The sequence below is a fragment of the Pistacia vera genome, unplaced genomic scaffold, assembly GCF_008641045.1.
Source record: "Pistacia vera cultivar Batoury unplaced genomic scaffold, PisVer_v2 Contig230, whole genome shotgun sequence".
Lineage (NCBI taxonomy): Eukaryota > Viridiplantae > Streptophyta > Magnoliopsida > Sapindales > Anacardiaceae > Pistacia > Pistacia vera.
This window is the reverse complement of record NW_022196036.1, coordinates 378,953-439,900: the sequence shown is the minus strand read 5'-3', so window position 1 is coordinate 439,900 and position 60,948 is coordinate 378,953. Positions and strand designations below refer to the sequence as shown.

At 34.6% G+C, this 60,948-nt stretch overlaps 3 protein-coding genes and 3 pseudogenes across 3 annotated transcripts; 2 read left to right on the top strand and 4 right to left on the bottom strand.

Moving 5' to 3' along the window:
- Positions 1–1,565: 1,565 nt before the first annotated feature.
- On the top strand, positions 1,566–3,596 carry LOC116131201 (zinc finger BED domain-containing protein RICESLEEPER 2-like). Its single transcript, XM_031416846.1, has 3 exons — positions 1,566–2,435; positions 2,553–3,428; positions 3,522–3,596. The coding sequence occupies exons 1-3, from the start codon at positions 1,566–1,568 to the stop codon at positions 3,594–3,596; spliced, it is 1,821 nt and encodes a 606-aa protein (XP_031272706.1).
- A 2,924-nt stretch (positions 3,597–6,520) lies between these two features.
- On the bottom strand, positions 6,521–10,904 carry LOC116131305 (phospholipase A1-IIbeta-like). Its single transcript, XM_031416971.1, has 5 exons — positions 10,542–10,904; positions 8,253–8,446; positions 8,037–8,070; positions 7,273–7,895; positions 6,521–7,063 (listed from the first exon to the last, which is right to left on the bottom strand). Exons 1-5 carry the CDS (start codon positions 10,843–10,845, stop codon positions 6,803–6,805), a joined length of 1,416 nt encoding a protein of 471 aa, XP_031272831.1. The 5' UTR covers positions 10,846–10,904; the 3' UTR covers positions 6,521–6,802.
- A 9,004-nt stretch (positions 10,905–19,908) lies between these two features.
- Positions 19,909–27,336, bottom strand: LOC116131200 (annotated as a pseudogene).
- Positions 27,337–33,876: 6,540 nt separating this feature from the next.
- Positions 33,877–35,121, bottom strand: LOC116131199 (annotated as a pseudogene).
- A 4,023-nt stretch (positions 35,122–39,144) lies between these two features.
- Positions 39,145–40,393, bottom strand: LOC116131198 (annotated as a pseudogene).
- Positions 40,394–55,330: 14,937 nt separating this feature from the next.
- Positions 55,331–60,281, top strand: LOC116131273 (DEAD-box ATP-dependent RNA helicase 38). The gene is made up of 8 exons (XM_031416934.1): positions 55,331–55,642; positions 56,179–56,472; positions 56,597–56,824; positions 57,905–57,970; positions 58,416–58,817; positions 58,893–59,001; positions 59,464–59,549; positions 59,850–60,281. Exons 1-8 carry the CDS (start codon positions 55,439–55,441, stop codon positions 59,910–59,912), a joined length of 1,452 nt encoding a protein of 483 aa, XP_031272794.1. The 5' UTR covers positions 55,331–55,438; the 3' UTR covers positions 59,913–60,281.
- Positions 60,282–60,948: the final 667 nt, after the last annotated feature.

The following is a 60,948-nucleotide window of genomic DNA, read 5'->3' as shown; positions in this document are numbered from 1 at the left end:
GGGCCTCCGTGGCTCCGCCATTGTTTGTCAAACAACTAGTGAAATTTTTTAAAAAATCAACAAACCTTAAGCAAAAGAAATAATATAATGTCAATAATCTGAAAGAAAATAATACAACAATACAATACTTTATTACTTGAATAAATTTATGAGAAGCAAAACCTTGAGTAAATTATGTTGAAAATAACATTCAATTAACGAGGAAACACAAGAAAATTTGTACGTAAAAAAACCTCTTCAATTAAAGAGAGCAAAAGACCACGAGAATCTAACGATCCACTTAAATCCAATATAATTAAAAGAGTTTACAACAATCACAATCCACAAAAAATGTTCTACACAAATTTCTTATTTCTCCTTTTTTTTTTCTTTTTTTTTTTAATTTTTAATTTTAATTTTTTTTTTTGCTTTCAAAGATTATAATATAAATTTTCATGATTTTGATCAGGCCTAGCCTAAGCTAAAGTCAACCAAAACTTAAATTAAGTCAACGTTGTCTTGACTTTTAATATGAATTAATAAAAAAATGGAAAAATATTCTTAGTATAAACATAGATAATAACTCAAACTTCTTTAATAATTTTGAGCAGCTAAACGGTGACGTTTGAAATATAGGAAAGTGGTGGGTGAAGAGCGAAGAATAACGTTTAGTGAAATATAGTTAAGGTTTAATTTGAGAAAGCAAGAACATTCTTAAACACAAAACACAAAACAAACTCACAAGATTCATGCCTTTTCCTATCAAATTAGAATAAAAAACCTCCAAAAAATAAGCATGATTCAACCCTAAAACAAACTAAAATGAAATGAGTAATACACATACGTAAAATTGAGAAAACGGAAAACGAAGTTAATTGTGACACCTTAATGAGTGAAAGTTTCAACAATTTCAATCTTCAAAAGTTTTAAGAACGAATAACATAAAGAAAGTGAAAGAGAGAATGAGAGAATGAAAGAATAAAGAATTTTAGATATAAAATCATAAAAAATAAATGAACGTAGAAAAGAGTGAAGAGAGTTTTAAAACTTTTAATATGATGTAGGTGTGAAATATATATATTAATAGCAAGTTTTTTATGAGTTTGGATATATGTAAAATATTTCTCTTTTTTTTTTTTTTTAATTTAAAGATAAGTTTAGACATATATTTATTAATATAATTTTTTTTATGAGACTATATAAATAATTTTTTTTTTTAAAATGCCAGGCCTACCCTCCAAGGGGCTGGGTCCACCCCTGGATGTATTGGTGACAATTAATAGTGGTGTGAAATGTATAATGTATTGGTTTGATGTGTGTGCAATGTAATAGTTTGACATTATTTCATATTGGTTTTGCATTAAATTGTTGATATATTTTTTTTTTCCATTTATAGGTTTGTAAATGGAGGGTAATTCCTCAAGCACCCCTGCAATACAAGATACAATTACCGATACACCTGGCTGTAACCTTAACTTGAATGCAACCACAATAAATACAGAGCAAAGTATTAGTACCCCGGATAAGGTGATGAAAATCAAAATCTGATTTAGAAGCAAAAAAGAGCAAAGACTTCAGTGGTATGGATGGAGTTCAAGGAGGTGGTACTCCCTAATGGCACCAAAAAGGTTGAGTGTATCCATTGCAAAGTCAAGTTGTGTATTAATGCCACCGAAAGCACCACCCAGTTCAATAGACATTTAAACTGGTGTTTCAGGAGAAAAGCTTCCATGAGGCAACAACATATTAGTTTTCCGAGTATTGGTAATGATGTTCCAACTACTATTTTGCCAACTTTAAGTGGGAAGTTTGACATGTTGAAAATGAGGGAATTGATCGCCCATTGGGTGCTTATGCATGAGCGTCCATTTACAGTTGTGGAGGAAGAGGGCTTGAACAATATGATGAAGTATGGGATTCCTGGATGGACTCCGGTTTCCCGCCATACTTGTAAAAAAGATTATATCAATGTATATGAAAGTGAGAATGCCAAATTGAAGACTTTGTTGAAGACTATGACAAAAATCAGTTTGACTACAGACTTATGGAATTCAGGGAATCAAAAGATGGAGTATATGGTGTTGACTAGGCATTGGATAGATAGTACTTGGAGGCTGAATAGACGTATCCTCAACTTTGTTCGTCTACCTCCACCCCGGACTGGTATTGCGATTGCGGATGGCATTTTCAAGTTCCTAATGGGATGGGGAATTGAAAATAAGGTATATACTATTTCTGTAGATAATGCTTTAAGTAATGATGTTGCGATTAAGGTTTTGAAGGAAAATTTTGAAGTTTCGGGAAAACTCCTTTGTGGAGGTAAACTGTTTCATGTGAGATGTTGCGCACACATCTTGAACCTGATTGTTCAAGATGGACTTCATCAAATTAGGCACATTATTAACGACATCTATGAGTGTGTGTCATATATCAACAATTTAGAAAACAGGCTCAAGGTATTTTCTGAGATTGTTCAACAACTTAAATTGTTGTATCGGAAACTTATTCTTCATTGTAAAACAAGGTGGAATTCTACCTATGAAATGTTGGCAACGACAATTAAGTTCAAAAAGGTTTTTCCAAGAGTGAAAGAGAGAGATATCAATTACCATAATAATCCGAGTGACGAGGATTGGGAGAAAGTGGAGAAAGTTTGTGAAGTTTTGAAAGTATTCAGTGGTTCAACCAAACTCATTTCAAGAAGTGATTATCCGATGTCTAATTTATTCTTGAAGGAGGTGTGTGCAGTGAAATGTATATTGGATAGTAAAAGTGAATCTAAAGATGATTTTATTAGAGTAATGGTTAGGAAAATAAAACAGAAGTTTGATAAATATTGGGGGGAATGCAATGTGTTGATGTTTGTGGCTGCTGTATTGGATCCTCGGTTGAAAATGAGGGTTATTCAGTGGGCATTCCCTAAGATGTATTATGAGGCAGAAGGACGAGCAAATATGGTGACGGTCTGGGATGCATTGTATGAGTTATATGGGGAGTATGTTCAAGGTAACCAAGGTTTGACTATCGCCTGTGCTTCTACATCACAAGGGGATGGACATGGAGCCATTGGTGAGGTGGCTGCGGTTGAGGGAGCCGAGGCCTGGGATGATTTTAGCACTTTTCTAGACTTGGTTGAAACTGCTGAGCCTAGTCAGTCTAAGTTAGACTGTTATTTGGGAGAGGGATGCCATAAGTGTGTGGGGGATCATGACTCATTCGATGCCTTACAGTGGTGGAAGGCAAATTCAACCAAGTTTCCTATATTGTCTACGATGGCTCGAGAGATACTAGCCATCCCGATCACTACGGTTGCTTTAGAGTCTGCATTCAGTGCTGGGAGTAGGGTTATTGATAGTTACCGAGCCTCTTTTTCACCAGCTACGGTGGAGATGTGGTTATGTGGATGTGACTGGTGTCGCACTTTGAATGGAGTGAAGAAATGGTGCAAAGTAAGTTCCATTGCTTACATGTTTTGTTTAATTATATATTTAAAATAACTTTATTCTCACTTATAGATTATTTTTATCTCTTTTTCATCTTAGAAAGAGGAGGATGAGGATCACTTAGAGATTCAGCTTCTTGTTGTGTCAAGTTATGGGAGTCAGCAGATTGGTTGATTCACTCGTGAGTTATTGACTGTGGCAGTAGGATTCTGCAGGTCTATATTTATTACTTTTGTGTTCAGGTTTACATTTTCATCTTTACGGTTTATATAAAATGACAATTGTACTTAATGTGTTTCACATTAATTTGTTTGTAGGAGGAGTAGGGCTACAATGGACATACAGCCAATTATCTTTTGCTATTATATATATTTTTTTATGGATGGTGATGTCACTTGATGTATAGTTATGATAATCCCCCATTTTGTTTTTGTGAAAACTTTGTTAAGTCAAGTGAACTAAACAAAAAATATTTAGTTCACTTAACTTAATTTGTGATACATATAGTATGTTAAATGATAAATTGTTAATAGCAATAGCATTTCATTTAATGTTGATTTTAAGTAGGTTTAATTGTTGGGTGATGTATGAGGACATGAGAAGACATTCAGACAATCAGATTCAGACTTGCGTGCTCAGCAAATTAAAAAACAATAAATGAAAAGTGAAAATTTAGCATTTAGAATTTAGTTTGACTGTTTGAGGATGGCGAAAAATAAATAAATCAGTTTGACAAAATAAATTAAAAGTGAAAAATTTAACAAAATGCATCAGACATTATGATTTTTCTTCCTCTGCCCAGCAAATTAATGAAAAGTTAAATAATGATTTTTCAATTTTAAGCCCTTTGAATTCGCCTGCCATATTTTAAACTAGATTTTCTCATTTCTCAATATTGAACATTGATTCAGCTTCAAAGTGAAATTATGATTTGCATTTATTTGAATTTCAGACAATCAGACGCCCACTTGCTGCCCAGCGAATTTTAAGAAAAAAAATTGAATAAAAAAAAAAAAACACAATTATTTGGAGATGGCTTGCGAGTCGGCTTGAAATATGCCAAACCCATCACCGAGCCGAGCCAAGCCACATAATTTATGGCTCGGCTCAGCTCATTTAGTCTTCCTCTCTCACGAGCCGAGCTCGTTAAGCCGAAAACTCGGCTCAGCTCGGCTCGATAACACCCCTATGTGGGATGATATTAAATATATTTACGGGGCGTTATGGATCATATAATTTTTTTTATCTTAGTAATAAGATTACCAGAAATATAGATTATTTTGTAGATTAGTGAGTTTAAATTATTACAATTCTTGGTCAAATTGAGAAATATTAATAATTAATGTGTTTGGTTAACAATAATAACAGATGTCCTGAAATGACCTTTTATTAGAATGCCCTTTGGAAGATTATTTGTATTACTAATTAATCTGTTCGGTTAGCTATAAGAGCAAATATATTGATTACATTTTACTAAAATGCCCTTTAGATGATTGTCGGGTTTAAATAATTAATGTGTTTAGTTAATAAAACAAATAATCAATTAACAAAATTATTTTTCTTATATTTTAGCCAAGTATTTTATTGACAAATTTACATAGACTATTGAAACTTCGAAACAAAGCTATTGTATTTTCTATTGGGTATACACTCAACATCTCAACCTGTTATTGTAACTATTTAGTTCCCATCTCCCAATTTAAAACTTTGATTTATGTACTGCCCAAATTATAGCTCCTACATGTTGATTTCTACTTTAGTCCAATTGAAGCCTTTTTTTTTTTTTTTTTTTAAAGGCAAAAGAAAAATTGTATTTTTTTTATTTACACCATGGTTGGAATTTAGATGCAAGTTTCCAAATTTGAGAAATTTTGTTAACTTTTTCAATGTATCCTAGACCGAAATTATATGTGAAAAGTGTGAGAATTATTGGTACATTTGTAGTACTGTTCAGAAATGGCAATTAGAGTGCTATTCGGATCAAACAGGTGGAGACGAAGAACCGAGGTGCTGCGGCGAAGATGGTCGACCAATGGTAGAGGTAAGAGCGAGATCTTAGACTAACGAACGCAAAACAAACCTAAAATGAAAAATACAATGGAAAGAGGGTATTTGACTTACTAGAAAATGGCGATCGGAGCGATGAGTCGTGAATGAGATCAAGAAGAAGAAGACCAGCGGCAGCGATGGAGGTTGAGGGCAGAGTCTCGATCAAAATGTATATTAGGGCCAAGAATTTTTTTTCTTTTTATATTGTAGTTTTAGTGAAATAAAAGGGCATATTGGTCATAATATGCAAATATGTGAGGATAATATGGGCACACCAATATTTCATGGCATTTTTGAAAATATTGATAATAAGCAAGGCAATTTTGTCTGAAAAATTAAGAAACTGAGGACAAATCCGTCTTCTTGTGCAAATTGGGTGTTTTGTAATTATTAACAAAGCCAAGGATATTTACATCTACATTGTCCATTGGGGCAAAATTGGATTACAGAAGTAATATTTTAATAATACTCTCTCCTAGGTAATATTATTCCTGGCGATTTACCCCCAATTTGGTACTTTTTGACATTTTTTTTTTCCAGGAATAGTTTTTTACAAAACAACCAAACATAGTTATCTACCCAATTTAAAATATATTATTTCCATTATATAATATTAACCCGATCCAAACTGGCCTTACATGTTAAATGTATATATTTTCCACTATTTTTCTATGAAATGTATAGTTTTTATTTCATAATACAGTATACAGAGTATGTATATTTGTCAACGGCGGTAAATATTTACATGGGCTGATAGGCAAATATGTTTAACAAAGACTAGCTATGGTATTAGTAGCTGAGTAGTTGCGGTAACTGGTACCCGGTAAAGGCAGTAGCTAGGAAATTGGATTAGAACGTGACAAACTAGATAAACAAAGTCATCAAATTTTATTTTTTTCATCTCACCACCCAAGGCAACAGTTTTTGAAGATAATAACCAATTAATGAAAGAAAGGAAACTAGATTTAATATTATTATGACTAATGTAATTTTTGTTTTTGAAAGGTAAATTTCATAGAAGAAAATAAATTATATAAAAACTAAGAGCATACCCCTAAAAGAGGTTTAAAAAAGACTAGAACAAATATATCTATCTTTTTAAACATAAGGATAGAAACAAACGCTTAAAAGAGAGCATTCAAGCTCCAAACAAAATAAATAGATAGGCATAAACGCCCTAACAGAGCTCGGAGGCTCAAACCAAATAAAGAAGAGAAAACTAGCAATTGTGCTCAAGAAGAGTGCACAAACTCAGAACAAACAAAACCAATTAATCATTAATAATTTGCATTTTGTGGCATGAAAGTTTATTGAAACCATTAATTATTGGATTACAGTCTCTTGGGGTGGAACAAATTATCCGTGGATCCCAAGCGAGTGGCGTTGACATAATCTTGGGTAGAATGAGCTGATATACCGGGGGCTATAAGTCCGATTACTCTAAACACTCTGAGTAACCCTCCTTCTTTATAGTCCGGGCCCTTTGTGCGCCATAAAGTAAAGCTTCTTATCAGCTCCCAAGCTGCATTCATCATCATGATTATTGTCTCCAATGGTGAGAAGTAGTTCTTATTTGGCGCTTCTGCAACTACCTGCATGCGTTCGTTAAAAGCACCTTTCAATGTTTGAGTCTCGCATTGATGAGTTAATCTAAGATAATTTGACACATGTTTAGATATTTTAAGATTAGAAAAAAACCTAATTTAAACTTACTTACACTCATTAATTATTGAATAATTTTAAAGGTTGGTGCAGTTAATAATAATCATTTTAACGTGATGGTGATATTGAAAATACACACCTTTCCCTGATAGAAGCTGTTGTAGTAGATGCACTGCCCAAAGTGTTTGAACATGAGCTCAGAGTTATCAAAAGGCAGCCTAGGCACAATATCATAACTGTAAACAAACCTAAAGTAATTAACGGCGTTCTCTTTTAACTTCTTTTTCATGAACTCAACAAACTTTTCATCTCCTACCCTGGGTTGCCCAAATGTGTAAACACCCTCTAATCTCTCCAATAACTCTGTCTCCTCATGCAAAGCCAAAATCGCTGCAAAGAGAATAGCCAACGCACCGCCTAAACTGTGGCCTGTCACTATGTATTTTGCTCTGTCGTTTTTGCTTAAAAGTTCTTTTAACATATCCCTGATCGCATAGTATGCTAAAGGCGCAGGGCGGTTATCCTTTTCCTTCTCGATATCTTTGGGCCAACCTTTGACCTTTAGTAAACCTAGAGCCTTCATGAAACCACCATGAATCTTGCCTATGCCATCGATCTCATACCAAGAGAGATCAAAGTCAGAACTCCATGCGTCTGCATCAAAAGTTTCAGTACCTCTAAAGGACACAACAATAGTGTCCTGGCCAGACTCATTTTTATCAGAAAGCATAAAGGCTTGTGTCGTGGCTTTTTCTTGAAAATCTGCCATATTAAATTGAATGAGGAATAAGTGATATTAGTTAGCAACTCAGTCTACCATATAATTCCAAGAACAAGAAGCACTACGATAATTTTAGAATAGAAATTATAATCAATTTTTATTTTTTTATGACGTGTTCTCACCATTCCAGTAGTCATAAGATCCCAAAAATTCCATCTGCACAAAGACAAATTATATATAAGTACAATCGATTTATAATTTTACAAAGAAAAAATAAATAAATTAAAAAAGTTTAATCTCTGCTAGTGCTATATAAAATAATAAGCAACACATTAATTACTTAATTTGCACACAGAGAAAGATTTGTAGGTGATTATATTCGTATTAAGTTAATATACCTTCCAGTTTTGGGTGACGATAGTTTCGATGTAGGCTTTGTTCTCATATGATGCTTTGGATGCCATCATGGACAGTGCCGCAGAGTATCTTTCATCTCCATATTTGATACTAGGCTCCAACTCCACTCGCTTGTCCACATTTCCAGTAAACGATAAGAATGAAGCTGAATTTTTATCTGGCACAACCACCCTCCCTGCACCACACACATTGATTAATCAACAACGAATTAAAATCAGATTCTCATTATAATTAGACCAACAAATTGATCAATTGTTAATTATGCCCCAATGGAAATGAGAGTTGACTATGCAGACAGTACACGTATTTGGACAATCGTTTGTAAAAACACAACTACTTCTCGATAGTTGAGTGATTCGATAGGAACTCTTAAGTGTATTACTCAAAAGGTCTTGAGTTTTAATCTCTCATCGGTTGCTAATAGTATGTGTGTTCAAAACCGGTTAACCGGTCTGGTTATCCACTTTTTTTAACTGAACCGATTATGGGGAAAATTGGGTTTGAACCGATTTTCAATAACTTTGCAATGCATTTTTTTAAACGTGTTTTAGATAAAATTTTATTTATGAATTTCGTGTTAAATTCATATCTACAATACTGAATATTTTATGTTTAACAAATATTTATGAATTTCATGATCCACATTACATGAAAAGAAAATTAATCAATCTAGTGTGAAGAATTTATTTTGTTTTGATTGAATATTCTAACAATATTAATTATATATTAGTAGTTTTTCTTTTACTAATTAACTTTGTATTTATAAATTTAGTTAGAATCCTAGACAAATAATGGGAGAGCTGATTTAATCAACCATCTCATTCTCACCTAGTACCGGTTCTTAGAATTGTTTGAACCAGAAATTGAACTAGAAAACTGGTTCAAAAAATCTATAAACTGAAACAGAATCGGTTTTACTAAAACCTGATTTTTCGGTTTGATTTGGTTTATCAATTTTTTTTTAACACCGCTAATTAATAAAGATAATAACTAGGGTAATTACATATAACCGTTAGTTCAGAGTCGTAGGATAGACACCAAGACATCTACAGACCACCTCACGCGCTAAAAGAATACAGGAGAGCCTCAAGTCTTATCCACTTGGAATATTTAATTTTCTTTTCAATATTATAGTTGGTAATAGGGAAAGGGTATTGCCATTTAAGTGGATGGGACCCATTAGAAAATATTAAAATAAGAATAAGATGCTTTCAATATTCTTATTTCAATCTTTCCTGGAAGGCTTCCACAATGTCGGAACTTACTGTATTTGTATATAATATTATAAAGCCTTTGATGTAGTTGTTTGATGATATTATAATAGTATTAAGACAGAAAGCCAGCTAAAAATAAAAATAAATAAATTAGGCTTCCACAATGTCGGAACTTACTGTATTTGTATATAATATTATATATATATATATATAGTATTAAGACAGAAAGGCAGAAAAAAAGTTTTTAGGCTTTCAGTCAAAATAATGTGCGTACAATTTCGTATAAATTAATTATTTGTAGCATAACCTAAGTACCTAACCTTACCTAAACATTTTATGTTATTTTATTTTGCCCCCTCTATGGGATTGCCCGATGGTGGAAATCTCCACAATGTTGGAACTACTCTGAACTAACCGTTGCTGGATTAATTAGTTGGATCCAAAACTTAGATAATTTAATTGGGTATAATTCAAAAAGATTAAGAATTACATATAATTTATTGTTACATACAAAAATTAGAGTAATACTACACTTACAAAAAAAAATTTACAAAGATTTCATACAAACTGATGTGACAAAAAATGAATAGAATAATAAATTACTCTACTTTTTTTATTATTACATAAAAAATTAGAAAAACTCACTTTTCCATTAACTTGTTGTCACTTCACTTTGTATGAAAATCTTTGTAAGATTTTTTTTTGTAAGTATAGTATCATTGAAAAAATTAATCTAAGTTTGAATTATGGAATTTAGGGAAGTTGCTATCAGTTTATACATAACTTTTCTCATCTATATTTTTCTTCTAACTACAGTTTTATTCTAGCCACCGCTAAATCCAGATTAATCTTGAAAAATACCCGCTAATCGTTTAATGTCTCCCTCTCTTACACACTAACAGAAGGTACAGATTAAGTGATTAAGCTATTAAGCTTCTGCATGCAGGTCATGAATCAGAGGTTGACGTATATATAAACCTTGCACATATATATATGACAACGTCAAAGCCTCAAAAAATCACAGATAAATAATTAAATAAAAGAGAACAAACTAACCTCGCAAGAAATTAAGCAGGAGCACACCGAGGTTTTGGTTACTTGATAAAAGGTTTAGGAATAACTCAATCGTTGAACCAATAATTGACATTGGCTTTGCCACAGATCGCAGAAACTTCAGTACAACGATTGAGACAAATATGATCCACCTCCGACCAAAATCTTCCTCTTCTCTATAAGAGCTTTCCACAAATTTCCTCTTCTCTAGGTCACTGGAAAATAAGATGCGAAGGAGATCAAAGAAGCCCAACTCTTCAGGCTTCAGCACCATGTAACTGCCGGAGAAATTCAAGTCACCAGCCATAACGAAAGGATTTTAAGGAAATAAACTGGTAAAGACTTTGTTTTTGTTGTGACTCAACCCTAAAGCAATATATATATATAGTCATCTAATCATACATTTAGATCCATAAGGGAAATTGCCAGGAAATGGCAGCCATTCAGTTCTGGTGGGCCTGGTGGCTTGTTTAATTTAACACGAGGGATTTTATATTCTAAGTTGTATACTAATTTTTTTTATTCAAGTAATTTGTCTTTGTTTGTGTTATAATAATGCTATTTCCTTTAGAAAATGATATAAATTGTGAAAAGATATGTCACTTTAAAACATGTATAATATCATTATTGATTTTTTTATGTAAAGAAAAGCTTAAATCATCATGTTTAAAGCTTTTTTAATATGAGGAATACTAGCCTTACAAAGATACATACAAAGACAAATCATACCTTTAATCTTCATGATTGTCTTTTTCTTTCCCTCTCTCTTTCTCCTTTTTCAAAGATAGGATTTATCTTTGTACACCCTTCTTTGTATGCATCTATATAAGGCTAGCATTACTCTTTCAATATTAAAAAAGCAAGTTTCGTCAAATGCTTAATTATTTCGACATACCAATTAGCAATGTCCCTATTTAACAGTAGTGGGTTACGTATTCCTCCACCTTTGGTCAAAATGAGCATCCACTCACCTAACAAGGAAGCTGAATTATTTTGATTTTCGATGAAACTTTACACTGAAATCACACATGCCAGCTAACCAAAGAGTTACCTTTTTGAAATTTCAGTACTGAGCGTTTCTATGGTCCTAATTAATCACTGTTCTAAATGCTGAATGTCTACGCAGTTTGATTCATAATTCGGGAATACTTATTTATGAATCAGTGATAGATATATTATTGAAATGAATAATGTTACTCATATAAACTAGGGTGGTCTAATGGTTCGATATAAACTTTTAGGTGTATTATTTAAGAGGTCCTGAGTTCGAATCTCTCTTCGATTGTTAATAGGGGTAACCACTGAAACTCTTACTCGGCCAATAATTCTAGAGTCTCAGCGGATTAGTTAAGGTTTATGTAAGCTGGCTCGGACACTTCGATCATTAAAAAAAAATTTAAAAAAAAAAATAAACCTCATATAAAAGAGAGATCCCAAGTTTGTATTTCAACCATTTCCACATCTCAAATTACATTTTCTTTGAGTTCCATATTGCTATGAAAATCCACAATCAATTCTCACCTAATCACATGCACAAATAACACAGATAACGCACACACTACAAAATCAACAATCAACCAACTCAAGAACACCTAATATACCGTGGTTCACCTTTCCACAAAAGGAAAGATTACATCCACATTGAGCTCCAAGAATTTTTGGGCTCACTGCACTAAGAATAATCGTTATTACAAATTACAGGAAAAACTCTCACTGATTTACCCAAAGATCAATCAAGAACTCACTCACACAAACCTGACAAAAAATCTCTAGAGATGACCTGACCCAGTCTCTCTAAACCTGAAGGAACAATTACACAGATTTGCAACTCAAAACAAGATTGAAACAAACTCTCAAAACAGGGGCAAAAAACCAGATCTGTCGCACAAGAGGAGCAGCAGAAAAAAAATTCAGTTATGTGTAAAAAACTCTCTTTTATAGTTTGACCTTGCGTGCTAATTCTGGCCCTTGGATCTGATTGATTTCAGCTGTTGAGATCTGCTCTTAATCTTAAGTGAAATTGCAGCATTTTGCTTAATAAAATTCTGCAGAACTTTGCGTTTTTAGCTTCAGATATTAACAATTCTCCACCTTGAAGCTTAAAACTTCTACAATCCAAATTTCCTAAGTGCAGCTCACCATCATAAACTCCCTTCATAGCTCAGTTGATGCCTGTTACTTGACAAACAGTAGGTTCAAGCAATGCTTGAACTTGGCAGCAGTGACAATCTTGGTACCCATATCAGCAGGATTGTCTTCTATTGGGACTTTCTTCAAGATAATCAATCCTTGGGCAACTAGATCTCTGACGAAATGAAATCTGACATCCACATGTTTGGTCCTGTCATGATAGACAGGATTCTTGCTCAAGTGAATGGAGCTTTGGCTGTCTGAATAAATTGTGGCTACTCCATCAATCAAATTCACTTCAGTTAGTATTCCTTGGAGCCACAGTGCTTCCTTGAATACATCAGCAACAGCCACATACTCTGCCTCAGTTGACGAGAGTGCCACAATAGGCCGGAGCTGGGATTTCCATCTCACACAGTTTCCTCCTAATGTGAAGACATAAGCAGTAGTTGATTCTTGTGTCTTTATCCCCTGCAAAATCAGAATCTACAAAACCCACAAGATCAAGTGAATTATATCTTTTACAATATTCCAAACCAATATGTGAAGTGCCATTAATATACCTCAGAACCCATTTAAGGGTTGACCAGTGTTCTGACCCAGGATTTGACATAAAACGACTCAGCAGTGACATAGAAAAGGAAAGGTCAGGTCTGGTGCTAATCATGACATACATAATTTACCCTATTACATTTGCATAAGGGACTTGTTCTATCTTTATTAACTCAGAATCTGTTTTGGGACATTGGTGTTTACTAAGTGTGAAATGACTTGCTAAAGGCATAGATACAACCTTTGATTCAACCATATTAAACTTAGAAACTAATTTTTTCAAGTAAGAGCTTTGAGTTAATCTTAATTCATGACAGTTTCTATTCCTATGTATTACTATTCCTAATATCCTTTTAGCACATCCTAAGTCTTTCATGCCAAACTCAGCCTTAAGTTTACTCTTTAGCCCATCTATCCTAGATTTAGATTTGCTCATCAAGAGCATGTCATCCACATATAAGAGTAAATACAAAGGCATATCATTATCCAAAGCAAAATAAAAGAAACTATCATATTTGATCCTATTAAACCCAAAGCTTAAAATAAATGCATCAAACCTCTTGTACCACTGCCTAGGAGACTATTTCAGTCCATACAATGACTTATGAAGCAAACACACATAATTTAGAAGTCTTTTATCAACAAATCCAGCAGGTTGTCTCATATATATTTTCTCTTCTAGGTTTCCATGTAGAAAAGCAGTCTTAACATCTAGTTGCTCTAGTTCTAGGTCATAATGTGCAACTACAGGCAACATAATCCTAATTGTTTTATACTTAACTACTGGTGAGAAAATTGTATTAAAATCAATGCCTTCCCTTTGCGTGTAACCTTTAGCTATAAGTCTAGCCTTATACCTAGGAGGGTCAGAAGAGTTTATACCTTCTTTTACCTTGAACAAACATCGACATTCAACTGGTTTCTGATCCTTTGGAGTTAGGACTAAGGACCAGGTTCTGTTGACCTTCAGAGACTGCATTTCTTCCTCCATTGCAACCTGTCATTTGTCATTGTCCTTTGATCTGATTGCTTCCTCATAGCTATCAGGTTCTGATCTTAGTACTTTAGCTCCAGCCACCAGTGCAGTGAAGATCAAATCAGCATAGGAGTATCTTGCTGGAGGTCTGATCTCTCTACGGGTCCTGTCTCTGGTTAGCTGATACTGTGCCAGGGACTTTTCTTAGGTTGGTTCTAAGATCTCAGCTGGTTCACCCTCTTGGTCATGATCCAAGAGTGCCATTTCAGTTTCTTCATCTGATTTTTCTTCATCAGGTTGAATACTTGAGGGCTCCACCTCAATTTGTGTCCCTGCATTTGGTTCTTGACTCATAAGATCAATGCTAGAGGTACTTGCATCATGGTTAGTAGTTTTGCTAGGAAAAATATCTTTATTAAAAATAACATCCCTACTGATTATTACTTTAACCCTTGGTGATGTTCTTTCCCATAATCTGAACCCCTTAGTGCCTTCTTGATAACCGAGGAAAACACACTTTAGTGACCTAGGTTCAAGCTTCCCTTCATTTGTGTGTGCATAGGCTGCACACGCAAAGACCCTAAGGTGGTTTAGGTTTGGCTTTCTTTTGGACCATCTCTTCTCTGAACAGGTGAAATCTATTGCACTAGAAGGGCTTCTGTTGACTAAATATGCTGCAATGTTGAGGGCTTCTCCCCAAAAGGTCTTGGGTAATTCTGATGTGAACAGTAAGCATCTCACCTTTTCTAACAACGTCCTATTCATTCTATCAGCTACTCCATTTTGCTGAGGAGTTCCCCTGACTGTTCTGTGTCTCAAAATACCCTGATCACTACAGTATTTATCAAACTCTGAATTGCAAAACTCTAACCCATTATCTGTCCTAAGGGCTTTAACCTTTCTGTCCACCTGATTTTCTACAAGTGTTTGCCAATTCTTGAACCTATCTAAAGCCTCATTTTTAGATCTAAGCAGAAAAACCTACGCTTTCCAACTGTAGTCATCCACTATCGACAGGAAATAAGTGCTGCCCCCATGAGATTTTATCTTTTCTGGCCCCCAAAGATCAGTATGTAAGTATTCTAAACAGTTAGTGGCCTAGTGTGTCCCCTTATGAAAACTTAGCCTATGTTGCTTCCCCATTATACATGTTTCACAAAACTTCAGATCACTAATGACATCCCTACCAAACAACCCCTGTTTACTTAGAGTATCTAGGCCTTGTTGGCTCATATGCCCTAACCTTAAATGCCATTTTTCAGTGTCTGTCAGATTTGTAGTAAGCAAACAATTAGAATAGTAACCCCCACTCAAGATGTACAGCCCATTTTTCTTTACCCCACTAAGTACTATGTTGTTACCCTTATAGACATTTAAGCAACCGTTTTCTGCCTTATAACAACTCCTAGATTCATCCAAGGTTCATAAAGAAATCAAGTTTCTCTTAAGATCTGGAATGTATCTAACCTTAGTAAGTTTGACTAATTTTCCATTATTCATCCTCAAAGATATGCTACCAACTCCCTGAACCTTACAAGCATTGTTGTTTCCCATAAACATAGTCTCACAGTCATTTGGTTCAAAATCTTGGAACCAATTTTTGTTTGGGCTTATGTGGAAAGAACAACCAGAATCTAACATCCATTCCCCTATGGTATCAACCTTAGACACTGTTACGACCTCTGATTCTTCAATGCTATGTTTGGTGGTGGCTAAATTGCTCTCAGTGTTGGACTGTTTCTGTTTCCTAATCCACTCAAAACAATTTTTCTTTAGATGACCAGTTTTATTGCAATAGAAACATTTACGGGTTTCCCCTTTGGATTTATTAGTGTTTTTACCCTTCTTTTTGTTCCTACAGCCACTGTCGTGATGAGGATTACTACCCACCTGACTAATTTCGCCCTTACCCTTAACAAATAGGCTATTACCACTCCTTTTCTGAACCCTAAGTTCTAACTCCCTAGCTTTTAACCCAGCAATAATTAAATCTACACTAGGTACAATGACAATGTACTGCAAAGCATTCTTTACTACCTGATATTCATCATTCAAAGAATTTAAAAGAATCATGGCAAGGCTGGAATCACTGAGTTCTTGATCAGTATCCTTAAGAACCAGGGTCATTTTCAAGAACTCATCCAAGTTCTCCTCAATAGTCCTATTACTATCCATTTTATACGAAAATATGGCACCTTTTAAGTATGCTAGATTAGGAGTTGATTGTAAAGCATAAAGAGTTTCAGGCTTACCCTAGAGGTCGATTGGGGTTTCAAACCCATCGACCTTACGCAGCACACTGTCGACAAGGTTCATGATGATTAAATTGTAGGCCTCTTCATCCACTTCGGCCTTCTTCTTTAGCTTCTCCTCCGGTCACTTTGTGGAATCCTTCTCCAACGCGATTGACACTTTGTTGTGGGACAACAAAGCTTTCATCTTCTTCTTCCAACTGCCAAAATTGATTCTTCAATCATACTAGGTGATCTCCACCCTAGTTGTACTCATGACTGAATGTGTTTGTTTTTGTGTTTGGTGATTACTAAACAGAACCCAAGAAAGAAACCAAGATTGGCCTCTCCTTTTCAAATTGATATCCTGAATTTACAGAATTTCTAATCCTAGACTCTCCCAAGCCTTTAATCAAGAAATCCCCAATTTATGACCAAACCCTAGATTTCGAAAAAAAAATCAAGAAACCCTAGGATTGACAACACTAACCTCGCTCTGATACCACTGTTTTGAAAATCCAGAATCGATTCTCACCTAATCACATGCACAAATAACACAGATAACACACACACTACAAAATCAACAATCAACCAACTCAAGAACACCAAATATACCGTGGTTCACCTTTCCACAAAAGGAAAGATTACATCCACGTTGAGCTCCAGGAATTTTTGGGCTCACTGCAATAGGAATAATCGTTATTACAAATTACAGGAAAAACTCTCACTGATTTACCCAAAGATCAATCAAGAACTCACTCACACAAACCTGACAAAAAATCCCTAGAGATGACCTGTCCCAGTCTCTCTAAACTTTTGCAACTCAAAACAAGATTGAAACAAACTCTCAAAACAAGGGCAAAAAACCAGATCTGTCGCGCAAGAGGAGCAGCAGAAAAAAAATTCAGTTATGTGTCAAAAACTCTCTTTTATAGTTTGACCTTGTGTGCTAATTCTGGCCCTTGGATCTGACCGATTTCAGCGGCTGAGATCTGCTCTTAATCTTAAGTGAAACTGCAGCGTTTTGCTTAATAAAATTCTGCAGAACTTTGCGTTTTTAGCTTTAGATATTAACACATATCTTCTTGGAAATGGATATATCATTACTTTTTAGCAGAGACCTCACTTATTCTGTTATTGATTCTATTTTTAGTAACCATTATCGGAATTACATGACCATTTAACGTTAACAAACAACAAAAATTTACGAAGACCATCAAGGAATTTCACCTAATTGAGTTGGTAGAAATCCGTCGGAGGATCCCAAACGGGTAGCATTTACATAATCTTGGGTAGAATGCGCTGATACGCCTGGCATAACCAAACCGATTACTCTAAACACCTTGAGGAAACACCCTTCTTTATAGTCTGGTCCCATTTTGTAAACTATGGTGAAACTTCTTATCAGCTCCAAAAATGCATTTATCATCATTGGAATTGCATTCAGTGGTGAGAAGTAGTTCTTATTTGGTTGCTCCTGAACAACCTGCATTTCAATTAATCAAAATGAATTTGCATAATCAGTTGTAAGCTGCATCTTCTCAATCACCAAGTCATACGAATTATAAACCATGCGAAATGTAACTAAAACGTTGGTTCATTAGTAGGAAAGTGATGCTCACCTTGGCTTCATAGTGGAGATTATGGTAAATGCAGCTCCCGAAGTGCTTGAACATAAGATCTGAGTCATCGTAAGGTAACCTTGGCACCATGTCATTACTGTAAACAAGTCTAAAATATCGAACATTATGCTCTTTCAACTTCAATGCAGGTCCCGAAGTGCTTGAACATAAGATCTGAGTCATCATAAGGTAACCTTGGCACCATGTCATTACTGTAAACAAGTCTAAAATATCGAACATTATGCTCTTTCAACTTCATTTCCATGAACTTACCAAACTGTTCATCTCCTACCCTTGGTTGCCCATATGTATAAATCCCTTCCAATCTCTCCAACAACAGATTCTCCTCATGCAGTATTAAAATTGTGGGAAAGAGAATAGCCAGTGCCCCACCTAAACTGTGACCTGTCAATATATATTTTGCTCAATCATTTTTGCTCAGTTGGTCTTTTAATATAAATATAGGTCAAATATATATGTTTATCTAATTTAAAGACAAAAGTGGCTCCTAAAACTTCTTCTCATTTTTATATATTAAATAGATTATAATTATTATAAATAAAAATAGCTTATTATTATACAATACAATCGTATAATTAATGAATTTCGTGTAATAAGTCATGTGCCTTGAAAAAAAGCTTGGCAGATGTACCGTGGCCGTTGCTTGGGAGCTTAGCATTCTAGATTCCAATGAACCCTTTTTGGGTCAACACTCAGAATAGATCCTTAGAGTCTGCTAAGGGAAAAGAGTTGTTCTTTACGCGAGTAACTCTTTCCTTGGAGCAGTTGAAAGACAAAAAACGTTTTATGCTTTTGAAACACGTTTTCTTGATTGCCTACGACCCGTGCCACGCGCAATTGTTCCAATCGGATCGTTGTTACTAAATTATGTGTGGTATTAGTTGAGGTTATAATTTTATCTTCAAACTAGGAATTAGACATTATATGATATTCATAATCATGACTTTTAGTAATAATTTATTCAAAACTTATAACATGAATCACGAATCTGATAATATGTGAACACCAAAAATGTAAAATATCTATAGATATAATATATGAGATCGATGTCTATTAACAAGACTTTACTTGTGATCATTGATGAGATTTTTCCATAGTTTGAGATCGAGCCTCTGACCTAGCCTCCAAGTCCGTCATCCATCCTCAGGTTAGAGTCATCTAGAGCCTGCATGACTAATTGGTCTTGTTTGTTCTAAGCTTGTGTGCCCTGGTCGGGCACTTGTATCCGTTTCTCTTTTTTGTTTGGTTTGAACCTAAGAGTTCCATTAGGGCGCGAGAGCCCATCTCTCTCCTTTGTTTGGAGCATGTGTGCTCCCTTTTAGGAGACTATTCCTATCCTTTTGTTAAAAAAGATGAACACATCTGTTCTGGTCTTTTTTATACTTCTTCTGTAGTTTTCTATATAATTTCTCTTCTTTTATTAAATTTATCCTTTCTAAGAAAAAAATGTCCATCAACAATTTAAAATAGCCTATATCAGTATTTGAATATTAAACATATTAATTTTTCCATCACATCTACTTGAGATCCTGGCTCCCTTGTATAAATCGATAGCTGGGTTTGGATAAAAATCCATAGCTGGGTTTGGATAAGAGAATGCCTGAATAAATAAATTTATATTTATTCCTCTCACTCACCGATACCCCATGTCACCAGAGAAAAATAAAAGCTTTCAAGGTAGACTTAAGAAAAAAACGCAATTAATAGGAGACAGCAAGACAGGAGAGAAATGAGTTGAATATTATAATTTTGAGTTTGGTAAGCGCAATTATATGCACCAAGGCAAGCGCATTGCATGGATGTTTATACTTTATTGACTCCATTAATTAGTAGGTTGATTACAATCTGTTGGGGTGGAACAAAACATCCGTGGATCCGAGGCAAGTAGCGTTGATATAATCTTGGGGGGACAATGAGCTGACAAACCAGGGATTATCAATCCAATAACCCTCACCACTCTCATCACTCCCCCTTCCCTATAGTCCGCCCCCTTTATGCGCCATAAAGCAAAGCTTCTTATCAGTTCCCAAACTACATTCATCATCATGGGTATTGCCTCCAATGGTGAGATCGAAGTAGTTTTTGTTTGGTGCTTCTACAACCACCTGCATTAGTTAAAACCACCATTAATGCATGTTTGAGTCTCGCATTGATTACTTAATCTAAGATTAATTCCTTATCAATCAGCTAAAACCTTAATTTTAGATTAATATGTTGGTGATGTTGAAGAATATATATAAAGATACTCACTTTTCCTTTATAGAGGCTGTTGTAGTAGAAGCACTGCCCAAAGTGCTTGAACATAAGCTCAGAGTCATCGAAAGGCAATCTAGGCACAATATCATTACTGTAAACAAACCTAACGTAGTTAATACATTCTCTTTTATCTTCTTTTTCATGAACTCCACAAACTTTTCATCTCCTACCCTGGGTTGCCCAAATGTGTACACACCCTCAAATCTCTCCAATAACTCTGTCTCCTCATGAAGTGCCAAAATCGCTGCAAAGAGAATAGCCAATGCACCACCTAAACTGTGGCCTGTCACTATGAATTTTTCTCTAACGTTTTTGCTTAAATGTTCTCTTAATTTTTCCCTGATTACGTAGTATGCTAAGGGCGCCGGGCGGTTATTGCTTTGCTTATCGATATGTTTGGGCCAACCTTTGACCTTTAGTAAACCTAGAACCTTCATGAAACCACCATGAATCTTTCCCATGCCATCGATCTCACACCAAGAGAGATCAAAGTCAGAACTCCATGCGTCTGCATCAAAAGCTACAGTACCACTAAAGGACACAACAATAGTATCACTTTTATCATAAAGCATAAAGGCATGCGTTGTGGCTTTTCCTTGAAAATCTGCCCAATTAAATTGATAGAAGGATACGGATATTAGTTAGTAATTGAACAAGAAGCATGAAGATAGGGTTCTTAATTTTAGAATAGAATTAATAAGATTATACAGATTGCTATATTCAACTTTTTATTTAGGTACGTAGCTTCTTACTGTTCCAGTAGTCATCGGATCCCAAAAATTCCATCTGCAAAAAGAAAAACTATAAGTACAATTCATCGATAATTTTACTCATAAAAATTGAAAATGGAAACATGGGAATTTTATATTTATATACCTTCCAGTGTTGGGTAACAATTGTTTGAATGTAGGGTTTGTTCTCCACATTAATGTATTAAAAAATTAGCTTCTCATTATATATAATAAACCAGCTGTATTTCTTTTCCTAACAAAATGATGTTAGAACCAGTTATTAATTATGCCCTGATGTCAGTTGACTATGTAGAAACACATATATTTGAACATGTCTGCAAAGACACCGAAACATGTACAGAGCCACATCATGATCACGTTCTGGGAAAATATCAAAATACAGGAGACCCGATCGAGACGACGAGACCCTATCTTTAGTCTCAATTAAGTCTTATCCATCTGCATTAAGTTAATTTTGAGACAGAAGGATTATCTTCATATATTTATGTGATATTTGTTAAATATGAATAAGCGTCGAATTTTATTAGAAATCAACAAAATTCTTTTATAATTGATTAAAAATGATTTTTTCTCAAGATTTTGTAACAATTATGTAGGGGTTTTGGATGGTTTTTAAAAAGTTTAGATGCACTTTAAATTAATCTATTTTACAAGAGATATATATATGAAATTAACCATAGAGATAACCAATGCTTTAAATACAATGAGGTCATATCGAGTGCATTTTAATGATAAAATGAAATGCAATAGGAGATTAGCTTATAAACTCTAACTCTACAAATGGTTGGTATGAAATGACTTGAGTTGGCTCCCACACAGGAAGCATCCAAAATCCAATCTAGAAATGGATTAGGAAATTATATACGTTCTTCTAGTTGGCGTTCAAGATTTTATTTGTTTTTGTTGTTTACTTTATTATTATTGTTATTATTTTATGACCCAGGATGTCTGGGCCAATTTAAGTACATCTCAATTAATCATTTGAGACCTTGAAACTACCAGTTGGATAAGAACTCTAGTGGTTACCCTTATTAATAAACGAAAAGAGACTTGAACTTAAGACATTTTGAGTAATACACCCAAAAATTCTTATCGAACCACTCAAGCACCCAAAGGTAGTTTTCAGTATGTTTTTAGCTACTTTTGACCCTTTTTTTTTTTTTTTTTGTTTAATTATTTAGGGGATGTTTGTCTGAGCTTATGAAAATTAGCTTATAAGCAACAATTGCTTATAAGCTAAAATTAGCTTATAAGCAATTGTTGGCTTATAAGAATTTGAAATTTTAAGCAATTACGTGTTTGGTTAAAGTACTTATAAGTGACTGATAAGTAGTTGACGTGTTTGGTAAAATATGGCTTATAAGTACATTTTATTATAAAATGACTAAAAAGTGTACTACATTAAACAAGGGTATACTATGAAATTTTAAAATTAAACAAGGATAATGTGGTAGTATATTTGGTCAAACTAGCTTATAAGTAGAGTGCTTTTAAGCAAAAAAAAAAGTACCTCTCCCCCAACTTTTTTTTTTTTTTTGGCTTATAAGCTTAACTTATAAGCTCAAAAAAATTATAAACAAACAATCAACTTAATTTTAGAGATTATACGCTAGTTTAACCAACTTATAAGCTTAGACAAACACCCCCTTAATGTTGTTTTATTTTGTGTTTTAGTTGCATGTACATGTCTATTTATTTTTGTCATTTGCTTTATTTTGTAATAATTTTTTCCGATCCGTTTCTTTTACTTGCTTTATATTTCCTCCCTTTAAAAGGAAAGAAATAGTTTTTTGAAAGTTCTTTTTTTATTCCAACATAAACTACAATAATACTTTCACCTTTATTTTGATCTACTAAAATTTTAATAAGTTTTCTCACTTTGACCTCACCAACACCAATGATTTAGTAAGTGATAATAAAATTGTATTATTTTATTTCATAATTATATCTTCTTTTTTTTTTTTTTTTCCTTCTATTTAGATTGGCTAATATTTTTGTAATTAATTAATATGTGTCAAGCTATTGTAACAATTTAAGCCAATGTTTTAAAAGATGGTGACTTATAACAACCTCTAACTTCTCCATTTCAACCACAGATCTCTTGACTAATAGATAAAAATTTGTTGACAAATTATTGTTAAAATAACCTAACCTTAAATATAATACATCTAATTTTATTAGATTCATGTAGGTTTCATAATATAAAAAAAAATAAAATCTCTCTCTCTCTCTCTCTCTCTCTCTTCCTCTTCTCTCCTCACACACACACACACACCCACACACACACACACAACACACACACACACCACACACACAACACAAACCTTAAGCTATATTAACACATCCATAACATGTATAAATATTATTATTATCTTCTTCATATGCAAAATATAATAAAATTGACTTAATATGGTCTCATTCATATATAGATCCTAGTAAAATATATAATTGTAGATCCAGCACAACTGGATTTGATTGAGAATAATAGCATTACAGCATCGATATAAATGGAAATATAATAATAATAATGATCTTCTGAAAGATGATATATTTCACCATTAACTAAGAATATCAATAAACTATATAAATAAATATAAAATAACACAAGGCCCTTTTTTCTTGGAACCTCTTTCCGATTAGAAAAGAAAAAATGATTTGAGGTAAAGAAAGAGGGAAAAAAAAAAAAAAAATTATTAATGTAGCATTTAAGAGTTGGGTTATTTGTTCTATGTTAATGATCATCGAAAAATGGACTTGTATTTCTTCTAATTAACCAGGGTAAATCCAGATTTAATGAGTCCCTCTTCTACACCACTCGCAAAGTTTATAGATCAAGTGACAGATAGATGCTATAAGCTTCTGCTTATATATATATACATGATGACAATGTTCAACCATTAAAAGAGAACTAATGGATAATAATAATAATATATGACTAGAACACCAAACTAACCTCGTAAAAAAATTAGCAAGAGCACTGAGAGATTTCGGTTACTTGATAAAAGGTTGAGAAAGAACTCGATTGCTGATCCAATACGTGACATTGGCTTTGCCACAGATTGCAGAAACTTCAGTACAAGGATTGAAGACAATATGATCACCCTCCGACCAAAACCTTCCTCTACTTTTTCAGAGCATTCCACAAACTTCCTCTTCTCTAGGTCACCGAAAATAAGATATGAAGAGATCAAAGAAGTCCAGTTCTTCAGGTTTCGACACCATGTAATTGGCGCAGAAACTCGAATCACTAGCCATAACGAAGAACTAAGGAATAAACTGGGAAAGACTTTGTTTTTGTTGCGACTGAACCCAAAAGCTACCTACCTTTATATATCGCCCCAGTGGCTTGATTAATTTTTAACTTGTTTACACATTTAAATTTATGTTGAATATTTTTATTGAAGTCATGCATCAATGTTTGCGCTGTATTATAAATTCTTTAAATTTTTTAGTCACGAGATAAAATTTGAAATTAAAACAAAAATTAAGATACATCATAACATTATTAATTTATTGTGTAAAATTAAGTTTACGCATGTGCCTAGATGACAAACACATGACAGCCACCAATTGGAACTTAAGTTTTTGACTTTTGTTCAGGTATATTAGCGGATTTGATTATATGTAAGGGTTGGACAAAACCAATTAATATAGAGAAAAAGTTTTAGGAGATGGTGTTGGGTACGGTTAAAAGATAACTTAATTTTGAGTGGCACTGATATATTATATGTTTTACAAGTTTTTCATTAAAAAATAGAACACCTCTCTCTCTCTCTCTCTCTCTCTCTCTCTCTCTCTTCACAATAAGAAATGTTATCTGAATTTAAATATTAATTTTAAGTGAAATAGTCTATATTATTATTTCTGAAATAGTATACTATATACTGTTAAATAGGAATGTTGATCTAAAAAAGCCCTAAATTATATAGTAGATTTAAGCCTAAATATAATGATACAATTGAAATGAAAAAAAGGTCATTAAATTTTGTTTAATTTGATACTACTGTTTTCACGTGAGTATTTTCACACCCCTCGAGGTTGGGTAAGGCAGAAGCTCATCCGGAAAAACAAAATCCATTGGAATATCATAAAGCTACCCGTATATATAGTTGTGTACTATAAACTCCATTTATTTTGTGGGATTAGGCTGCTTAACAACCGAGCCGTTCATCCATTGGGAATATCATAAAGCTACACCATATATATAGGTTGTACTATAAACTCCATTTTTTTGATGTGGGATTAGGGCTGCTTACGAACCAAGCCGCTCACGACCGGCTCGGCTCGACTCGGCTCGAGTCCACTCGTTAACGGCTTGGTTTGTCTGATAACGACCCGCTCGACTCGCTCTGAGACAAAACGAGCCGAGTTCGAGCCATACACGGCTCGCCTCATTAGGCTCGCGAGTCAGCCTGGCTTGAAATAGCGGGGTTTTTTTGAGAATTTTTGAACTATTGGGATTTAATTGAAAATAATGCAATACAAGTTTTAAAAAATAACAAATCGTCCCCGTTATTAAAATCCCAAATCGTGAAAATCCGTCAACAGTAGAACCCTTGCCGTAAAATTTGAATCAAACTCCTCCCGAAGTAACGATTTTCGGCCAGATCTTGTTCATCTTCGTCAGCTTCGCAGGATCTTCGTGGGATATTGTTCATCTTCGTCGGACCTTCAACAACCGTTGGATCTTCGTCATCGTCGTATGAGCTTCTTCAGATCTGATCGTCATTGGATCTTCGTCAGAACTTCGTCTTCTTCGTACAAGCTTCGTCAGATCTGAATCTTCTTCGTCGGATCTGAATCTTCTTCATTAGATCTGAATTTCTTCTCGGTTCGTCATCACCTTCATGGGATTTTTTTGGACTTTAATCGTGGATAGGGGGTTTCTTCGTTGGATCTTCATCATCTGCTATGGTCGTTTGTTTGGGTTGTTTTGTTTGGGGTTTGGGGTTTCTTCAAACAGTATGATTTTCGTCAAATTTTAACTTGTTTTTTTGTGAATTGTTGTCTGTAACAGGGGGTTTTTCCGGTGGAAAATTTAGGAAGAGCAGACTGAAATTGCTTTACTGGGTTGACCGTGGTGGTGTTGCTGTAACCCCATACAGGTTATATGTTTGTGTACTATCTGTGAAGAGTGTGCCGTGTATTTAAATTGCTTTACTGAAATTGAAATTGTTTGTGAATTGTGATTGTGGTTGTGGTTGTGGTTATGTTGGGACAAAATTTCAATTGCAAAGGAGTTTGTTAATGGTTGTTATTTATAAATTTGTTTGTCGGAATGTGGTTATGGCGTTTTGCATTTTAGTGAGGACTGGCCGACTGATAGTTTATAAATATGTTTATGGCTTTGTGGGTCCTGCATCTGGTGGTGGGGACTGGGCAATTTAAAAATTTGTTTTGTGGCTTGGGGAATGTGGTCCTGCATTTGGTGGTGGGGACTGGTCGACTGGGCACTTTATAAATGTTTGTGGGAATGTGTTTCACTGGTTCTGCATCTGGTGGGTGACTGGGCAATTTAAAATATGTCAGCTCATTTTGGACCATTTTGTACCTATTGACACCATGGATAGAGTGAAATGCCCAAAATCAAACCTCAATTTAGTATTGTTTTCTATCTGAATAGTTCCAAACTCTTTCCAGTCATAAATCAACATTGTCAAGTTGAATCATGGGTACATTTCATATTCTCATTGTTTTGATTTCTAACTTTCAAGCGTTGGACACACAGTTTTATTTTTATTTTTTTTATTTTTTATCTTTTGGGTTGCTGAAGTTTATAGACTAAAGAGGGGCAAATAAATTTCATTAAAAAATTCCATTTATAAAGAATATGATGGCTGATACTTCAGAGTGCTAAGTTATACATTCTACTTTATGTTTAACATTAACATCCCTTTTCTAAATCCAAGCATTATCACCACTTTTTTTTTTTTTGGTCAAAAATGTCTAATATTTTCTTTTGTTATCTAGGAACACATGAAATAATTATAAAATTATTTTGCATACAAAATTATTAAGGAAATTTAATGAATTCAAAATAGACACATGTTAAATATAATATTATCAATCATAAGTTTTTTTATTATTATTTATAAGTTTCATGTGAGTTGCAAATGAAAGTGAGATAAATTTCAAATATAACATGTGAAACTTAATCAAACATGATACAAAACCAGTATCTTTTTAAAGAATAAATGAATGTTGGGTTATTCAGTGACGGACCCATATTTTTGCCAAGAGCCTCCGTGGCTCCGCCATTGTTTGTCAAACAACTAGTGAAATTTTTTAAAAAATCAACAAACCTTAAGCAAAAGAAATATATATATGTCAATAATCTGAAAGAAAATAATACAACAATACAATACTTTTTACTTGAATAAATTTGAGAAGCAAAACCTTGAGTAAATTATGTTGAAAATACATTCAATTAACGAGGAAACACAGAAAATTTGTACGTAAAAAAACCTCTTCAATTAAAGAGAGCAAAGACCCGAGAATCTAACGATCCACTTAAATCCAATTAATTAAAAGATTTACAACATCACAATCCACAAAAATGTTCTACACAAATTTCTTATTTCTCCTTTTTTTTTTTCTTTTTTTTTTATTTTAATTTTAATTTTTTTTTTTTGTCTTCAAAGTTATAATATAAATTTTCATGATTTTGATCAGGCCTAGCCTAAGCTAAAGTCAACCAAAACTTAAATTAAGTCAACGTTGTCTTGACTTTTAATATGAATTAATAAAAAATGGAAAAATATTCTTAGTATAAACAGTATAAAACTCAAACTTCTTTATAATTTTGAGCAGCTAAACGGTCGTTGAAATATAGGAAGTGGTGGGTGAAGAGCGAAGAATAACGTTTAGTGAAATATAGTGTTTTAATTTGAGAAGCAAGACATTCTTAAACACAAAACACAAAACAAACTCACAAGTTCATGCCTTTTCCTATCAAATTAGAATAAAAACCTCCAAAAAATAAGCATGATTCAACCCTAAAACAAACTAAAATGAAATGAGTAATACACATACGTAAAATTGAGAAAACGGAAAACGAAGTTAATTGTGACACCTTAATGAGTGAAATTTTCAACAATTTCAATCTTCAAAAGTTTTAAGACGAATAACATAAGAAAGTGAAAGAGAGAATGAGAGAGAAAGAAAAGAATTTTAGATAATAATCATAAAAAATAAATGAACGTAGAAAGATGAAGAGAGTTTTAAAACTTTTAATATGATGTAGGTGTGAAATATATATATTTAGCAGTTTTTATGAGTTTGTATGTAAAATATTTCTTTTTTTTTTTTTTTAATTTAAAGATAAGTTTAGACATATATTTATTAATATAATTTTTTTTATGAGACTATATAAATAATTTTTTTTTTTAAAAATGCCAGGCCTACCCTCCAAGGGGCTGGGTCCACCCCTGGATGTATTGGTGACATTAATATGGTGTGAAATGTATAATGTATTGGTTTGATGTGTGTGCAATGTAATAGTTTGCCATTATTTCATATTGGTTTTTGCATTAATTGTTGATATTTTTTTTTTTTCCATTTATAGGTTTGTAAATGGAGGGTAATTCCTCAAGCACCCCTGCAATACAAGATACAATTACCGACACCCTGGCTGTAACCTTAACTTGAATGCAACCACAATAATACAGAGCAAAGTATTAGTACCCCGGATAAGGTGATGAAATAAAATCTGATTTAGAAGCAAAAAGGACAAAGACTTCAGTGTGATGATGGAGTTCAAGGAGGTGTACTCCCTAATGGCACCAAAAAGGTTGAGTGTATCCATTGCAAAGTCATTGTGTATTAATGCCACCGAAAGCACCACCCAGTTCAATAGACATTTAAACTGGTGTTTCAGGAGAAAAGCTTCCATGAGGCAACAACATATTAGTTTTCCGAGTATTGGTAATGATGTTCCAACTACTATTTTGCCAACTTTAAGTGGGAAGTTTGACATGTTGAAAATGAGGAATTGATCGCCCATTGGGTGCTATGCATGAGCGCCATACAGTTGTAGGAGAGGGCTTGAACATATGATGAAGTATGGGATTCCTGGATGGACTCCGTTTCCCGCCATACTTGTAAAAAAGATTATATCAATGTATATGAAAGTGAGAATGCCAAATTGAAGACTTTGTTGAAGACTATGACAAAAATCGTTTGACTACAGACTTATGGAATTCAGGGAATCAAAAGATGGAGTATATGGTGTTGACATGGCATTGGATAGATAGTACTTGGAGGCTGAATAGACGTATCCTCAACTTTGTTCGTCTACCTCCACCCCGGACTGGTATTGCGATTGCGGATGGCATTTTCAAGTTCCTAATGGGGGGATGAAAATAAGGTATATACTATTTCTGTAGATAATGCTTTAAGTAATGATGTTGCGATTAGGTTTTGAAGAAAATTTTGAAGTTTCGGGAAAACTCCTTTGTGGAGTAAACTGTTTCATGTGAGATGTTGCGCACCATCTTGAACCTGATTGTTCAAGATGGACTTCATCAAATTAGGCACATTATTAACGACATCTATGAGTGTGTGTCATATATCAACAATTTAGAAAACGGCTCAAGGTATTTTCTGAGATTGTTCAACAACTTAAATTGTTGTATCGGAAACTTTCTTCATTGTAAACAAGGTGAATTCTACCTATGAAATGTTGGCAACGACAATTAAGTTCAAAAGGTTTTTCCAAGAGTGAAAGAGAGAGATATCAATTACCATAATAATCCGAGTGACGAGGATTGGGAGAAAGTGGAGAAAGTTTGTGAAGTTTTGAAAGTATTCATTGTTCAACACAACTCATTTCAAGAAGTGATTATCCGTTGTCTAATTTATTCTTGAAGGAGTGTGTGCAGTGAAATGTATATTGGATAGTAAAAGTGAATCTAAAGATATTTTATTAGAGTATGGTATAAAAAACAGAAGTTTGATAAATATTGGGGGGAATGCAATGTGTTGATGTTTTGGCTGCTGTATTGGATCCTCGTTGAAATGAGGGTTATTCAGTGGGCATCCCCTAAGATTTATTATGAGGCAGAGACGAGCAAATATGGTGACGGTCTGGGATGCATTGTATGAGTTATAGGGGAGTATGTTCAAGGTACCAAGGTTTGACTATCGCCTGTGCTTCTACATCACAAGGGATGGACATGGAGCCATTGGTGAGGTGGCTGCGGTTGAGGGAGCCGAGGCCTGGGATATTTTAGCACTTTTCTAGACTTGGTTGAAACTGCTAGGCCTGTCAGTCTAAGTTAGACTGTTATTTGGAGAGGATCCATAAGTGGTGGGGGATCATGACTCATTCGATGCCTTACAGTGGTGGAAGGCAAATTCAACCAAGTTTCCTATATTGTCTACGATGGCTCGGAGAGATACTAGCCATCCCATCACTAGGTTGCTTTAGAGTCTGCATTCAGTGCTGGGAGTAGGGTTATTGATAGTACCGAGCCTCTTTTTCACCAGCTACGGTGGAGATGTGGTTATGTGGATGTGACTGGTGTCCACTTTGAATGGAGTAAGAAATGGTGCAAAGTAAGTTCCATTCTTACATGTTTTTTTAATTATATATTTAAATAACTTTATTCTCACTTAGATTATTTTTATCTCTTTTTCATCTTAGAAAGAGGAGGATGAGGATCACTTAGAGATTCAGCTTCTGTTTGTCAAGTTATGGGAGTCAGCAGATTGTTTGATTCACTCGTGAGTTATTGACTGTGGCAGTAGGATTCTGCAGGTCTATATTTATTACTTTTGTGTTCAGGTTTACATTTCATCTTTAGTTTATATAAAATGACAATTGTACTTAATGTGTTTCACATTAATTTGTTTGTAGGAGGAGTAGCTACAATGGACATACAGCCATATCTTTTGCTATTATATATATTTTTTTATGGATGGTGATGTCACTTGATGTATAGTTATGATAATCCCCCATTTTGTTTTTGTGAAAACTTTGTTAAGTCAAGTGAACTAAACAAATATTAGTTCACTTAACTTAATTTGTGATACAATAGTATGTTAATGATAAATTGTTAATAGCAATAGCATTTCATTTAATGTTGATTTAAGTAGGTTTAATTGTTGGGTGATGTATGAGGACTGAGAGACATTCGACATCAGATTCAGACTTGCGTGCTCCAAATAAAAAAAACAATAAATGAAAGTGAAAATTTAGCATTTAGAATTTAGTTTGACTGTTTGAGGATGGCGAAAAATAATAAATCGTTTGACAAATAAATTAAAAGTGAAAAATTTACAAAATGCATCAGACATTATATTTTTCTTCCTCTGCCCAGCAATTAATGAAAATTAAATAATGATTTTTCAATTTTAAGCCCTTTGAATTCGCCTGCCATATTTTAAACTAATTTCTCATTTCTCAATATTGAACATTGATTCAGCTTCAAAGTGAAATTATGATTTGCATTTATTTGAATTTCAACAATCAGACGCCCACTTGCTGCCCAGCGAATTTTAAGAAAAAAAATTGAATAAAAAAAAAAAAACACAATTATTTGGAGATGGCTTGCGGTCGGCTTGAAATATGCCAAACCCCACCGAGCCGAGCCAAGCCACATATTTTATGGCTCGGCTCAGCTCATTTAGTCTTCCTCTCTCACGAGCCGAGCTCGTTAAGCCGAAAACTCGCGTCAGCTCGGCTCGATAACACCCCTATGGGATGAATTAAATATATTTCGGGCGTTATGGATCATATATTTTTTTTATCTTAGTATAAGATTACCGAAATATAGTATTGTAATTAGTGAGTTTAAATTATTACAATTCTTGGTCAAATTGAGAATATTAATAATTATGGGTTTGGTTAACAATATAACAGATGTCCTGAAATGACCTTTTATTAGATGCCCTTTGGAAGATTATTTGTATTACTAATTAATCTGTTCGGTTAGCTATAAGAGCAAATATATTGATTACATTTTACTAAAATGCCCTTTAGATGATTGTCGGGTTTAAATAATTAATGTTTTAGTTATAAAACAATAATCAATTAACAAAATATTTTTCTTATATTTTAGCCAAGTATTTTATTGACAAATTTACATAGACTATTGAACTTCGAAACAAAGCTATTGTATTTTCTATTGGTATACACTCAACATCTCAACCTGTTATTGTAACTATTTGTTCCCATCTCCCAATTTAAAACTTTGATTTATGTACTGCCCAAATTATAGCTCCTACATGTTGATTTCTACTTTGCCAATTGAAGCCTTTTTTTTTTTTTTTTTTTTAAAGGCAAAGAAAAATTGTATTTTTTTATTTACACCATGGTTGGAATTTAGATGCAAGTTTCCAAATTGAGAAATTTTGTTAACTTTTTCAATGTATCCTAGACCGAATATATGTGAAAATGTGTGAGAATTATTGGTACATTTGTAGTACTGTTCAAAATGGCAATTAGAGTGCTATTCGGATCAAACGGTGGAGACGAAGAACCGAGGTCCTGCGGCGAAGATGGTCGACCAGTGAGGTAAGAGCGAGATCTTAGCTAACGAACGCAAAACACACCTAAAATGAAAAATACAATGGAAAAGGGTATTTGACTTACTAGAAAATGGCGATCGGAGCGTGAGTCGTGAATGAGACAAAAGAAGAAGACCACGCAGCGATGGAGGTTGAGGGCAGAGTCTCGATCAAAATGTATATTAGGGCCAAGAATTTTTTTTTCTTTTTATATGTATTGTTTAGTGAAATAAAAGGGCATATTGGTCATAATATGCAAATATGTGAGATAATAGGGGCACACCAAATTTCATGGCATTTTTGAAATATTGATAATAAGCAAGGCAATTTTGTCTAAAAATTAAGAAACTGAGGACAAATCCGTCTTCTTGTGCAAATTGGGTGTTTTGTAATTATTAACAAAGCCAAGGATATTACATCTACATTGTCCATTGGGGCAAATTGGATTACAGAAGTAATTTTTAATAATACTCTCTCCTGGTAATATTATTCCTGGCGATTTACCCCCAATTTGGTACTTTTTGACATTTTTTTTTTCCAGGAATAGTTTTTTACAAAACAACCAACATAGTTATCTACCCAATTTAAAATATATTTTTCCATTTTAATATTAACCCGATCCAAACTGGCCTTACATGTTAAATGTATATATTTTCCACTATTCTATGAATGTATAGTTTTTATTTCATAATACAGTATACAGATTATGTATATTTGTCAACGGCGGTAAATATTTACATGGGCTGATAGGCAAATATGTTTAACAAAGACTAGCTATGGTATTATAGCTGATAGTTGCGGTAACTGGTACCCGGTAAAGGCAGTAGCTAGGAAATTGGATTAGAACGTGAAACTAGATAAACAAAGTCATCAAATTTTATTTTTTTCATCTCACACCACCCAGGAGCAACAGTTTTGAGAGTAATACCAATTAATGAAAGAAAGGAAACTAGATTTATTTATTATGACTAATGTAATTTTTGTTTTTGAAAGGTAAATTTCATAGAAGAAATAAATTATATAAAAACTAAGAGCATACCCCGAAAGAGGTTTAAAAAAGACTAGAACAAATTATCTATCTTTTTAAACATAAGGATAGAAACAAACGCTTAAAAGAGCATACAACTCCAAACAAAGAAAGATAGGCATAAACGCCCTAACAGACGCGGAGGCTCAAACCAAACAAAGAAGAGAAAACAAGCAAGGGTGCTCAAGAAGAGTGCACAAACTCAGAACAAACACCATTAATCTTAAAATTTGCATTTTGTGCATGAAAGTTTATTGAAACCATTAATTATTGATTACAGTCTCTTGGGGTGAACAATTATCCGTGGATCCCAAGCGAGTGGCGTTGACATAATCTTGGGTAGAATGAGCTGTATACCGGGGGCTATAAGTCCGATTACCTAAACCTCTGAGTACCCCTCCTTCTTTATAGTCCGGGCCCTTTGTGCGCCATAAGTAAAGCTTCTTATCAGCTCCCAAGCTGCATTCATCATCATGATTTTGTCTCCAATGGTGAGAAGTAGTTCTTATTTGGCGCTTCTGCAACTACCTGCATGCGTTCGTTAAAGCACCTTTCAATGTTTGAGTCTCGCATTGATGAGTTAATCTAAGATAATTTGACACATGTTTGATATTTTAAGATTAGAAAAAAACCTAATTTAAACTTACTTACACTCATTATTATTGAATAATTTTAAAGGTTGTGCAGTTATAATAATCATTTTAACGTGATGGTATATATGAAATACACACCTTTCCCTGATAAGAAGCTGTTGTAGTAGATGCACTGCCCAAAGTGTTTGAACATAGACTCAGATTATCAAAAGCAGCCTAGGCACAATATCATAACTGTAAACAAACAAAAAGTAATTAACGGCGTTCTCTTTTAACTTCTTTTCATGAACTCACAAACTTTTCATCTCCTACCCTGGGTTGCCACAATGTGTAAACACCCTCTAATCCTCCCATAACTCTGTCTCCTCATGCAAAGCCAAAATCGCTGCAAGAGAATAGCCAACGCACCGCCTAAACTGTGGCCTGTCACTATGTATTTTGCTCTGTCGTTTTTGCTAAAAGTTCTTTTAACATATCCCTGATCGCATAGTATGCTAAGGGCCAGGGCGGTTATCCTTTTCCTTATCGATCATCTTGGGCCAACCTTTGACCTTTGGTAAACCTAGAGCCTTCATAGAACCACCATGATCTTGCCTATGCCATCGATCTCATACCAAGAGAGATACAAGTCAGAACTCCATGCGTCTGCACAACAAAGTTTCAGTACCTCTAAAGACACAACATAGTATCCGGCCAGATACTCATTTTATCAGAAACATAACTGCTTGGTCGTGGCTTTTTCTTGAAATCTGCCATATAAATTAACGAGGATATATTATTAGTTAGCACTCAGTCTACCATATAATTCCAAGACAAGAAGCACTACGATAATTTAGAATAGAAATTATAATCAATTTTTATTTTTTATGACGTGTTCTCACCATTCCAGTAGTCATAAGATCCCAAAAATTCCATCTGCACAAAGACAAATTATAATAAATACAATGGATTTATAATTTTACAAAGAAAAATAAATAAATTAAAAATTTTATCTCTGCTAGTGCTATTAAAATAAAGCAACAGTTAATTACTTAATTTGCACAGAGGAAGATTTGTAGTGTGTTATATCGTATTAAGTTAATATACCTTCCAGTTTTGGGTGACGATAGTTTCGATGTAGGCTTGTTCTCATATGATGCTTTGGATGCCATCATGGACAGTGCCGCATAGTATCTTTCATCTCCATATTTGATACAGGCTCCAACTCCCTCGCTGTCCACATTTCCAGTAAACGATAAGAATGAAGCTGAATTTTTATCTGGCACAACCACCCTCCCTGCACCACACACATTGTTAATCAACAACGAATTAAATCAGTTCTCATTATATTAGACCAACAAATTGATCAATTGTAATTAGCCCATGGCATGATAGATTTGACTATGCAAACTGCGTAGATACACATATTTGGACAAACGTTTGCACAGACCACATTCTTTTAGAGTGATCGAGTGATTTGATAGGAATTTTTAGGTTTTATTACTCAAGAGGTATGAGTTCAAATCTTCCTCGATTGTTAATAATATGTGGTGTTCAAAATCGGTAACTGGTTCGGTTACCCATTTTTTAACGAACTGTTATGGGGAAAACTAGTTTTCCATACTTTGCAGTGCATTTTTTTAAACTTGTTTTAGATATAATTTTATTTATGAATTTCATGTTAAATCATATCTACAATACTAAATATTTTATGTTACAAAATTTATAATTTCATGAATTCAATATCCATACTGAATATTTTAGTTATCAATATTATGATTCATGTATCCACATAACATGAAAAGATTAATCAATACAATCGAGAAGATTTGTTTTGTGTTGATCGAACATTTAACAGTATTAATTATATATTAGTATTTCTCTTTTACTATTAACTTTGATTTTAAATTTAGATAGAATCCTAGACAAATCGGGGGAGGTGATTTAATCAACCTCTCATTCTCACCTAGTACTGGTTCTCGTAATCCTTAACTGGAAACTGACAAGAAACTGATTCAAAAAATCATCTTAAACTGAAACCGAACAAGTTTCACCAAATCCCCATTTTTTGGTTCAGTTTATGGATTTTTTTTTAACACTTCTAGCTAATAAAAGTAGTCATAGAGCTTTTCCTTATTAGTAGTTTCAGAATCTTGAGTAATTAATTGAATTATGCATAAACTAACTCACTCTCCATCATTTAAATAAACAAAATGAAAAATAAAAACGTTTGCAGAGACACAGACATCTACAGACTACAGAGTAGACCACATCACGTGCTAAAAACCAAAAAAGTTCTTATCCGCTTGGAATATTTCTAATTTTCTTTTATATATATAATTGGTAATAGAGAAAGGGAATGGCCATTTAAGTGGATGGGACCCATTAGAAATATTAAATAAGAATATGATGCTTTCATATTCTATTTCAATCTTTCCTGGAAGCTTCTACAATGTCGGAACTTACTGTATTTGTATTAATATCATAAAGCCTTTGATGTAGTTGTTGATGATATTATAATAGTATTAAGACAGAAAGCCAGCTAAAAATAAAATAAATAAATTAGGCTTTCAGTCAATATACATGCGTAGAATTTCGTATAAATTAATTTTGTAGCATAAACCTAACCTTACCCAAAATTTTATTTTATTTATTTTGCCCTCTCTATGGGATTGCCTGAGGGTGAAATCTCACAATGTTGGAACTACTCTGAACTAACCGTTGCTGGATTAATTAGTTGGATCCAAAACTAGATAATTTAAAGAGGGTTTGCCTGAGCTTATAAATTAACTTATAAGTTTAATTTTTAAATAATTACGTGTTTGGTTAAAGTACTTGTAAGTGACTGATAAGTAGTTGACGTGTTTGGTAAAATGTGGCTTATAAGTACATTTTATTATAAAATGACTAAAGGGATATTCATTAAATAAGAGTATATTATGAAATTTTAAAATTAAATAAAGATATGTGGTAATATACTTAGTCAAACTAGTTATAGCAGAGTGTTTATAAGCACAAAAAAAAAAAAAAAAAAAGGTATCTCCCCCCAAACTTATCTTTTTTTTTTTTTTTAAATTACTTATAAGCTCAAAAAATTATAACAACGGGTCAGCTTAATTTTAGAGTTTATAAACTAGTTTAACCAGTTTATAGTTTAGACAAACACTCTCTTAATTGGTTATAATACGAAGATAGAAAAATCCACATATATTATTGTTACATTAAAAATTAACCAAGTTTGAATTATAGAATTTAGGGAAGTGGGTATCAGTTTGTGCCTACCTTTTCTCGTCATGTTGTTCTTCTAACAACAGTTTATTCTAACCACCGTAAGTCCAGATTGACCTTGAAAATACGCGCTAATCGTTTAATGACTCCCTCTCTTACACACTAACAGAAGTAATATTAAGTGATTAAGCTATTAAGCTTCTGCATGCAGGTCTGAGTCAGAGGTTGACGTTTATATAGCCTTGCACTATATATATGACAACGTCAAGACTCAAAAAATCACAGATAAATAATTAAATAAAAGAGAACAAACTAACCTCGCAAGAAATTAAGCAGGAGCACACCGAGGTTTTGGTTACTTGATAAAAGGTTTAGGAATAACTCAATCGTTGAACCAATAATTGACATTGGCTTTGCCACAGATCGCAAAACTTCAGTACAACGATTGAGACAAATATGATCCACCTCCGACCAAACTTCCTCTTCTCTATAAGGCTTTCCACAAATTCCTCTTCTCTAGGTCACTGGAAAATAAGATGCGAAGGGATCAAAGCCCAACTCTTCAGGCTTCAGCACCATGTAACTGCCGGAGAATTCAAGTACCAGCCATAACGAAAGTTTAAGGAAATAAACTGGTAAGACTTTGTTTTTGTTGTGACTCAACCCTAAAGCAATATATATATATATCATCTAATCATACATTTGATCCATAAGGGAAATTGCCAAGAAATGGCAGGCATCAGTTCTGGTGGCTTTAATTTAATACACGAGGGATTTTATATTCTAAGTTGTATACTAATTTTTTTTATTCAAGTAATTTGTCTTTGTTTGTGTTATAATTTATATAATGCTATTTCTTAGAAAAGGATATAAATGTGAAAAGATATATCACTTTAAAACATGTATAATAATATTATTGATTTTTTATGTAAAAAAAACTTAAGTCATCATGTTGAGGCCTTTTGAATATTGAAAACGCAAATTTCGTCAAATGTTTAGCGATCGACTTTGTTAATTATTTCGACATACCAATTATCAATGTCCCTATTTACAGTAGTGGGTTAGTTTCCTCCACTTGACTTTGGTCAAAATGAGCATCCTCTCACCTAAAAAGGAAGCTGAATTATTTTGATTTTCGATGAAACTTTACACTGAATATCTTCCACTAACCAAAGAATTACCTTTTTGAAATTCCAGCACTGAGCGTTTCTATGGTCCTAATTAATCACCGTTCTAAATGCTGAATGTCTATGCAGTTGATTCTAATTCGGGAATACTTATTTTGAATCAGTGATAGAAAATTCATTATATTATTGAAATGAATAATATACCTCATAAAACTAGTGTGGCCTATGGTTCGATGAGGACTCTTGAGTGTATTATTTAAGAGGTTTTAAGTTCAAATATCTCTTCGGTTGTTAATAGGGTAGTCCTAGAACTCTTACTTGGCTGGTAATTCTAGGTCCCATAGGATTAATTGAGATGTGTGTAAACTAGCTCGGACATTGCGATCATAAAATAAAAAACTCATATAAATAGAGATCCCAAATTTGTGTTTCAACCATTTCCACATCTCAAATTACATTTTCTCTAAGTTACATATCTTCTTGGAAATGGATATATCAACTTTTTAGCAGAGACCTCACTTATTCTGTTATTCATTCTATTTTTAGTAACCATTCGAATTACATGACCATTTAACGTTAACAACAGCACAATTTACGAAGACCATCAAGGAATTTCACCTATGAGATGGTAGAAATCCGTCGGAGATCCCAAACGAGTAGCATTTACATAATCTTGGGTAGAATGCGCTGTATAGCCTGGCATAACCAACCGATTACTCTAAACACCTTGAGAACCACCCTTCTTTATAGTCTGGTCCCATTTTGTAACTATGGTGAAACTTCTTATCAGCTCCAAAATGCATTTATCATCATTGGAATTGCATTCAGCGGTGAGAGTAATTCTTTTGGTTGCTCCGGAACAACCTGCTCAATAATCAAAATAATTTGCATAATCAGTTGTAAGCTGCATCTTCTCAATCACCAAGTCATACGAATTATAACCATGCAAAATGCAACTAAAACATTGTTCTTAGTAGAAGGAGAGTGATGCTCACCTTGGCTTCATAGTGGCGATTATAGTAAATGCAGGTCCCAAGTGCTTAACATAAGATCTGAGTCATCGTAAGGTAACCTTGGCACCATGTCATTCTGTAAACAAGTCTAAATATCAACACTATGCTCTTTCAACTTCATTCCATGAACTTACCAAACGTTCATCTCCTACCCTTGGTTGCCCATATGTATAGATCCCTTCCAATCTCTCCAACAACAGTTTCTCCTCATGCATTATCAAAATTGTGGGAAAGAGAATAGCCAGTGCCCCACCAACTGTGACCTGTCAATAATATTTTGCTCGATCATTTTGCTCAATTGGTCTTTTAACATCTCCCTGATTGCATAGTAAGCTAGGGGCTCTGGGCGCTTATCTTCTAGCTTATTCATTTCTTTAGCCAACCTCTTGTTTTTGCAAACCTAGGCCTTCATAAACCACCATGAATATTTCCCACACCATTGATCTCATACCAAGAGAGATCAAGTCTGAGCACCCATCTGCATCGAAGGGCTCTGTTCCCCTAAAAGACACAATTACGTGTCATGGTCAATACCTTTATCATGGAGCATGAAGGCTGGTGTTGTGCCTTATCTTGATAATCTGCCATATAGCATTGACTTAATTATGATACTTATCTAATAACAAGCAGTTTGAATTTAGAAAAAGAAGATCATAGTTTCTTACCATTCCAGTAGTCATAAATCCCAAGTAATCCATCTGCAGAACGAAATAATTAAGCGGATATATATATGTATAATAAATATTTTGGAAGAATTATAACAATATTGTTATACCTTCCAGTGATCTTTAACTGTAGTTTCAATGTAAGCTCTGTTCCATATGCTGCTTTAGATGCCATCATGCATAAGTGGCAAAATATCTGGCATCTCCATGTTTGATGCTACTGTCCAGCTTCACTCGCTTATCTAATTTCCAATAAACAAATGAAAGTTGCTGATTGTCTGTCGGTTTTACCAACTTCCCTGAAATGCATTGACCCTCTCTTTTAATTTTGTTATTAAGCAGGAAAACCATTAAAATTCGTGAAAATAAACATCAAAAAAAAAAAAAAAAAAAAAAATCATCTAATGAGTCCATCGTAGATCTAAGCTGATGCATGATCACCTCCGTGTTAACATTGCATTTATCAGCGATAGATTTACAAATGTCTTCTTATAGGCAATACAGATAATATTTTCTTGAAGTATTTACTTATATAGCTGATCACAAGAGTAACTACTGTATTTTAAAGTTTATGAATTATTTAGGGATTAAATAAGCGGGTTGTCAATCTGCTTGTGCTTTGGAGCACATAAATAGAAATTTTCATAAGATCATCATTACATTTGTGCACAAAAAAGAAAAAAAAAATCTTATATACACTTAACAATTAAAATAGCAAAGTGTTTACATTTTTATGCATAAATTTCCTTAGATTGTAACGGTTCAAGCAACATGGTTAAAAATGCCATCTAATCACTTAATTTTATTTTTCCTTACAGCCACAGGGGAACCACAAGGTCCCACAACACAATGGTTGCTTTAGAGCAATGGCTTTGAGCTGTAAGGTAATCCTCTGACTGCTTTAAGCAAAATATAACTTAGACTTTAGAGAGATGTTTGGTGCTTGCACCAACTTAAGCTCACGGGTGTAGTCAAAGTAACTAGTGATGGGTCACTTGATCCTGTTAAATATATAAATTATTAAAAGTAATATATATTTTATAATAATAATAATTTTGATACCACTAAAATTTATATTCACTCTGTTAAAATTACTTATATTTATGATCCATATTTTATTGATTTGGTTTAGGTCACAAGGTAAGATGATGGCATTTTTTATTATTGCTTTAAAAAATTTCTCTATATGTTTTAATTGATGAAAGATCATGAGTTATGTTACCTTACGTTATTTTTATCATTTTATGTATTATTTTTTATATTTATTATCTTAGTATATATATAATTTAAATTTATCTGATCTTGGACTCCACTACCAGAAATCCTGACTACGCCCTGCTTAAGCTCCATCTTTTCTAGGCCATGACCTAAAGCTTTCTAAAACACTATGTTAACAAACTTTTATCATATTAAAAAGAGAACGCCCAGATCTTTTGGCAAAATCGTTTCACACACAGTAAGCATGCATTTCCCCAGAAGAGCCGCAATATGTAAGAACTAAGAATCTATACGAGTAATTTTGTATATTTATAATATTAGAGCCAAATATAACAAACCTTTTATCATATTAAGAAAGAGAACGCCCAGATTTCGGTTACTAGACACAAGATTGACCAAGAACTCGATCCCCGACCCTGCATGCCAATGGTTCGCAAAGAATAGCAGAAACTTCTGTACGACGATGGAGATAAACATGAGCCATCTGCGGCGGACCTCTCTTCCCTTGCTTCTGCTATCGACGAAGTCTCTCTTAGCAATGTCACTGTATATTAAGATACGAATCAGATCAAAAAATTTCACTTCTTCTGGTTCAAGAGCATGTAACTACAGGTGAAACCTTTGTCACACTCCCCCATGACTTTGCTTGCTTGTATGCAAAGAATGGAAGCTTGATCTATTTCTCTCTTTGATGTTTATTCTATTTCAAACTTCAATTAACTCTCTCATCTCATCTCTGATATATACTTGAAAAGCAAGTATAATGCCACACAAAAGAAACATAATTGCAAGGGACTAGTAATGAGAGTGGGTATAACCCAGACTACACAACTTATTAAATTATCAATGCTCACATGCACTTATTAATTGTACTAAATAATTATGGCAAAAAAGTTCAAACAAAGTGGATTTTGGATGGAAGAAAAAATATTATCAGTATATTTCTTATCGATTATCCTAGCTATATAAGTTATTCTCTATTTAAATACTTAATTTTATCCTTGTAAGTAATATTTTACATAGTTTTTTAGGGATTATACATTTTAAGTAATTTCTAATTTTATCCTCTGAAATTATAGTCCACTTAGTCTGGTCATATTATTTGCTACATTAATTTAGGCCGAACAACTTGTGAATACCCAAAGTTTGTCATAACGCAAGTTGATACCCAAAGGTTTTAAAACGACACAATAGGTACCTTTCGTCATGTTCTGTTAATGATTTCTGTTTATTAATAGTGAAAAGACTAAAATGCCCTTAGAAGTTTGAATTTTTTTTATATTAAAATTTCTAAAAAACCCCCTAGTTTACAATTTAACTAAATACCCCAATATATAAAATTTTTGTAAAATAACAAAAACACCCCCGCCCCTGCAGTGTCAGATTCCGGCCACCACCGTCGGAATCTGGCCGAAAGTTGCATTACGACACACGACCCGTCGGATCTTGTGTCGTAACGTGCCGATCTTTTCTTTTCCGGCCAGATCTGCCACATATCTGGCCGGAAAAGGCCGATCTGGCCGTTGAAGCAGCAACCAGATCTGGCCTTTTCCGGCCAGATCCGTGCTGATCGGGGAAAAGGCTAATCTACGGCTAATCTAGCCGTCGCAGCCGCAAATGAAGTTTTGCGGCTTCGACGGCCAGATCTAGCCGTAGATCTGGCCTTTTCCGCCAGATCAGCCACGGATCTGCCGTGAAAAAGCCAGATCGCCGCGTTACGACACAGATCCGAATGGTCTGTGTCGTGATGCAGCTTTCCGGCCAGATTCCGGCGGTCGTGGCCGGAACTGGCACTGCAGGTGACGGGGGTGTTTTTGTTATTTTATAAAAATTTTATATATTGGGTTATTTAGTTAAATTTGTAAACCTAGGGGGTTTTTAGAAATTTTTAAATTTATAAAAAACTAAAATTCAAACTTTTAAGGGCATTTTAGTCTTTTCACTATTAATAAACAGAAATCATTAACGGAATATGACGAAAGGTATCTATTTGTCGTTTCAAAACTTTTTAGGTACCAATTTGTTGTTACGGTAAACTTTGGGTATGTGTAAGTCGTTCTCCCATTAATTTATTGAGTAAACGACTTTGTCCCACCCAAGGTTTGCCTTAATAACACTTTTCCACCCCAAAATTTTGAAAATACCACTTTTTCACCCAAAGTTTATATTCCGTTAATACTCAAAATACACTTCACTTTATCAGTTGGCATTTGGCGAGTTACCAAGAGCCAGGGTAAGAGGGTTTTTGTAGAGTAGAGGTCGGTGGATCGAATGCTAGTGACCGATTGAATATTCGTTGACGGAATCAACTGGAAATCAGCTAAGAACAAGATACCCTAGTTTTGCAATGACTAGCAATCAGTGAGAAATCAGGTGTCAAAATGAGAAAGGTTTTGTAGAGAAAAAACCAGAGGTTCAAATGGTTATGACGAATATATGTGTGTGTGTGTGTGTGTATGTGTGTGGAAGAGAGGAGATGAGGGGAAGAGATAAGATAAAAGAGAGAGAGAGAGAGAGAAGATGTGGGCTATTTAATTTAAAAAAAATTTACACCCTCAAAACATATTTATAAAAAAATGAAGAGAGTATTATATATCCAGTATATTATATTTATAAGAACGAAAGCTTGCTTTTGTGAAAGGCTAAGCTTTCTTATACATGTTGCAAAGATCTTTTTTTAGGAAAATTTGTATTATGTTAACAACATAAGTTGAATTATTGATATTTAGAGAATAGCATTTATTATGTCAATTGATGATCTCATAACTTTATTTTATAATATCTGTATTGGATTCTCTTCTTATCTCTAAGATCCAAACAATCATAAGAGAGAGATTAACACACTTAAATATTAAATTAATCGGCTGCCTAATTAGTTATTATGATGAGGATGCATTGACCAGCAATGACAAGCCTCCACCTTTTCTAGAAGCTTCCTTGCATCTGTCAAAGTTATGCAAGACGGGTGATTGAAATATTAATTTTATAAGGAGGTATATAAAAAGTTATACAAAAAGATAATTTTTATCTTTAAAATTTATAATTAAGAATAAAAATTATTTTTTTATATAATTTTTTATATACCTTTTTATAAGGTTAATATTACTCATATGTAATATAATTTTAATATCAATAGTTTTCAGACATATCACATTAAATAACCTTAAAAAATAAAACTTAAGGTTGGTCTAATAGTTTTTTTTTTCAGTTTTTGGATTTAAATTTAAGATCATATAATATAATATTATGACTTATTTGATCTTTTAAATTAAAAAGATGTTTAATGACCCTTAATAATTAATTAACATGTACATAAATTGATGAAACACTTTAATATTAAGAGAAAAAAACCTCCAAAAAATAATAATCAACAGTGAGAGAGGAGACTAAAAGGATATATCAGTTCCATAAATATGTTTTTTCTTTTTCTTTTTTTTTGGGCTTATATCCTTCTGATAAAGAATGTTCTTGTTTTACAAAAAATAAATAAAAAATAAAAATTATTGTGATTTGTTGAAGATACGACTTTAATGGAGTAGTCTTAGTACGACGATTACGTGAAACATGTGTTGTCGTGCACCACATTTAGTGCTCCTTTTTTTTTTTTTTTTCTCTGTCTACCTCTTTCTACCGTAACCACGTCATCATAAAGGACGATTTTGAGATTCTTCTTTATTGACATTGACGAAGACTTACTCATCTAGAAGCATCTTTAATATACTCTTTATTTTAAAAATAATTAAAGAATATTTTTATTTATTTTAAAATATAAAAAATATATTTTTATTTAAATTTAATAAAAAAACTCTTTATTTTTAAAAAAGAAACTTATTAAGAGAGAGTTAACAAATAAAATATATGAAAATTTATAGTTTATTAATTAAAATTATGATAGAAAGTAAAATTTGATTTTCTAAATACGAAGAGTCAAATTCACTCTTTAATTTATATTTTAAAGATAAAGAATCTGTTAAACTCTTATTTTTATAGATAAATTTTTTTTTATAATAAAGAGTTTTGATTATATAAAAAAAAATTTAAAAGTGCTTTAATAAAGAGTGCCGAAATTTGTTTTTAAAATTTTTGGATTAGAAAGCCATCCATGAGTGATTCACCCCATTTGATGATGGTGGAAGAATCATTGGAAGCTCACCACTCATTCTAAAGTTGGATGTGATAGCAACGCATTCCTTTATCAAAAATGGGCTGACGGGACTGGAATATAAGCCACTGGGCTTGATTGGCTGCTCGTTTATGAGATCTGAAATGGGCCAGAAGGCATAAAACCTACCCGTTTTATATCTCTGAAAGCTTGCTTCCGCCAATGGGTTATGCGAGATGGGCTAGAAATTGTTTGGGACCGGATAAGATGATGGATGGAAATATGTCTCACATCTAAAAAAAACTATTACTTGGACAGTCAATCAGTAACACAAAATATAACATCAAAAAGGTGGAAAACAAATCTTCTAATAATTAAATATATATTTTGCTGGCAATTATTTTATGGATTTGTGAAGTTTATATTTGATGGGAATCTACTTCCTATTTGATTGGATCTGGCAAGCTAGTTTTGAATTCTAACGCGTCTAGTGATCAGGTCATCTGATCTGAGGCATATTTGCAGAGTGTATTTTCTATGTTAAGAGGATGTGGCGGTGCCACATTTTTTTTTTTTTTTTTCTAAACAAACTTACATATATCTTAACTAATTCTTTAAAATCATAAAACTGGTGATTGGATAAAAGCCCTAATAGTCACCTTTATTAGTATCTAGAAACAGGGGCGGATCCAGAAATCTTTATTACGGTGGGCCAAACAAAAATTTTTAGTTCTAAAATTGAGAGTGGGCCACAATTTTTTAATATTTGACAATAAAAATTAAGGGTGAGCCAAAGTCAAACTAAATGGAATAATGTATTTAATTTTTGTTTTTTAAAAATTCATGGCCCACCCTTAATACACTTTGGATCCACCCTTGTCTAGAAAGACTCGAACTTGAAACTATTTTTGCTATTTTATCATCAGATTATCTAACGGTGTTCCAACACTTAACTAATAATTACTATTTGATTTCATTTTAAAAAGAGAAGTTTGAAATGTCGGTTTTGCAATTCCATTTATGGTTTTTTTTTTTTTTTTTTTTTTTTNTTGATGTTCTGGCAACTAATGATACTACATGAATAAGATTTAAGTTTTACATTTCTATATCCTTTGGAATATATATGATTAGATGTGGTATTTTCTCATAAATTAATTACATATTTGATACTAAGTTGTACATTTCTATATCCTTTGGAATATATTTAACTAATGATACTAAGTTGTGGGGCAAGTCACAGATTTTGACATCAATCATAATTCATAAACCCCATGTAAATATGTATTTTCTCATAAATTAATTATATATTTGAAGCCGAAATTATCCAGTTGAGTTGTTGACAATGAAACAACTTATCTAAGAGTTTATTTATTAGTAAGAAAAGCTTATTTAAAGTCATAAACATTAAACAACATTGAATTATTTGGTTGTATTTTAAGAAGGCTTGTAGGATTTTAAATAAATTAATTTACGGCTTTTTGAGATTCTCTCATTAGCTCTTTTGGAGCTTAATTAAATTGTTAAAATTTCAATCTATTTTTACATGTTAAAACCTTTTTCTTTTTGGTTAATTAATATTTGAAATCTTTTTAAAAATTTTGTAACCAAGCAATATAAAAATTCGGGTACCAAAATCGGTTACCCAGTTTTTGACCCGAATTTTCGGGTACCCACAAAAACTGGGTAGTTTAAAACCGGTTCGGTTAGCGGGTATATTTTTGGAGGTACCCGGTTTTTGGCCAAATTCGGAGCGGGTACCCGGTTTTGCACAGCCCTAGATCAGATGGTCCCCTGTAAAACCATATAGGGGGATCGAGGCGGGCTTTAGGTCAGCCTCGTCCAAGTTCATTCTCTCGAAAGCTGCCTGGAACAGGATGTTTACAGCACTTCCGTTGTCCACCAACATTCTGTGGACGTCGAAGTGCCCTATCAGGGGCGTGATCAAGAGAGCGTCATCGTGGGGATGATGCAATCGAACTGCATCCTTTTCGGAGAAGGTAATTTCCTCCTCATTGTGAACCTTTGGTGGTCACCGCGTCATGCTCATCACACTGATGGGGTCGTGATGGGCCACGTGAGCATATCTTTCCTGGGCACCTCACGAGTTCCCCACGAGGTGTGCTCCCCCAAAGATCATTTCGACGCTGCAAATACCCTTGCGATCACGACGCTTCTTTTCTGGTTCCCCTTGATTTTTCTCCTGTGCGGGAGTGGAATCATCAATATACTCTTTGAAATGCCCCTGCTTGATGAGGTCTTCGATCGCTTGTTTGAGAGCTCGACACTCATCGGTGTGATGCCCATTATCCCGATGAAAACAACAGTATTTTTTACTGTTTCTGGCTGATGGGGGATTTTTCATGGGCTTAGGCTCTCCGAGCAGTCTAGCTTCTTCTGACTTGTCAAGAATAGCCAATACAGACGCATTCAAAGGCATATACTGATTCCGGTCGCGATTGCGATGAGGAACTAAAGCATAAGACTTTTTGGGCTCGCACCGTGGTTTCTTTCCTTTTCGTTGATCGTCATCAGCCCATCTGCGATCAACTCTCCTACTTTCTCCCCGACCAGACGCACTACCTGAAGTGCCGAGGTCGCGGTGGTGGAGCGCCGCTACGGAGTTTTGAATACGGAGGTACTTCTCTGCAAGGTTGTAGAAGCGGGTGAGGGAAACATCATCCTTAGCTTGTAGCTCTTTCCACAGGTCGGTCTGTGGGTGAACTCCCGCTATGATGAGAGTTTGAACAGACTCTTCAGGAGTGTGAGCTACCTTATTAAGTTCTCTATGGAATCGATCGATGTAAGACTGGAGGGATTCATCCCTCTCTTGCCTTATGTTGTTGAGGTAGCTTAACGACATTGAAAACTTTCGGTTTGCTTGGAAGTGCCTCAGGAACGTCGCGCTCATCTGAGGCCACGAGCTGATCGATCCCGCTGGGAGCGACCTGAACCACTGTTTGGCATGAGAGGTTAGAGTTACTGCCAAACAACGACACTTCGCCAAGTCTGAAACCTGGTGAAGCTCCATCAGGTCGTTGAATTCATACAAGTGATCCTGCAGATCAGAATTTCCATCGAACGCCCGCATATCGGGCATTCTAAATCTCGATGAGAGAGGGGCAGCTAATACCGCCGAGAGAAGGGAGACGCTGTTGCGACCTGCCCTTACTCATTTTGCTGAGCTTTTAGTTGATCTAGAGCTCATTGTAGCTCCTCAATCTGAGGCAGCGGAGCTATCTGAGGATTGCTTTCACCCATGCGAGTTTGACCCTCGCAATTGCGGCTGAGGAAAGTCTTGAGGTCGGACTCCTCTTCGCCTCGGTCAGCAGTTCCGGTCGCCCTTGACACACGCTGGCTAGAGTCGTGTGATGGCGATGAATGGTGCAGGAATTTTCACGACCTCCGTGGTGGTACGAACTACCACGCGAAGTGTGGGAACCCCCCGCACGATGACGATCAGGATTATTTTTCTGGCGGTAATGAGAATCGCCTCGCCTAGCACTTTTATGGGGATGTTCATGCGACGTGGCATGGGACAGCTCGGGCTATGACCTTTCACTAAGTCTTAACACCATGGGTATTCTACCTAGGACGTGGTCGGTGTTTGTCGGCCCTTTGGACCCCTTAGGCTCGCTGTTCGCCACTTGCTTACCCTTGATTTGACACGCTGCAGTACTCACGGCATGGGCTATCGCCCTTTTCCACACTTTCGAGTGACCTGCAGGTCTTTTTGGCAGTTGCACCACCTTATTTGATTCGGGTGGCATGCCCCTGTCCAAACGGTTCAACCAAAGGTTGAACCGTTTCGAGAGTATTGTTGAACCTCTCCAGGTAGCTCATGATGGTAGGGTTAAGTTGTGAACTTGAAGGGATATCCCCTGTGGCATTTTATGGAACTGAGGGCACCTCAGGAAAAGTGTCCTTCTACACTTGGGGGATCTCCTCAGCACCATGATTGGTTCGCTCAGGTTCGAATCGGCGAGCCATTTGCTGTTGCAAGACCAGTTAGTTATAGATTCTCCTAATGAAGGACGAATACTAAATCAGGCCATCCTTCTAGTGCCAAATTGTTGATGCGTGATTTTGACACCAACTAAACGCACGTGTCAAATGCTGAGCTGGCCTAGAGGATACAAGTGAATGGGGAGTTGAGAATGTAAATGGTGGCAAGACAATGTTTTAAGTGGTTCGGATGCTTGACTAAGCGAATCCTATGTCCAATGATATTGTATTTATATTTGAAGGATCAGGTCGCGGCTTAGCGAGCTGATGAGAATACAAATGAGAGAGAGAGGGAGAGCTATTATAGAGAGAAGATAGCTAATTAAGAGTAAAAATGAGCCAATCCCATAAACAGGAGAGAAGTTCTCTATTTATAGTGGGATACATTGAGGTAATCATTACTGAATCCGTAAAAAGGGGTCAGGTACCGTGCAAATCCTCCTTTGCATCCCGTTACTCACCTACTCAGGTGATTTCCTCGCTTTTATGCAGGGATTGGACACGTGGACGACCTCCAGCCTTTCGTCAGTCTGGCGCGCACCCACTGCACTGGTAAGAGCATACTGCTCACGCCAGCATGCGACGTGGCCGCGTCTGAATGGCTGCAAGATTTGCCCAGACCCTAACCACTTGTACTGACTGGGCTCTACGTCAGCCCTACTTTTGCAGGCATAACAAATATAAAATTATGTACTTTAGTTATGAGATTACTTTAGATTCTTAAAAATAAATAATATGTTCAGTATTTTTAATTTTTAATTTTACTTAATTGCACTTAAAATTATATGTCAATACTCAATGTCACCACCCTCCAATTAGGTAAAAATAATAATAAAAAAATTATTATAAACTTTGCCATATCGGTATTTATCCAACTCCGAAGAGTGTGTTTGGTTGGGGTAATCCCCCGTTACTGAGGTAATGTCATCTTATATTACTTGATTACTACGTTTGATTGTTAAGTAATATAAAATTTTGGTAGTCTTTTAAAACTAAGGGGCCGTTTGGATCAGGGGTAAATAAGATAACGGAGGTAATATTTGCTTATTTTGTAAGATTCCTGTGTTTGGTTTGCAAGTAATAAAATATTACGGTAATCTTTTATTGCAAATAGTGGTTACTGTTGGTAATGTGGGGGGTAATCTTATTACCTTGCTAGAGACTGTTATTAAAACATTACCGGGGAATATGATTTTTCTTCCCATTTTGCCCTTAATTAAAAACTATTTCGGACACAATTGCCGTCAAATGTCTACCAAATAACAATTACCCAGCCCCCCTACATTTGAGAAATTAGCTAAAACACTCTAGCTATAAAAAAGTTTAAAAGTTAACAAAATACCCCCAGCCACCCAAGACCATCGTTGGTAGTGACTGACCACCATCGACCGCCTGCATCAGTTGCTGTAATGGTGCATGATTAGCGGGATTTGGCTGGTCATGCACCAGTAAGGCCTTTTTCGGTCATGGATCTATATATGATCCATGGCCAGAAATGACAAGATCTGGCGTTTCTATGGCCGTTTCATGGCCAAATCTTTGGTTGTGACATTTCACGGCCAAAGATCTAGCCTTTTCACTGCCAGATCTATGGCCATTTTCGGCTTTGCCGGCCCACGGTCGGCCCTATACTGCCAGTCGTGCACCATTCCGTCGAATGCCGATAGCGGCTGATGGTGGTGGCTGGCTACCGGCAGTGGCTTGGGGTGGGTGAGGGTGATTTTGCTACAAATTAAAGTTTTGTATAGCTGGGGTGTTTTAGCAAAATTTCAAATATAGAGGGTTAAAAGAAATTATTCAAAAAATAATAATATAAAAAATACTATTATATTAATATTTAAAAAGGAGGGCAATTTAGTAATTTATATAACATACCCATCAATTTATCCTCTCAACCAAACATGTTATTTACCAATTTATTTGAACCAACCAAACACATTTTCTAAATATTCTCAGTAATCTACAAGGTGATATTTCTTTTCGTTAATATAATATATCTCTATAATAAAACATTATATGATCCAAACGCCCCCTAATAGTAATTCCTGTTAGTAATATAAGAGGTAATCTGATTACTTCAATTTTCTTAGGTATTTTAAGATTATTTGATAATCTTATTTTTGTTACAATTTTATCCTTAACTATTTTTTTTTTTTTTTTTTACAATAATGCATTTATTTTGAAAACAATTTATAAATATATTCATGAACTATTTTATCCTTATATATAAATTTTTTAGCACATAAATACCCATGGACTATAAACAAAATACCAAAAGGTGGTGGCCAAATCTGGCCACCACCGTCGAGGAGCCGACAGCCACCAGCCCGCATTTAAATGGCGCACGACCAGCTAAATCTGACTGATCGTGCACCAATAAGGTCATTTCACTACCAACGATGTGGCCGTTAAACGGCCAAAGATCTGGCCTTTTCACGTCCAGATATGTGGTTGTTTCATGTCCACGTCTTTGGCCATAAAACGACCATAGATCTGGCCGTTTCTGGCCATGGATCTGATGACGTCGAAATGGCTCATGATCGGCCAGATTTGGCCTACCGTGGGCCGGTAAGGTCGTTTCACTACCAACGATATAGCCGTGAAACATCCAAAGATCTGACATTTTCACGACTAGATATGTGGTTGTTTCACGTCCACATCTTTGGCCGTTAAACGACCATAGATTTGGCCATAGATCTACTGGAAAAGACTTTAATAGCGCACAACCAGCTAGATCTAGCCGATCGTGCACCATTTCTGTGAATGTCGGTGGGGTCAGCTATCGTGGCTGGCTCGATAGTGGCTTGGGGTGGGTGGGGGTGATTTTGTTACAAATTAAAGTTTTATATGGCTAGGGTGTTTTTGCAAAATTTCAAATGTAAGGGGTTAAAAGAAACAATAATGTTTTGCTTACAACTGAATCATAGTCATAGTATTATAAAATTGAGTCATACAAACAGACAAAAATTGCACAAAATTTATGTAAAATGACTATTCTGTCATTTGTTTTTTGTTTGTTTGTATGACTCAATTGTAAGCATAGTTTTGCTCTAAAAGACATTATTCAAAAAATAATATTATATTAATATTTAAAAAGAAGGGCAATTTAATAATCTATATAATATACCCACAAATTTATCCACCTAACTAAACAGATCAATATAATATGAGTAATACTACACTTACAAAAAAATCTTACAAAGATTCTCATACAAAGTGATGTGGCAAAAAATGAATGGAACAGTGATTATAATAAGTTTGATTTTTTGTTTTACTCTTCCATTCATTTTTTGCCACCTTACTTTGTATAAAAATCTTTGTAAGATTTTTTTGTAAATATATTATTATTGATATAATACACCTACCAATTTATTTCAAATTAATCAAACACATTTTTCTAGACATTCTCAGTACTCTTCAAGGTAATCTATCTTTCTATTAATATAACATTTCGGGGGCGTTTGGTTAGTGGGTATTTGAGATTACTGGGGTTAAGTCATCTTATATTACTTGATTACCATGTTTGGTTGTTAAGTATTATAAGATACCGGTAATTTTCAAATACCAATCGTGGTTATTATTGGTAATATTTGAGGTAATCTGATTACCTCTATTTTCTTTCGTATTCTAAGATTACCAAAGTTATCTTTTTTTTGTTACAATTTTATCTCTTATTAATAAATTTTTAGGACAATAATGCCCTTATTTTTAAATTTATTCACATGAATATGGCTTTTACTATTTCACCCCCAATTAATTAATTTTTTGGACAAAATTACCTTTGAATTCAAAATAAATTATAGCCCACCCAAGCCACCTGCCGCCGGTAACTACTGCCGCGGCCAGCCGTCGTCACCGCTGGAACGGCGCATGGAAGGTTGAAAATGGTCGCTGTGCGCTGATATGGCCATTTTCGGTGCACGACGGCCCTTTTTGGCCTTCCGTGTGCCGTTAGGTTGCCAGCTACCAGCAGCCTGCGGTGGTTGTCGGCGGCCGGCAGTGGATGGGTTGGTGGGGGTGTTTTGTTGATTTTTCAAACTTTTATTATAGGGTTGTTTTTGCTAAGTTTTTAAATGTAGAGGGGTTATAGTAATCCAAATAATAATATTATTAAAAAATAATATAATAAAATATTTAAGTAGAGGATAATTCAGTAATTTAAATAACATACCCACCAATTTATTCCTTCCAACCAAACATATTAATATAACATACCCACCAATTAATCAAACGCATTTTCCTAAAGATTCTCAATAATCTTTAGGGGGCGTTTGGTTCAGGAATGTTAGATTACTAGGAATATTAAATTACTGGAAAGATAGATTACCTTGAAAGATTACTGGGAATCTTTAGAAAAATATGTTTGGTTAGTTGGTGGGTATGTTATATTAATATGTTTGGTTATGGGGAATAAATTAATGGGTATGCTATTTAAATTACTAAATTGTCCCCCTTTTAAATATTAATATAAAATTATTTTTATTATTAATTTTTGATTAATTTTTTTAACCCCATTATATTTCAGATTTAGCTAAAACACCCCCGCTTATATAAAACTTTAATTTATGACGAAATCACCCCCACCTCCTGCCGCCACCGCGAACCACCGCCGGATGTCCCCGTGAGGACGTCACCGTGACCAGGAGGCTCCGCTATGGCCGTTTTTGGCCATATTGATGGTCGAAAACGGCCATATCGGGCCAGATCGAGGGATTTGGCCGTTAACGACCAGATCTAGATCTGGCCATTTTCGACCATATCTGGCTCGGTATGGCCGTTTTCGGCCATATTGATGGCCGAAAACGGCCATATCGAAGCCTCCCACAGAATTTCCAGTGTTTTTAGGGACTCCGGTAATTTTTCGGCGGTGGTCCGTGGTGGTTGACCCGTTGTCGACGGTGGTGGCTGGGTGGCTGTGGTGGTGGTGGCAGTGGTGGTCTGTAAATTATTTTAAATATAAGGGCATTATTGTCCAAAATTTTAATTAAATAAGAGTAAAATTGAAATAGGATATTAATGTAAATTTGTTTTAAAGTAGGGGTATTATTGTCTAAAATTTTTATTAATAAGGGATAAAATTGTAACAAAAAAAGATAACCCTGGTAATCTCAGAAAACCTAAGAAAATTGATGTAATTAGATTATCTCTTATTTTACTAATAGTAACTACTATTGGTATTTGAAGATTACTGGTATCTTATATTACTTGACAACCAAACGCAGTAATCAAATAATATAAGATGACATTACCCCAGTAATGCCACTTAACCCCGAACCAAACGACCCCTTAAAGTAATCTATCTTTTCAGTAATCCAATATTCCCTGAACTAAACGCACCATTTTAATAATACAATATTCCCTAAACCAAACGCAGGCCAAGTGTAATATGTGTTAGCATGTTGCCATTTTAATTTATTATTATTGTCGTTTCAATTTATTATTATTTATATTGGTTCTTTTAAGAAATGAATTCTTTCTCTTACTAAATTTTATTTTATTTTATAGGAGTTTTTGAATGTGTAAATATTAAATTAATTTTTTAAAATTAAATACTAATTGCTATTTTGTTTGCCCTTAGCATCTTGAGGCTTAGATGGTCAATGAACACTGAGTATCAGTTGGGGTGCGGCTGATAATTTCTTAAATATTAGGGTTATCCAGTAGTTTTCATACTATTACCCTCAGGGCTCAGGGCTCGTGTGTTGATGCCTTCTTTTGTAAAATGACATTAACAGCGTGATTTTTAAGCAAGTTACTTCGTGAGGACTGGGCTTAGACTCTAGTTAGTCAATCAAACCGTTCACTATAAATAAATCCTTCAACATGACCAGAAACTTCTCTCTGTTACTCATCTCTCCATTTTATTTTTCCTCTCTCTAACTAAACTTCCAAATTTCAATGGCCGACTCCACCGAGACCACCGCCGCCTCTACATCAGCGCCACCACCGGAGCCGAAGCGATCCTGGGGCGACGAAGTGGACGATGAAGAGGTTGAGGAATCTAAACCTGGAGCTGAACTTAATGTTGATGGATTGGCTATTGATGAGAACAAGAAGATCAATAAGTTCCTTGATGAACCTGAAGATTCGAACATTAAAGCCGTACGATCTTTCTTTCCTAAGCTATTGTTAGGTTTTGGATTTTCGTTTTTATGAAGTTTAGGATCCAAAATGTTTATTAACTACTTTGACTTTGATTTAGGGTTTTGACCGATTAAATATCGTTTTTGTGACCTGTTTATTTCGGGAGAAAATGCATAAGTAGAAAAAGGAAGTTCTATAGGCTCTCCGTCAAGTTTTCATTTGAAGCATATAAGTGACTTCAATCTAATTTTTTTGATCACTTCGTTTCTCCAGAAAATTCGAGTTAAGGAAACAAATTTTATTGGCGGGTTTTTAAATTTACATTTGCAAGTTTATGTGACTTAAGTATAATTTCGTTAGCTTGTTTGTTTCTTGAGAAAATGGTAGAGGAAAAAGAAAGTTCACAAGGCTCACTTCCGAGTTTACATTCAAAAGATTTTAAGGGACTCGTAAAGGTCTTCTAAGCTGAGTTTAGTTCTTCAACTTTTGGTTCAATTAGTTTTCTTTTTGGTTCATAATTTTTTTAATGACTGTGGCTGTTTTGTTGAATTTAGGTTACACTTGGTGATACGCCATACACATCAGCTAGTACATTTGAAGATTTGAATCTGTCACCAGAGCTGTTAAAAGGATTATATGTCGATATGAAATTTCAGAAGCCTAGTAAGATTCAAGCTATCAGTTTGCCCATGATATTGACTCCTCCATACAAAAATTTGATTGCTCAAGCGCATAATGGTTCTGGAAAGACCACTTGTTTCGTGCTTGGTATGTTGAGCCGTGTTGATCCAAACCTAAAGGCTCCTCAAGCGCTTTGTATTTGTCCTACTAGAGAATTGGCAATTCAGGTTGGCTTCTGTGTTTCTCTCTTGGTCTAGCTCTAGTTGTTGATTCTTGTCTTTTAGTAGTTCTTTTTCAGTTACTAAATCAAGTTTTATGTTGAATTTTAATGGTCTCAAATAAATGTTGCAGAATCTGGAAGTTCTGCAGAAGATGGGGAAACACACGGGGATAACTTCAGAATGTGCTGTGCCAATGGACAGTACTAATTACATTCCAATTAATAAGCGGCCACCAGTTACAGCACAAATAGTGATTGGCACTCCTGGTACTATTAAGAGATGGATGTCGGCAAAGAAATTGAGTGTCAGTTGTATGAAGATTCTTGTTTTTGATGAAGCAGATCACATGCTGGCTGAGGTAATCTCATTTTGCTGATAATGCTGTACCTGTGACTTTTAATGAAATTTACATTTTTAATATCTATAGATAAAGATGTCAAGATGATATGTTGTTGCCTGAACTTGATGGCTGATTGTGTGGTTCACCAAGTTGTATAGATTGATAGTCCTCAATATCTTAAATGTGGGATCATCAGAAATCTTGGATTTTATCCTTGTTTTCTGTGACAACTTACTGAATGTCAAGCATAGAACAATTTTTAACTGGCCCAAAGTTTTGTAACTGGAAAATACTTCATATTGAAACTTTTGTAATAGTAATTACTGCATTTGATCATCTTTGTGTCTCTTTGTCTGTGTGTTATTAATGATTCTATATTATTCTCTATCAATATGAGTATGAGTTTTTGGTTTCTAAATTCATGAATTGCCCGCATGGTTTGTGGGAGTAGTTTGGAAAGTTGTGCTTAGGTCTTTGTATGAAAGATCCCTAAATGTAGTGTAGCTTTTTGGAGGTTGATTAGAAATTTGTATTAGATGTTGGTGTGAGAAATTTTCTATGCATCTTTCTAGAGTTACATTGAGGTTAATGTGAAGTCAAATCAATTAGTTTTGAACCATTATTAGTTTACTGGATCTTGTTGGTGTCTTTTTATTTTTTATTTTTTATGGTTTTTCTTGGGTTGGACATGGAATATCTTTTTTTATGCGTTGACCTCGAGGAAGCAAGTAGATGGGGATGAGAATGGTGGCCATTTGCTGAAAGTGCTAATTTCAAAGGTGTTTGAAAGACTTGGCTACCACAACATCCCTTCTAATTCACTCCATTAGTATCTGAATTGTCCTCGTGATTAGTACTTCGTTTATGATAGAAATCATTATATTACTGGTTCTAAAGCAAGTTTATGTGCTTTCTTTAATTTGTACAATCTTGCAGATGATTTAGTTTGTTGCAGTAAAACATTTAGATAATCTTTTATGCATTATATGAGTGTGGTAATCAATGTTTGATTTCTCAGAAAGATTCAGAGAATCTATTATGCTTTATGTGGATATGCCATCAGACATTGTTTGCTTAGAAAAGATATTAAATATGCAGGATGGCTTTAAAGATGACTCTTTGAGGATGATGAAGGACATTGAAAGAAGCAATGCTCAGTGCCAGGTTTGTCTTAATAATGTGTGGTTAACGTACTTCCAACTCAGTGTGACGACTGTGCCATAAGTGTTTTCTGTATGCTTGCTTTTACTTGTCTCCTGATTTGTGCTAAAATTTTTAAATTTGGTGGACTTGCGAGTTTTCTGTCATCTTTGACTGAACTGAACTGCAAAATCTAAAGTGACTAGTAGCTTCTTTTGTAATGCTCGAATAATATACATGCAATGACTGTATATAGTATCAAGGGCATGTGCACTTTATCCTAAACTTCATTTTCTTTCTCTTCTCCTTGCATTACTTTGCCCCATAATAACTGCATTTTTAGTTGCTAGATATAGCACAAATTTACTTACTGGTACTCTTTTGCCAATTTATGTGATATTTATTTGAGCAGAGAATAATTTCTTGGACAGTGTTTGACATCTCTTTTTAATTTCCACTTTTCTTCTAGGTTCTTCTATTTTCTGCCACATTTAATGACACTGTCAAGAATTTTGTGGCACGAGTTGTTAAAGATTACAATCAACTCTTTGTCAAGAAAGAAGAGTTGTCATTAGATTCAGTGAAGCAGTACAAAGTGAAATGTCCTGATGAACTTTCTAAGGTTAGGGTTATTAAGGACAGAATTTTTGAATTAGGAGAAAACTTGGGGCAGACCATCATTTTTGTACGCACAAGACATAGTGCAAGCACATTGCACAAGTCTCTTGTGGAACTTGGATATGACGTTACCACGATTCAGGGTGCTCTGAAGCAAGAAGACCGAGACAAGATAGTTAAAGAGTTTAAAGATGGTTTAACTCAAGTTCTTATATCAACTGACGTTCTTGCCCGAGGTTTTGACCAGCAACAGGTGCATGTCAAAACCACTGTTTTATTAATTTCTGTTTGTGTCATGGAGCCAACATTCTGATTTCTTTTTCTGCAGGTTAATCTTGTCATAAATTATGATCTTCCTGTGAAACATAACACCACAGAGCCTGACTGTGAGGTCTACCTGCATAGAATTGGCCGGGCTGGAAGGTTTGGCCGTAAAGGTATTTTTCTGAATTTGGATGCTGTTATGTTAATCTCTTGTTGGCAATACATTTGATTTGGTTATTTGAGAGACGGTTGGCCTTCTGTTAACCTGCCATAGTTCTGTACAATTATAATGGTATCATCTTTTGATTATGCTCATGCTTTTCTGTTGAATATCAAATCTATGGTTATTTTTTTTCATACATTTCTTTGCATGATTGATGTACTTTTAAGGAAATCCTGTATGTTCTCAGTGATGTTTAATGTGTTTACATCATCTTGAAATCATTACACCATACATACAGAGAATTATGTTAATATGATTTGCATCTCAATATTCTAGGAGTTCTTCTCCAATTTACATTTTATATTAAGGTGCAAAAGATTGATTTTAAATAGGCTTCTATCTTATATGGATATGACTTGGTGGAAATATGGAATTATAATTATTACTAAAGTCCTTATATGCTAATGTACAGGAGCTGTGTTCAATTTGCTGATGGATGATAAGGATTATATGCTGATGGAAAAAATTGAGCGACACTTTGGTTCCCAGATATCTGAGGTAATTTTAAGGCCTGTTTTCCTGGTTGAAGAATTTCTCCCCGTCACTGAAACTCTGTTTGATGTCTAAGGATAATTAACACATTAACATAAACATACATGTCGACAAACAGTTGGGATCTCGTGTTAGGTTTTAAAGTTTGGCCTATATGTGTTATTGGATTGTGTGGGGCTGACTGTTGAAAACACTTAATATTATGTTCGAGAACATGGGGGAAAACTGAGGCTTGTTCTTCCACTCGTGTCTGTGATGTGCGTTTACACCATCTAATTATTTTCTTGCTAATGCTGTGTGATGTAGGTACCATCATGGAATAGTGTTGATGACTTTAAGGCAGCGCTGAAGGCAGCCGGTTTGCTGTGATTGCCTGCTGTACCAGTTTACCATGAAGGCTGAGAAGCAATGATTATCACCTGTAAATTTTCGCGGTCTGAGTAACAAGCATGATCGGGTTTTGGTTTTGGTGATTTAAGTAGTTGAAAAATCAATTTGTTTGTCAGATAGTAGAGGTTTAACGTTGTTTTGTGATTATTTTTGATAGATATTCCTGATATAGCCTGTTTGTTGAGTTGAATTTGTATTTGGATTCAATTCAGGGCCATCAATCTATATTAGTATTTATGTATTCAACCCAAGGCGATTGCTGTCTATTTATCACTAGTCATGTACTGAATCAAGACAACTGCAGATTGAAAGATAATTGATAATATGGTGCTGTAACTATTAGATTAACATCTCAATTAGATGATTCATCTGTTTCTGGGTTTTCCGTCTGTGGGAAAAAAGACGACTTTATGTATGTATGTATGCAGTTCCATTGATAAAAGAAAGCCAAAATAAAAAATTGATTAGCACAATGAGAAGAAAATCTATGTTCTTATTTAACAAGAAGATCTGAATTCTGTAATCAAGAGTAGACGCACGGCAAGCGCTTCCTGATGCTCTACATGGTACATACTACTGTTTAACTGTCTCGTCTCAATTCTGCACTCTTCACCAAATCATCAGTATTCAAAATGCCCTGTCTGGGTTGCTAGATCCTCTAGAATTAATGCTTTGGTATATCTTCAATCAAATACATGTCTGCATCCTCTCGCAGTACCAGCGCTCTGCATGTTTCATCTTGGCTTGCAACAACAATTAACTTCGAATCGAAAATCCACATGCTCAACAAAAGCACCAAAAATTCTTTGAAAAAACATATTTGCTGTTTTTATATTACCCGGCGTACCTTCAATGTTTTACCGAAGTGTTTTCATCATTTTCCAACTAAAGTACTGGGCCTACCGGCCATAATTTCAGGGATTTTTTATAACATCAGCCACGTAAAGCATCAACAGAATAAGAATCCCAATCCTTCTAGCTCAGATCAAAATGTAGGTTATTCTCAATCTCATTT

Coding starts and splice junctions, on each gene's coding strand:
- LOC116131201 (XM_031416846.1), top strand. CDS start 1,566: ATGGAGTTCAAGGAGGTGGTACTCCCTAATGGCACCAAAAAGGTTGAG. Junction 2,436..2,552: donor ATTTAGAAAACAGGCTCAAG/GTATTTTCTGAG, acceptor AAGTTCAAAAAG/GTTTTTCCAAGAGTGAAAGA. Junction 3,429..3,521: donor GAGTGAAGAAATGGTGCAAA/GTAAGTTCCATT, acceptor TTTTCATCTTAG/AAAGAGGAGGATGAGGATCA.
- LOC116131305 (XM_031416971.1), bottom strand. CDS start 10,845: ATGGCTGGTGACTTGAATTTCTCCGGCAGTTACATGGTGCTGAAGCCT. Junction 7,896..8,036: donor ATCTTATGACTACTGGAATG/GTGAGAACACGT, acceptor TTAATATGGCAG/ATTTTCAAGAAAAAGCCACG. Junction 7,064..7,272: donor ACAGCTTCTATCAGGGAAAG/GTGTGTATTTTC, acceptor GAACGCATGCAG/GTAGTTGCAGAAGCGCCAAA.
- LOC116131273 (XM_031416934.1), top strand. CDS start 55,439: ATGGCCGACTCCACCGAGACCACCGCCGCCTCTACATCAGCGCCACCA. Junction 56,473..56,596: donor CTAGAGAATTGGCAATTCAG/GTTGGCTTCTGT, acceptor TAAATGTTGCAG/AATCTGGAAGTTCTGCAGAA. Junction 56,825..57,904: donor CAGATCACATGCTGGCTGAG/GTAATCTCATTT, acceptor TTAAATATGCAG/GATGGCTTTAAAGATGACTC.